The 67,104-nt window shown below is 45.4% G+C and overlaps 3 protein-coding genes across 3 annotated transcripts; 2 read left to right on the top strand and 1 right to left on the bottom strand.

Moving 5' to 3' along the window:
• Nucleotides 1–12,373: 12,373 nt before the first annotated feature.
• LOC111942508 (uncharacterized) lies at nt 12,374–19,559 on the top strand. The gene is made up of 3 exons (XM_086867836.1): nt 12,374–13,130; nt 13,573–13,740; nt 14,063–19,559. The coding sequence occupies exons 1-3, from the start codon at nt 12,702–12,704 to the stop codon at nt 14,201–14,203; spliced, it is 738 nt and encodes a 245-aa protein (XP_086723962.1). The 5' UTR covers nt 12,374–12,701; the 3' UTR covers nt 14,204–19,559.
• Nucleotides 19,560–28,040: 8,481 nt separating this feature from the next.
• On the bottom strand, nt 28,041–41,913 carry LOC147648066 (RNA polymerase II elongation factor ELL2-like). The gene is made up of 11 exons (XM_086867809.1): nt 41,798–41,913; nt 40,949–41,133; nt 38,726–38,792; nt 37,224–37,465; nt 35,036–35,160; nt 34,530–34,620; nt 32,877–33,198; nt 30,794–30,860; nt 29,003–29,174; nt 28,526–28,570; nt 28,041–28,385 (listed from the first exon to the last, which is right to left on the bottom strand). Exons 2-11 carry the CDS (start codon nt 41,042–41,044, stop codon nt 28,287–28,289), a joined length of 1,326 nt encoding a protein of 441 aa, XP_086723935.1. The 5' UTR covers nt 41,045–41,133; nt 41,798–41,913; the 3' UTR covers nt 28,041–28,286.
• A 9,881-nt stretch (nt 41,914–51,794) lies between these two features.
• LOC147648065 (uncharacterized) lies at nt 51,795–53,325 on the top strand. The gene is made up of 2 exons (XM_086867831.1): nt 51,795–51,998; nt 52,199–53,325. The coding sequence occupies exon 2, from the start codon at nt 52,218–52,220 to the stop codon at nt 53,160–53,162; it is 945 nt and encodes a 314-aa protein (XP_086723957.1). The 5' UTR covers nt 51,795–51,998; nt 52,199–52,217; the 3' UTR covers nt 53,163–53,325.
• Nucleotides 53,326–67,104: the final 13,779 nt, after the last annotated feature.

Here is a 67,104-nt window from a genome sequence, read left to right as displayed (position 1 = left end):
ACAATGTGTACCTCAAAGAGATCTGATGGTTGGGTGAAGATTATAAATAAATGCCCTTGCCTGTATATAATGTATGTGTTGTAAGGTTAAAATATATATATATATATATTAATTTTGATAATAAGTTGATGATATGAGGATAAGGGGTGGAATGTCCTGGGGTGACTTTATGATACTGGTATCCCCAATCGTCTGGTTTATGTTATATATTAAGTTCTACACCTTTAAGACTGCCTTTGAGAGCAAGAGTGGGAGAAGAAGAAGTGCGCAGTGTGTTAGAGAAAACATCACTCCCACACACCCCGCTCCTGGACTGTGTTGTCTGCAGCACGGACAGACAGCGGAACAGAGTTTTCTCTGGCTTTTAGTTAGTTTTAGCTAGCTGAGGCAGAGGAGTTCCCTGGACCTTTGTTTTTTTTCCAGTTTTCTTGGATCTGTGCAAGCCTGCTCTGGACTGAACACCCAGCCAAACCCCGGGAACTCACGCCTGTGGCCCACCGGGGCCTGGGCCTCGGCACTTTCCAGCGCCAGAAGGACTGATAAGAACCTGAGTGAGCCGAGCTGCACCACATGAAAAAGACTTTTCTTCCTAGACTTACCATCCCATCGAACAACAAGAAGTTTTATTATTTAATATTATTCAATTTCTCTTAAATAAACAGCTTTCTCCACTTCTCTCCACAGAATTTTTTTTTCTCTTTTCCCAGACCCGTTAGTGAGGAGAGACATTTCCCTGTGGAGATCCCCATTTAGAGTTTTCCTTCCTGATTTGCCCTAAACTAGGGCACAAGGTTACAAACTGGCTGGTATGTGTTTGTGTGCACAGACCACAGATGCTACCCTGTGTCCGTGCCCCGGGTGTCTGTCAATGTCCATTGAAACAGATGGCTGGAAGGGGGGCTCTGACTGCCCTGCACTGTTCTGGGGCTGGGGCTGGGCTGGTAGAGGCTGCAGAACGCTCTGAGAGGCACGGTCTCATCTCTGGCCACCATCTTGTGCGTGGCACAGCCTCATCTCTGGCCACCATCTTGTGCATGGCATGGCCTCATCTCTGGCCACCATCTTGTGCATGGCACAGCCTCATCTCTGGCCGCCATCTTGTGCGTGGCACAGCCTCAGCTCTGGCCGCCATCTTGTGCGTGGCACAGCCTCAGCCCCAGCCGCCATCTTGTGCATTGTGGCAGCTCTGAGGGCTGTGCGAGGGACGCTCTTCCCCAGCTCTGTTTTGTGTCCTTTCCTTTCCAGGGATGGCATTTGGAAATTCTGCTTCTCTCCTGGGTTACCCTGTTTCAGCCTTCTCAATACACAACTCTCTCTTAATCTTATTATGATTAGAAGATCCTAAAAAGAAAATGAAAGTCATACCAGGATTATGATGCACGAAATGTAGTCAAGAAAACAGTACTCCATAGTGCAGGGCCTATAGAGCAAGGATTTGTTTATTCAACACCACAAGTGAGGTGAATAGCTCCACCACTTGTCCATTCAAAAAGCACAGTACAAACTTTTAAACATTTTTAACTTAATGGGCACATTCTACTTTCCTGACCTTCGTATTTTCTAATTCCTTGATTATGGAAGCCCTTGTAGCAGGGCTCTGTACAAGGTGGTCTTCAGCCTCCTGGTGGTCGTTACGGATGAAGGCCAGAAGTGTTCCTCAGGCTTGAACTTTTTAATCTCTGTTTCTGCACGTGTTCTTTAAGATTGTCTGCTCAGATAGCCAGGGGTTAGCTTAATGCTAAGTTGCCTTGTGCTAAATTTGCTGATTTCTGAGAAGTGCTTGATTCCCATACCCTGTTACAAAGTAACTACTTTCCTCAGAGCTACAGCTTTTTCCCCTAGCTCAAGCATTATCTCTTTGCCTCAGTATCCAAAAGAAGAAAGGGAGGAGGGGGAAAAGTGGGCAGGGTGATAGGGCAACATTATCTTGTTGCCCAGGGATCAATTCCTAGGTCAACTAAGCAGTATTCTCGTCCATCTAGTAAGTGTGGGGGTACCACAGGGACAAAGCCATTGCATGGATTTGGAGTGTTGGGGTGTTGGCACCAAAGTCCTGCTCTTGAGGGAAGTGCAGGGACACAGGGGCTGTCAGAGGACAAGGAGACACGGGGGACATGAGGCCATAATGTGCCGAGCAAGATCCTGCCCAGGATGGCAGCAAAGGCATTTCCTCCCCATGGCCTTGGCACTGCAGAAATCCCAAAAGGGGCTGAGGAGTCCCATGGGTAACGAGGAGGGATGACCGACATCACTGTGGCTGCCAGCATTCCCCAGTCACTGGCCATTCCATGGACACTGGGGACTCTGAGCATGTGTGGATATGCTGGTTTTGCATTAATTATTACTCAGTGAGGAGAGAAGAAGCCAGCCAAAAAAATTATTTTTCTGAGAGAAGCTGCTAAGAGCTAAGTGCTGCTAAGTGCTAAGGCACTCCTCTGTGCCTAGTAAAAAACCAATAGTTGTCTAGTTCTGAGAAGTGACAACCCATTAAACCATTCAGTAGCTGTCTCTGCCTCTGTGAATTCTACATTTTAAAAGACTGGCAAGCCATCTCTTGTTTCCAGCCTTGAAAGGTAACTGGGCTATGGCTGGGCCTGCCCCGCTCCACCACAGCCTGTGAGGCCTGGAGGGGCTGGTCCAGGCCCCAACAGGAGCCAGGCGGGGGACAGGTGGCTGCAGGGGCCCTGGCCAGAGCTAAGTCAATTCACAGCTACTAACATCTTACTAACACCAAGCCCTGGCCTCAGCCCTGGCCCTGTCTGCTCGTGCTGAGCCAGAGTCCACTGGGCCCTGGGAGTAGCTGCTGGCCAAGCCAGGCCCCCTCCAGCGTGACCCCCCACAAGCGGCTGCCATCAGTGGGAAGGGGAAGCCATCAGTCTGCAGCTGAAATGAAAAACAGCAGGAGACAAAGACCAGCCACACAGCAAGAACAGCCATGACCATTGTGGTCAGGTCCCTGAGATCTTAGCACAACCACAACACGGCCTCAAATCCATCACTGTAACTATTGCAACCACTACCCAGCAAAAATCATGGTAACCATCAGCAGGCCAGGGTGAGATATTAACTCTTTCACTGCAAAGAGAAGACCTAGAGACCTTAATCCTCTCTCAAGAGAGAGAAAAATATAAAAGGCACATAAAAGATAACATAAAACTCAATAAAAAAAGATCAAGTCCTAAATCAAAAGGAGCATGAGGAGATGCCCTAATATGCCATTGCCATCTGCTGCAAGTATTTCCACTGAGGCCCCCTTCTAGAAATGTCCCTGCAGCACATCAGCATCAGCTCTAGGTTTGGTTGCATCAGTGGGGCAATTCAAGCCTTACCCCACACAAACAATCTCCATTCTCAGGCAACATTTTGCTGTGGGTTATCGTTCCAGCTCTTTTGGCTGTGTAGATGGCCCTAATAACAGGAAACAATCATCTCAGAACTGGTGTTATTTTTTCCAGCAATGAAGGAAAGAAACTCAAACCAAACAAAGTTTCTGAAATAGTGGTTTTGAGAGAAGAAGTGCACCCCCATTCTTCTCTCAGAGAAACTTGCCTGCAACATGGAGAGAATGGTTTAAAGCCACAGAGTCCCTGCTGCTTCTTGTGCCGTGCTGCTGAAACACTTAGTGATCATACTTGTTCGTAAGCCAAGCCACTTCCTCCATATCAGCAAGCTGGAGCCTGGTGATGGGGAAAGCCTGCCAAAAACCTCCAGTTTGTTTCCTGCCACTTTCTGGGATGGGCCCAGCATTGACTTGAGTATCCAACGAGCAGAGGCTTAGTAAAGGGATGACACTTCTCTTTCTTCTGATTTCACCAGGAATATTTTCCTTTTACTGCATAAGGAAACCTGAAACTGTCAGACTGCAGAGAGACAAAGCTGCAGGTGGCTCCTGTGTGCCCAAAAAGGCATTTTTATCTCATACATTTGGGGAGGCATCTTAATGTATCTTTGTGGAATAGGGGATTCCAAATGTTTGTTTCCTTCCCTGAAGAGCACCTGGGGGATTTCCTTTCTTTTCTTCCAATTACCATTGTTTTCAACAACAGGACAAAAATTGATGAGTTTTGTTTTATGGCAGCTGTGCTTCTGGGACCAACAAGCACTTCAGAGATGCCTTTTATGTAATAATCCTTGGAAAGAGTAGAGTTAGTTAGAATAGCAAAATCCCTCTTCCAAGAAGCCTTTCAAGCTGGTGTGAATCCTCAGAGAAGAAAACATGTATTTGCATGTCTTTATTTTCCCACTAACTAGATCAGTCCATGAAATCAGCTTCCAAAGCAAGACCTGCTGGATGTTGGAAAAGCTGGGGCTGCTTTGGGGCTTGGTTTTTTTGATGATACAGGGAAGTCATCTCTGTCTCTCTGCCAGGGCAAAAACTACCACTGCAGAGTGGAGCTGAAACAATGGGCTCTGGGAGAGCAGTTGCAGATGGGAAAGAAGCAGGTGGAGCCTCTTGTTTCCTTTTTGCTCCAGGTTCAACTCCTGATAGCCAAAGGAGGGACCCCACAGCTGCGGCAGCCCAAACTCCTCTCAGCTTTGCTGCGTAACTTCCTGAGCTGCTGCCTGCAGACAGACGAGGCACAGTGCTGGTCTGCTGAGGAGCTCCTGCAGGTAAAATGCCAAGGGGCTGCAGGTGAAAATGTGTCTGAGGGATGGTGTCTCCTCCTCCACTGAATTCCAAGGCATCAGATGTGCCCCCCTCCTCCTCCTCACCTCCAATCTTGGTGCTGGTCAAGTGAGAATGGTGAGGAATCCTAGACTGGGCAGGGTTGGCAGGGACCTGTAAAGCTCATGTGGTCCGAGTGCCCTGCAGGGAGCAGGGACATCTTTAAAGGGAACAGAATACTCAGACCTGAGCTATTTCCAGGGGTGGGGCACCTACCAGCTCTTGGGCCAACCTATGCCACTGCTGCCCCATGCTCCTTAGACCTACTCAATGCCCTTTTCATTTAAAAAAATATCCCCCTGCCTTTGAAGCTCTTAGCTTGGAAAATCATGCTTTCTTCTTGTTTCCTTTTCCTTACTGCAGTATCAATTTGTAACATCGGACAATCCTGGATGTAGCCTGGTGCCAATCATCATATCAGTGAAGCGGTGAAAGGAGACAACAATAATGTTTTAATCAATATAGAACTGTTTTCTCCATGGCCAGCTTAGAGTAATATTGTAGAGTAGGAATGTAGAGTAAGATTAGAAAGTAGGACTTAGAGTAGGAATGTAGAGTTGGATTTTAGAGTAGGATTGTAAATCCATAAAGTTTCTGAAGCCTTATCTCTTTTGGATGATTCCCTTCCTCCTGACCCTGTGAGAAAGCTCAACATTTCCTTCTGAATTGCCAGTTATTTCTTAGAGGTGGAAAGTGACATTGATGTCTTCTTTGGTATGGTTTGTAAGTGGGGAAGGCTCTTCTTCAGTCATCCTCTCCAAAGGTCACACTATTCAAGAGGCATCCTGATCACATTCCGTCTTTCATCAATCTGCTGCTGCTCTCTGTAAACAATTTGGAATTTGAAAAACACTGGCTCGAGCGGTGCTTGCAGCATGTCCTGAGAGCACTATTCTGACACCACTGCAAGATGGAGGAGCTAATCCTCGGGGACTCCAGCCCCATGAGTTTGGCAAACTGATGTTACTGAATTTTCACCTTTTGGACCATTACATTATGTGCATATGTCAGTGGATACTTGCTCAGCATTTGTGTGGGCTTCTGCCCATTCATCTGCCTCAGCTACTGCGGCTCAACAACTTTGGAGAGGGACTCAAACTTTTGCTGTGATGGGATGCCCCAAGAGGATCAAAACTGATAATGGTCCCATATATTGAGCCACTTCTAGTGCTAATTTTTTACAACATTGGGGTATTCAACTTCTCCATGGAGTCCCATATAACTCGTCTGGCCAAGCAATTGTTGAATGCTTTCATCACATTCTTAAAAGTCACTTTACTGCTTTGGAAAAACAGGGGAAAATAGAGGGCTCCCCCCATGAAATATTGGCAAAAACATTATTTGTTATAAATTGGTTGAGTGTAGTTGGAAGACAAGACCATCCTCCTGCAATAGTACACGTGCAAACAAGCCAACCTGATTTTACTTTTAAAAATATTCAAGTTAAATATTTTCCTCCTCTGACTGGGTTATGGGAGGGCCCAATGCAGTTATTAACTTGGGGAAGGGCTTATGCTTGTGTTTCCACAGGGAAAGATTCAGCTACATGGATTCCTGCAAAATGGCTTAAACCATGCTTACAGAAGAATAGTGACATCAGCTCTTTGTCCTGAAGCATGGAAGAGACATCAGCATTAAATGAACTTGGCAGTGACACCATTGCTGAGTGCCCTGCACCCTGACAATAAGGATGCAGTTGGTTTTTTGCCAGATCTTACTGCATTTTATGCAGCTCTTTGCACACAATCAGTTGACAAGAGACAATTAGAGACTCTTGAAGGTGTTTGTGGAGAACAAGGGCTTGACTATTGACCCTGGCTATTGGTGTGTTGTTCTTGGTGTAAACAAGAGAGTTGGAGAGTTACTCGGGCACGTGAAAGAGAGGAGGTGTATAAGTGTCAGCCGTGTATCACACGGGTTATTACCTACTCTAGAGCACAATGGTTGCCTGACTTTGGTGGTCCATCATTAGATCAGTTGCCTGGAGGGAATGCTCCAAGGGGTGCAGTCAGAGTACTGCATGAACAACAACAGTTTCTAAACTCATTCAAACAGATTGAAGACTTTGGACAGAGAGTATTAGCAGACATTAGCTTTGAGCTTCTTAAACGCTTCGCATTATTATGTATTAGTCAACGCAATAAGGTAGTGAACACCAAGTGTGGTCTGGGTGTTGGAGTTGCCCAAAGTTGGCAAGTTTGTAGTCGTGAACGGGACATGGGAGAAAGACGATGGTGATGTGCACGCCCATAGCGATGTTAATGTTGATTTTTGGGGGTTTTTCATTGTATGGTGAGGGGTATTTCTGGACAAAGCACAAAGAAATGTTTGGGTAGCCTGGGCTAATGTGTCTGGTATGCAGGATTTTTGTCTCAATTTACAGAAGGCCAATAACCCTTTTTGAACTTGTTTAATTGGCATTCCCCTTCAGGAGAACAAAACAGATTTTTCTGGTTGGTGGGACCTGAAAATTGTAAATTTAAGAAGCAGCAAAAGTGATGACTGTCTCAGTCCAAAGGGACAGTATACTTGGCTGTCTGTGTGCAATGCAGCCTGGCAGAAAAGAGTAATTGCAAATTTGAACTGATCATATACTATCCCATTTCAAGAACTGGATTTGTTAGCCAGTGTTTTCCCAACCTTGGATGTCAATGTTACTGTTCTGCCTAGTTGCAACAGTATGGCCCCACCGTGGCAAGCAGTTAATGGTACAGGAGTAGTTTGGTTTAGAGATCCTTGGATTAGTTGGTCACAAGAGCAAGGAGGAAAAACGTTGTTTGAAGGTTATCCAAATGTTACAGGACAATCTCCATGGAACAGATTAAAAACAGGGGGTCTGACAGGAAACACTTCAGGAGAATGGGAACTCCCACCGGGATTCTTTTTGATTTGTGGGAATCGAGCATGGCCTGGAATTCCAAGATGGCCTGTTGGTGGACCATGCTCTCCTGGTCCACTAACATTATTTGCTCCCCACATGAGGAATTTATTGAATGTCAGTCAAAGTCATCATCAAAGATCACATCGATCCTTTTGGAATTTTGACTAGAAAAGTTATAGTGCCTTCACCATCATTGGCGACTGTCATTGCAACATCGTTCCTTTTACTAGAGGGAATGGCTGCCAAAAATGCAGTCTGCAAACTGGCACAGCAGTGCTCCAGTGATGGAGCCACTCGCTGCTGCAGTTTGCACTGTTTACGGATTTCTTTATTCCGGCTATTTCCTGACAAACATGGCATGTAAGTAGAGGTTTTCCCTGGGTGTAACCTAAGCTGGATTTTGTAGGTCTTCCTGCTTTTTCTTAGTCACTGGGTTGATTTTGAAACAGAAGGACCATTAGGATGCCACTGCTTTGCTAAAGCTCCTGTCAACAAGTTTAGCAAAAAACGGGATGCCTGTAGCCAGGGGTCTGCAGGCAGCATTTGCAAGGGTTCCATTCCCTGCACAGGAGAGTCTGTGGCAGCAGAGTCTGTCCTTTCCTCAGTTTGCTGGCTCAAGCAGGATAGCTTTGAAAATGCAGAGACCTTCTCAGAAGGCCTTCTTAAGACTTTGTGGTTCTCCCCACAAATGAGGGAAAGCTTCTTTTGTTCTCAGTTTTGTCATGAAAGGATTTGACTAAGTTCACCCTTTTCTGAGTGCTAGAATAGCAATAGCCTTTGCAATGAAGTGCAAACTCCAAAGCAGCGAGTGTGTGCTCCTGAACGCTGGAGCTGCTGTTGCTGTGCTGCACAATAGAACTGCCACAGCTCAGGGGGATTTGGGGGAATATTTTCTGGGCCAATGTTTTCAGCAAGTTAATGAGAATTACTGCATGCAACTTATCTTTTAAAAAAGTGCCTGAAAGGGAAAGGAGCAAAAGCTACTTTATCTGTCGGACAGGACATGAGCATTGAGTGTGAAAGAAAACTCTGCATTTCCTTGATCAACATTGTGTTCACTTACTGGCAAAAGAGACCAAAGTGTAGGCACAAGCAAGAATATTGCCCAGTTCCTTGTTGGATGTGTGAAAGAATTGTGTCCCCTGAGGGATGCTGTCAGAGGAAAATACCCTCTGTTTGGGTTCACTTATTCTATGGGATTCAGCAGCCCAGGCAGTTTTCTCACCCCATTGCGTTCATTTTCCCTTGCTCACTGCAGGTCACCTGAGGCGTGTGTTCAGAGGTGTCGATCCTGAGGTGAGTGAGAAAGGAACCTTTGATATTCCTGTTGTTGGAGAATTGTGGAGCAAGCTGGGAGCTTGGCCTGTGGCAGTAGAGTGTAGGTGGCCAGCTGAGTAGGCTGAAAGGAAATCCATTTCCATGTCTGCAGCAGTGATAGCAAAGGCATTGCTGCCTATTTCCTCATCTTCCACTGCAATGCTTTAAAAGAACCAGAAGACCAGTTTTGCAGAGAGAACACTGCTTCTTGACAGTAGCCAGGGTGGGAGATCTAATTCAGACAATTTGCAGTCCAGTTGAATTAAGCCATTTTCATTTAGTTGGAGTGACTTAGAATCCCATTGCTATCAAAGTGGATGATTTGTCTTTAGTCGAGCTGGTTGTAGAAATAGAGCTGAATAGAAGTAAGGTTATAAATGATAGGTAGCTGCCTGTCCCTAACACTACTATCTGTGCACAGAGCCCAGAACCAACAGCAGACTCTTCTCTGGCTCCCTCTGCTCCTGGAGAAGAGGCCAAAGAGGAGCAAAATGACCACAAGCCTCCAGCACTGGTCACACCCCAGTCTGAACATTCAGAGACTGTAAGTGCCACTTCTGGCTGGTGTTGTCTTTAGTGCAAGGCAGAGCTGCAAATTCCTGAGCAGCCAGCACTTGCTGTTGGTAGCTGAGGCAGCTGAGTGCTGGAGTCGTGCCAGCACCTAGCAAGTCACCCCAGCCAATGGCAGCTGAAAAATGACTTTTGATCTGTCATGTTTAGGCCCCCAATTGCTGGGATTCTGAGAGGGGCCAGCCTGAAGCATGAAGGCTCCCTGTGCCCAGAGGAGGGAGCATTTCAAAGACACTCTGCTCAGCCATGTCACATTCTGGAGGGGACACTGTGGTCTGGAGAGTCCTGTGCCCTACAGACTGGCCAAGAAGCTGCAGGCACAAAAGATGTGGATCTGACCACACAAGCGCTTTGGGCTGGTTTGTCCCCATGGCCTTCTTGGGTGTCCTTACCTGGGAGCATTTCAGAGACACACTGGGGATGTGGAATTTCTGACTGAAATCAGGGATTTTGGTGCCTTTGTTGCCAGGTTGTTGTTTTGCCTCTTCAGGCAGAGCAGTCAGTAGCAGAGCTGGCAGGTGCTCTGAGCCCACGTCTCTTCTGGCTTTTGATAAGCTGCAAAGAGATGATTTTGTGGTCCATGAATCCATGTGGGGCCACTCTTCTCTTGTGTGGCAAAAGACACAAACTGCACAGTTCTGAACCCTTCTTCTGAGTCAAAAACCAGAGACTCCATATATCTGTTGAGACTTTTCTTTCTGAAGTCTGCAGCTTTGAAAACTCCCCTGGAGCCTGGAGGCTGGGATAAAGCTGCAAGTCCTTGAGTGCTGTCTTGTGTTGCTAAGAACAGGAAAGACATCTCCAGATTCTGGATGGTGTCTTTAAGGTCAAATGTGTAACTTGGTGCCTGAGCAGCTGCCTGGGACAAAGCACCCAGGGGTGTCGCTCAACAGCAGCTGAACGTGAGCCAGCTTGGGCCCAGGTGGCCAAGAAGGCCTGGGGCATGCTGGCCATGTGTCAGCAAGAGTGGGGCAGCAGGAGCAGGGCACTGAGCGTCCCCCTGTGCTGGGCAGCGCCATGGTGCTTCAAGTCTGCTTCAAGCAGACTTCCATCAATCCCGACATGACAGTGCTCACCACTTGGGCCACTTTCCTGCCAAACATCCCCTCCCTGCAGCCAAGAAGATTAGACCCTGGAGTGGGTGACAATTTCATTCTTTGCTTTGTTTATTTGTCTATTGGTTTGATTGTAAAAAGGACTCTGTGTAATTTCTCCTTCTGCAGGCATTAAAGGTGCTTTGGCTCAACCCTTCCTGCCCACTTGCAGCACTGGAAGAGACTCTGTCAGAATTTGAATTTGGAAGATGGCAGTTCTGGAAAATGCAGTATTTTTGCAGGAGAACACATAGTTTGGAGTGGGGATGTTGGGGCAGAAGGAGCTGTTCTAGTGCCAGGCCAGACAGCAGGGCTCGCACATGACTTTCAGGTGAACAGTGCCCATGGTTGATCAATAGGTGTTGTGTTTGGGAATTGAGCAGGAAATCAATGGCCTTGCATTCCAGCTGGTGCTGAGAGATCAGAGAGGCTGGGAGGGGCTGGGATTCATTTCTGATTGCAGCCACTTCAGCACCATCAGTGTGCTTGAGTCCATGAGAAGAACTTGTCTGAGCACAGATGCACAAAGACTGCAGTTCCCAGAGCAGTGCTCTGCGTCTGACAGCAAAGCACCGACACAATCCAGATTCCCCAAGAGTGTGATTTATTGAAGCAACAGGAGAGCAAGTTCAGCACTGCTGCTGATGGGGGCATTGGCTACCAAGTGTTGATGTGTGTAGGGATAGAAAAATATAGTAAGAGAGTTTATAATAGTGAGATCGATCTATCTATCTATCTATCTATCTATCTATCTATCTATCTATCTATCTATCTATCTATCTATCTTTCTATCTATCTATCTATCTTTCTATCTATCTATCTATCCATCTATCCATCTATCCATCTATCTATCATCTATTTGACAGATATCAAATATTCCATTTGAATTTTCCCATCTCTGCTCCAAAGCAGTTGGTGGTATAAAGGTCACGTAAAGGCATCCCTTTGAGGAGAGGAGGAGAGACAGGTTCCATTGACTGTTCTGCAGTAGGCAGAGATGATTCCCCCTGCAGAGAGGGCTGGTTTTTTCCCTCACAGCTCTTTTCCTCCTCCACTCTCTTCTGCTGTGAAACCTTCTTTTTATGCAACAAATTGCTGCATGTCCTAAGGGAGTGGAACAATCTCAAGCTCAAGGTGGAGTTTGGAGACTTTGGTCATACATGGGTTACATGACACATGGTTTCCATCATTGGCATCCCTTGGGGTGTGTCAATTCATTTGTTGATGGGGCCTTTGGAGGATCTCTGTTAGTGCCGCTCAGAATTCTCAGCTGACAAAAGAGGGAGGATAAACACCTTGGTCCTCTTCCATATACTCAGGTGGCCATAGGGGCTCCCTGACCTCCATCAGAAGATCAAATTGCACACATCCTTATCTCCTGAACGAGCAGGATTTCTAACAAGAGTGTAGATGTCAGAAAGGCAGGAATGGTGGTGCAGACCTGAAGAGAACATGAACTCCACAAGTGTCTCTCACAAGGGATGAAATCACACAGGAAACCACCTGCAGAGCCAGGATGGAGCTGTGGGACAGGGCTGAGTGTGAGTGACTATGGAAAGACAAAGAGGACAGAGCAGAAGGGGAGAGAGGCCCTCAGCAGACCCTTGAGAAATGGCACACATTTCCTGTCAGCTGCCCAAGAGTCTGTTGGGGATTCAGACCCAGCTGGACCCTGATTGTACTGCCAGTGTCACTTTGGAATCTGGGTCTCCCCATGGGCAGAGAACAAGCCAGGAGAGCAGCAGCACAGTGCTTTGGGAACGTGTGAGCCCATCAGTGTTTGAGTCTTGGCCCACAAATGTTGTGTGGGGAGTTGAAGGCCATGTTCTCTTGCTTTCTGTGCAGGTTGTTCTGGAGAAAGAGCAGGAGCAGATTGATTTGTCAGAGATGCCATGCCAAACTGAGGAAGAGCTGTTGCTAGGCCGAGAGCAAAAAGAGCAGCTTGGGCAACAGGTGCAAGAGCCACTGGAAAATGGCCAGATAAGCCTGACTCAGCAGGTGACAGAGTGCAGGGCAGGAAGAGGGGCATAAATCACAGCTCTTGGGACTGAGGAGGCCAGGAGTCCTAGAAGCACTGAAAGCACAGAGCCTTGTAATCTGCAGAGATCAGCTCTGGTACAGGAGGTTTACAGTGGAAGCAGAGGTGGTTAAGTAGGCAGAAAGAAGCGACTGAATGAGTGTGATTTTGAGGCTGAAAGAGGGAAAAGCTGAGCCTGATGGCAGCTCCCAGTCACTTCTTCTTCCTTTGTGTGTACAGAACATCAAGGCAGAGCCACAAGCAGAGCTGCCTGAAGCTCAGAGTGCCATCGTGGCAGTGAAGAGGAGGCACCAGGAAGACATGAGGAACATTCAAGAGGAGATGACACTCTATCGGCAGAGAAGAGATCAACAAAACAAGGTGAGTGATAGAGTGGCAGCCACTCCACTCATCAAGCTGTCTCTCTCATGTGTTTTAGAGGACAGCAAGGAAAATCTCCAGGCAGAGATGCAGGAAACAGAGGCTAGGATCGACGCAAAGGAGAAGAGGCTGGAGGAAGAACTGAAAATTGTCATAGAGAAAATTAATCACCTGATTCAGAAGAAGGATTCTCTACTAAAACAAGTGAGTGAAACAGTGATAGGCACTGCAGTCACTGCAGCCTGGTGGTTTCAGCCCCTCTTGCCTTTCCTCTGCAGAGCAGCAGGGAGCTGGGGTGTTGCCTCTCAGTGCCATCCTGCTGTATTGTCTATCCCAGCTGCTTTGAAGGAAACTTGCTGGTGTGCTGAATCCCAACTACTGCTCTGGACAGTGGCACAAGTCGCTTTCCCCTTTTGCACTCATCTGAGTGCATTCCTGCTGGCCTCTTCCTGCTCTCCTTGTTTCTTCAGGTGTTTTTGCAAGTGAACACAGTCACCCAGATAGATGTTGAACACAAGCCACAAGCTGTCTGTATCCCTTGTTGAATCTGCTCCTCTCCTGCTTGTTCCCTTTCCTCACAGTCAATGAGCCTTGGCAGAAAGGGACAAGCTGTAGTCTCTGACTGCTTTGTTCTGTTTGACTTGAGGTGGAAATGTTGACATCTCACCTGGCAGCCTGCGAAGGCTTCCAGCGAATGACTGGTGATGAAGAGACCCAAGGTTGGCGTGAGGCACAGCAACTGTCCCAAGCAGAGATGCTGAAGGTTGAGCATGTCTCCAAGATGGTGGAGGAAAAGTGGACTCAGTGGGAGGAGGTACAACATTTGGACAAGGAGCTGCAAATGTGTCTGCAGCCCTTGGAGGGGGAAAGGGATCCTTGGGAGGGAGTGGAATGGTCATTGCTGCAGTCATCCTTCAGAAAATCCATGAAAATGGAATATGAAGGTGGCTATGAACTCAATTAAAACCAATTTCTGGTTTTGACCATTTGGTTTCAGAAGTGGGTATCCAAAATAATCCAGTTTATGAGCTTGGCATGTGGCTAAGAGCAACTTCTTATGGGTTTGAATTTGAAAAGTGTACTCGGGGTAATCTCTGCTAGTCACTTTTCTGACACCAACTCATTTCTACTCTCAGAGCTACCAAGAAGCCTTGGTTCCCCTCCCTGAGAAGTGGAGCCTGTGCAATTTCTTCATCTCCAGCACTGACACAGATGCTGCTCAGCCACAGGAGGATTTCCCGGAGCTACTGAGTACATCTAATTTATTTCTTGTCTGAGGGACAGTGAATTGTGTGCACGTGCCAGCATAGCTGTACCAAATGTACCTCCTCAGTTTGGTGTCACAGGGACATTTAGGTCTCTCCACAGGAAGTGCTCTGCTTCGAGGCAGGGAGAGAGCACTCTGCATGTTCCTGCTGTCCCTGAGGGCAGCCTGGACTGGTTAAAGTTTACCTGGCTTCCCTTTCTACTGAAGAAAGAAGCAGGAATTGTTGCTGGAGCAGTTGCTTGAGTTCTACCCATTGGCCCAACCCCTGCTCAGATCAGCCTCTAGGAAAACACATCAAGCCCTTTGTGATTCTGCAGCACAACCCATTTAATCTGCTTCTTGCCCATAAGAGCTGCCAGTGTTGTGCCCTCCCATAAAGACCTGGTGGGGCTGAGAAAAGATCCCATTTCATCTGTGTGTACCTTCCCCTGTTGAGACAAAAAAGGGCATTGATCCACACCTCGGTGTGTCTGATGCCAAAGCCAATCCCGTTGTGTCCTGAATGGGGGGCAGCAGCTTGTCAGGGGCTCAGGCTGGCTGTGGCTTGTGGCCATGGCTTGTCAGTGCTCATGCTTGGCCTTTGGCAGCCTTGCTGTGTGCCCTGGCCCTGAGGGCTGCTGTGACTGCAGGGGCTGGAGCCTTCCTTAGCTGGGAGAGTGGCGCTGCCGCCCAGCCGGCCGCTGCAGAGCCGAGCTGGCCCGAGGCAGCAGCCCCCGTCTGGGCCGGCTTCTGCACGGCACGGCCTGGACTCCCGAGAGGGACAGCATCTCCTCTGGGCAGCTGTGCGTGTCACAGCGGCGCCTGAGTAGCACTGCTCTCCTCGCTGCCCTTGCCCGCTGTGCCCACTTGGGAAGGTGGGGGGGACGTGTGCGGTGCTGAGAGGCCGAGTCCAATGGCAGCCACTGATCCGCGCTGTCAGGGTGAAGGGAAGCACTGGGGTTCTTCCCATGGGCCACGGGCAAGGGCATCTTGGAGCTCAGCCTGCTCATACAGGGTGAGGGTGCTGATGCTGAAAGCCCCTTTGGAATGGGTTACAGCATCAGCTGCTCTGTTTTACAGATGGAAAGCCATTCATTCTTTTGGCAAATCGCAGCATGGTGGAGACGATGGGAACATCTGGCAATGCTCTTCCTCTTACCAAATTGGCATCTCTTTGTAGGAATTGATTCTAGGTGTCAAGATGCATTTAATCTTAGGAAGTATGAAACCTTTTGTTGAGTGAAACACTGAAGTGTTTATTCCCAAGAAAAGAAAGGCTCTGTTAGGTCCAGCTCTCTTTAATGTTTATAGATGACAAACATACTTGCTGTGCTACCTGTTCTCTTCTGGTCTCTGTTTCCTCTGAATGTAGTCTCCCTGGGCTTAGTTTCCTGTCAAGAAGTCTTTTCAAAGGATTGTTCAAAATCAGTTTTTGTGCCAGGCACTTGTGCTGTGCAGCTGCCTCTCTTCTTCTTGTTGCTCCTGTTCTTCTTGTTGCTGCCCAGCTGACCACACTACTCTAAAATCCAACTCTACATTACTACTCTACAATCCTACTCTACAATCCTTCTCTAAATTCCTACTCTACAATTCTATTCTAAGATGGCCATGGAGAAAACTGTTCTAAATTGATTAGAACATTAATTATCCTTCTCTCCTTCCACTGTTTCACTGAAAGGATGAGTAGCACCAGGCTGGAGCCAGGCTTGACTGATGTTACAAATTGATGTAGCAGAAAGGAAAAGGAAACAAGAAGAAAGCATGATTTTCCAAGCTAAGAGCTTCAAAGGCAGGGGAATATTTTTTAAATGAAAAGGGCATTGAGTCAGAGGAGGTCTAAGGAGCATGGGGCAGCAGTGGCATAGGTTGGCCCAAGAGCTGGTAGGTGCCCCACCCCTGGAAATAGCTCAGGTCTGAGTATTCTGTTCCCTTTAAAGATGTCCCTGCTCCCTGCAGGGCACTCGGACCACATGAGCTTTACAGGTCCCTGCCAACCCTGCCCAGTCTAGGATTCCTCACCATTCTCAGTTGAACAGCACCAAGATTGGAAGGGAGGAGGAGGGGGGCACATCTGATGCCTTGGAATTCAGCGGAGAAGGAGCCACCATCCCTCAGCCACTGTTTCACCTGCAGCCCCTTGGCATTTTACCTGCAGGAGCTCCTCAGCAGACCAGCGCTGTGCCTCGTCTGTCTGCAGGCAGCAGCTCAGGAAGTCACGCAGCAAAGCTGAGAGGAGTTTGGGCTACGGCAGCTGTGGGGTCCCTCCTTTGGCTATCAGGAGTTGAACCTGGAGCAAACAGAAACACAAGGCTCCACCTGCTTCTTTCCCATCTGCAACAGCTCTCCCAGAGCCCATTGTTTCAGCTCCACTCTGCAGTGGCAGATTTTGCTCTGGCAGAGAGGCAGAGATGACTTCCCTGTATCATCAAAAAACACAAGCCCCAAAGCAGCCCCAGCTTTTCCAACATCCTGTAGGTCTGGCTTTGGCAGCTGATTTCATGGACTGATCTAGTTAGTGGGGAAATAAAGACATGCAAATCCATGTTTCCTTCTCTGAGGATTCACACCAGCTTGACAGGCTTCTTGGAAGAGGGATTTTGCTGTTCTAACTAACTCTATTCTTTCCAAGAATTATTACATAAAAAGCAGCTCAGCAGTGCTTGTCGGTCCCAGAAGCACAGCTGCCATAAAACAAAACTCATCAATTTTTGTCCTGTTGTTGAAAACAATGGTAATTGGAAGAAAAGAAAGGAAATCCCCCAGGTGCTCTTCAGGGAAGGAAACAAACATTTGGGATCCCCTATTCAACACAGATACATTAAGATGCCTCCACAAATGTATGAGATAAAAATGCCTTTTTGGGCACACAAGAACCACCTGCAGCTTTGTCTCTCTGCAGTCTGAAAATTTCAGGTTTCCTTATGCAGTAAAAGGAAAATATTCCTGGTGAAATCAGAAGAAAGAGAAGTGTCATCCCTTTGCTAAGCCTCTGCTCGTTGGATACTCAAGTCAATGCATAAACACTGGACCCATCCCAGAAAGTGGCAGGAAACAAACTGGAGGTTTTGGCAGGCTTTCCCCATCACCAGGCTCCAGCTTGCTGATATGGAGAAAGTGGCTTGGCTTATGAAAGAATATGATCATTAAGTGTTTCAGCAGCACGGCACAAGAAGCAGCAGGGACTCTGTGGCTTTAAACCATCCTCTCCAGGTTGCAGGCAAGTTTCCCCGTGAGAAGAATGGGGGTGCACGTCTTCTCTCAAAACCACTATTTTAGAAACTTTGTTTGGTTTGAGTTTCTTTCCTTCATTGCTGGAAAAAATAACACCAGTTCTGAGATGATTGTTTCCTGTTATTAGGGCCATCTACATAGCCAAAAGAGCTGGAACGATAACCCACAGCAAAATGTTGCCTGAGAATGGAGATTGTTTGTGTGGGGTAAGGCTTGAATTGCCCCACTGATGCAACCAAACCTAGAGCTGATGCTGATGTGCTGCAGGGACATTTCTAGAAGGGGGCCTCAGTGGAAATACTTGCAGCAGATGGCAATGGCATATTAGGGCATCTCCTCATGCTCCTTTTGATTTAGGACTTGATCTTTTTTTATTGAGTTTTATGTTATCTTTTATGTGCCTTTTATATTTTTCTCTCTCTTGAGAGAGGATTAAGGTCTCTAGGTCTTCTCTTTGCAGTGAAAGAGTTAATATCTCACCCTGGCCTGCAGATGGTTACCATGATTTATGCTGGCTAGTGGTTGCAATAGTTACGGTGATGGATTTGAGGCTGTGTTGTGGTTGTGCTAAGACCTCAGGGACCTGACCACAATGGTCATGGCTGTTCTTGCTGTGTGGCTGGTCTTTGTCTCCTGCTGTTTTTCATTTCAGCTGCAGACTGATAGCTTCCCCTTCCCACTGATGGCAGCCGCTTGTGGGGGGTCACGCTGGAGGGGGCCTGGCTTGGCCAGCAGCTACTCCCAGGGCCCAGTGGACTCTGGCTCAGCACGAGCAGACAGGGCCAGGGCTGAGGCCAGGGCTTGGTGTTAGTAAGATGTTAGTAGCTGTGAATTGGCTTAGCTCTGGCCAGGGCCCCACAGCCTCCTGTCCCCCACCTGGCTCCTGTTGGGGCCTGGACCAGCCCCTCCAGGCCTCACAGGCTGTGGTGGAGCGGGGCAGGCCCAGCCATAGCCCAGTTACCTTTCAAGGCTGGAAACAAGAGATGGCTTGCCAGTCTTTTAAAACGTAGAATTCACAGAGGCAGAGACAGCTACTGAATGGTTTAATGGGTTGTCACTTCTCAGAACTAGACAACTATTGGTTTTTTACTAGGCACAGAGGAGTGCCTTAGCACTTAGCAGCACTTAGCTCTTAGCAGCTTCTCTCAGAAAAATAATTTTTTTGGCTGGCTTCTTCTCTCCTCACTGAGTAATAATTAATGTAAAACCAGCATATGCACACATCCTCAGAGTCCCCAGTGTCCATGGAATGGCCAGTGACTGGGGAATGCTGGCAGCCACAGTGATGTCGGTCATCCCTCCTCGTTACCCATGGGACTCCTCAGCCCCTTTTGGGATTTCTGCAGTGCCAAGGCCATGGGGAGGAAATGCCTTTGCTGCCATCCTGGGCAGGATCTTGCTCGGCACATTATGGCCTCATGTCCCCCGTGTCTCATTGTCCTCTGATAGCCCCTGTGTCCCTGCACTTCCCTCAAGAGCAGGACTTTGGTGCCAACACCCCAACACTCCAAATCCATGCAATGGCATTGTCCCTATGGTACCCCCACACTTACTAGATGGACGAGAATACTGCTTAGTATTCTAATTCCTAGTAATTCCTATTCTAATTCCTTAGTAATCAATTCCTAGGAATTGATCCCTGGGCAACAAGATAATGTTGCCCTATCACCCTGCCCACTTTTCCCCCTCCTCCCTTTCTTCTTTTGGATACTGAGGCAAAGAGATAATGCTTGAGCTAGGCGAAAAAGCTGTAGCTCTGAGGAAAGTAGTTACTTTGTAACAGGGTATGGGAATCAAGCACTTCTTAGAAATCAGCAACTCTAGCACAACAAGCCAACTGCAAAAAGCTAACCACTGAGTATTTGAGCAGACAATCTCATAGAGCATGTGCGTAAACAGAAACAAAATGTTCAAGCCTGAGGAACACTTCTGGCCTTCATCTGCAACGACCACCAGGAGGCTGACGACCACCTCGTCCAGAGCCCTGCTACAAGGGCTTCCATAATCAAGGAATTAGAAAATACGAAGGTCAGGAAAGTAGAATGTGCCCATTAAGTTAAAAAAGCTCAAAAGCTTGTACTGTGCAAACAATGGACAAGTGGCGGAGCTATTCCCCTCACTTGTGGTGTTGAATAAACAAATCCTTGCTCTATAGGCCCTGCACTATGGAGTACTGTTTTCTTGACTACTTTTTATGCATCATAATCCCAGTATGATTTTCATTTTCTTCTTAGGATCTTCTAATCATAATAAGACTAAGAGAGCGAGTTGTGTATTGAGAAGGCCGAAACAGGGTAACCCAGGAGAGAAGCAGAATTTCCAAATGTCATCCACGGAAAGGAAGGGCACAAAACAGCGCTGGGGAAGAGTGTCCCTCGCACAGCCCTCAGAGCTGCCACAATGCACAAGTTAGGTGGCTGGGGCTGAGGCAGCCACACACAAGATGGTGGCCAGAGCTGAGGCTGTGCCACGCACAAGATGGTGGCCAGAGCTGAGGCTGTGCCACACACAAGATGGTGGCCAGAGATGAGGCCGTGCCATGCACAAGATGGTGGCCAGAGATGAGGCTGTGCCATGCACAAGATGGTGGCAGGGCTGAGGCCGTGCCTCCCAGAGCGTTCTGCAGCCTCTACCAGCCCAGCCCCAGAACAGCGCAGGGCAGTCAGAGCCCCCCTTCCAGCCATCTCTTTCAATGGACATTGACAGAAACCCGGGGCATGGACACAGGGTAGCATCTGTGGTCTGTGCACACAAACACATACCAGCCAGTTTGTGACCTTGGCTGGCAGTAGTCTCAGGTGAAAATAGAAAGAAACTCCAGGGTTTGAATGTTTTAAAATAGAATATCTCATTTGCTTAAAGAAAAAGTACCAAAAGCACAATGAGGCATCAGAGCCTGGGTCTTCCATGCAGGACTCATAGTGAGTGTGAGGTGATGAAAATGGAGATGGGATTTAACTGAAAGCAGACTTTGCAATGGGTGCTCACCTGTGATATCCATCCCTCAGGGTACCTATTTATTTAGAACACTATGAAGACTATGTAGGAATGAAAATAACCCATCAAACTACAGCAGGAAATCCATTGTGGCTTAGGTTCTTCTTTATGAGATTCTTTAGGCTGAGCAGAGATTTTGTGTTCAGCAGATGCACAGGCAGAGGCTTCTTGGGCTGCTGCTCTAGCACCCGACACTTTGAGTCGGGGATTGCAGGAAAAAAACAAGAGAAACCCATCAACTACTGAAGAGAAAGAGTCACTGACAGGAAGCAGTGGGTGAAGAAATGTGAGGGGAAAAAGGCAGAAAATAGGAAGTCAAAAGTGTGAGAAATGTGAGTGAGGAAAGGAGAGAAATGGGAAGGTGAAGTCAGCTGTGTGTGACGGTGGGGTGGTGAGAACTTCAGGGCTCGGGCACCTCAGCAGCTGCTTCTGGGCTTTCAGCTCTTTAGCCCTCAAAAGGGCTGCTGGAGTGAAAACAGCTCTTAAGGCAAATACAGAAGAAAAGAGACAGATCGTCGTAGCTCTGATCTCTCAGGAGGTTTTAATTCAGCTGTCTCCTCCGAGAAATCCCAGTTCAAAAGCTGCTAGGGTCAGAGAGAACTTGCGTTTTATCCGCTGTGGAAAAGGGTGGGTCAAAGGGAATAACCAGTGAGAAACACAGAATGTACATAAAACTGGAGGCATGCTGGGGGTGGCTTTTTGACCTCAGCACACCTGTAAATGTGGCCAGCCAGGCTCTCTCCCCCAACGAGAGGGCAACCATTTGCAGCCTAAGGGGTCTCCTCCCTCCAGGGAAGAACGGCCACACCGCTGGCCAGATCCCTGGCCACTACAGGAGGGAAGAAAAGGGTAGGAAAGCTGAGTGGCAAAGGGTGAGAAACATGAGGAGCAGCAGCTGCTCCAAGCTGGGAACATGAGTGGCAGTGCTGATTTCCAGAGGCTTCTGTCCCCCCAGGTGAAGCCAAGGCAGGAGCAGGTTGAAAACTGCTGGTGCTGCTGCTGCTGCTCAGTGCCAGAGAGCTCTGGCTGGGCAGGGCACGGTGCCCACTGTGCTGTGGGCTCTTTCTCCTGCCAGATCTGGACACACCTGGGAAGAAATGATGATGACCTGTGAGGAAACTGATGGATTTTGTGGAGGCTGAATTGCTCTGCACACACTTGGGCCACCTGCAGCACAGAGCTTTGGCCCCCCAAAAGGTAAACTAGAGGGAAAGAGCTGGAAAAGATTTTGTTTTGATCTTTCTTACCTGCTCAAGAGAAATGGCCAAAATGAAAGTGACCAAAGAGGGCCCATTCCCCACAGCCAGCTCAGGGTTTGAAAGGAGGCAGTACTCTATTTCAGTGCAGAGTGTGTGGAGAATCCCTTCCCTAAATTGTGCACATGTAGCAATCTCACCTACTAGCTTGTATCCATGGAACTAAGACATCTTCCGTACTTTGCTGAAACTCACAGGCTAAACATTTTCCCAGATTATTTGACATATTTAAATCCTGTCTCAGAATATATTGAAATGGAAATAGGCTTGTCCTGAAGCTCTCTGGTAGTCATTGTCATAGCTTCAGAAGGAGACCCATGTAGAAAAGAAGCCAAGACACAGTGGGGGTTGCAAAGAAAATTTATTCCATTAGTTGCAGTAGCAAATAATACATACCAACTCCTGGACTCCCAGAAACCTACTGAGCAGAAGAAGGAGGTGAAGCATGGTACTCGGTGGGAGGGGCAGGTAGTGTCATGGTTTTAAACCAGTAACTAAAAAAAAAAATACTTATTTTTTTACTGTGAGATATGGATTAGAACAAGAGCAAAACAGACATTAAACTTAAAAGGAATAAAGGAAGTTTATTAACAAACTCCAATAATAAGAACACCAGAATAAACTTCCAGAAACCTTTTTTTATCCCCTATCTACTATTCCCTTGTTCACATGACAACAGAGACAAAAACTTTGGAACTTTGGTGGTTAAAACAGTCTTAATTCCTGCTACAGTCTTTTCACCAGTCTTTGTAGAGAAACACAAGTTTCTTTCTGTTAATTTATGGAGTTTCTCACAAGAAAACTATTTTTTGTTATAGTTCTCCATTGCCCTGATGTCAGCTGCCCAAAGCTGCTAGTATCAGAGCTCACTTCTCCCATTTCACATCACTCTGAGGTGTGTATCCAGCATCACTCTCTGCTGGAGAGCAAGTAACACAGGATTTGCTGTCCTTGTAAGGCCATAGTGTCTCTTAGAAGTCACTGCAAAAAGTGGTGTCAGTATGAAGACACAGAGAGCAGCCAATCCAGGTCTGCTCCAGAAGCTTCAGGCTGAAGACAGAGAAGTCAAACACCTAAGGCAGCAGCACTTCACCCCTGAGTCTAGGGATGGCATTTTAAGGATGAGGTATTCAAAAGCAAAAGTCTTCTTCATCTGTTTCTGTGAGCTTCACCAGAAAACAGTTTTTCTCATTGTCCCCCAAGGCTTCAAATTTTCGCTTCACTGTTTCCAGCACTTCACTATATCACAATCACTCTACTTTTTACTCAAAATTTGCGCTTTGAACACTCTATTCCTCCCTACATACTGTCATGAATGAAAGGAGTTCTTTCAGGACCTTATTGTCCATCTCCATAGCTTTAACAGAAAAATATTTCATCTTAATTAAAGCATCTTCTTAATTCTCTACCTTTCCTCAAGCTTCTTTTCTTTCTTGTCACTGGTAGTTTATAAAGTCTCTTTTCATGTTGATCACTCTCTTTTTCCTTCTCTGGATAAAAAAAATTAATCTGCAAGTCTCATCTAGGTAATGAAAGGGTTAAAATCTTGCCCAAGCTTTGTAGATGGTTCTGTGACCTCTGCCAGTGCAGGAGCTGGAGCTGTCTGCGATGGAAGATTCTTCATGGCTGTTCTGGAAAGTGTAGTCGCCACTTTAGCCCGCTGCAGGTTCAGAGCCTCTTTCTTTCTTCACTCGGCAGTCTCTAGTAAATTTAGTCACAGTAAAACCTGCAGCCGAGCCAGAGATCGGCCCGGCCTGGCCAGAGACCGGGGAAAGCCTTCCACAGGCCCCATCTCCCGGCCGGGAGCCGCTGGGCCCAGCCCAGCCCCCGCCCGGCCACATGGCCTGGGCAGGGAACGGGAGGCCGGAGCTCTGTTACCTTTCACAGCCAGGAAAACAGAAAGTACCAAAGTGCCCTGACTTTACATCTTAAGGTAGGGTCCACAAGTTGATCTCCCTTTTCAATGGTTAAAATTGCTGTCAATTCCCAGTAATGACCAATAATTGGTCAGAAGACACTCCTTTCAGTCCCCAGCAACTTCAACTTCCTTAGCTCTCACAACCACCTTAAAGGTAAAGTCATCTCATGACAACATGATAGTCAGAAAACCATTGTTATTGTCCTGAAGCCATGGGGTGTTTCCTTTAAGAGGAAGAAAAAAACAAAAGACACAACCATAAAATAAAAAATGAAAAGTTAGAAAAAAGTTAGAAAAGTTAGAAAAGAAAATAGAAAGTTAGAAAAAAGAATAACTGTTTTACTAGGCATGTTCTGAAACAATTGTATGTTTTTCTTCTAGTGTACCTTGACTAAATGATGCATTTTTTTGATTGAATATGTAAAATTTTGATTAAAATTTAAAAAAAAAAATTCTCTAATCAGTCTCATGTGATGACTTATGGATATATAGCAGCACACTTGAGATTTACACTGGAGATACTTTTTGTAGCTTCTTAGAATCATAGAACCATACTGCCTTGGGTAGAGCCATGGCTTGGGTTGCAAGACACTTAAAGATCATCTTGTCCCAACACTCCTGCCATGGTCAGGAACAGCTTCCACTAGACCAGGTTGCTCAGAGCCCCAGCCTCACCTTGCACACTCAGCTCCTCAACTGAGCACCCACTGAGCCACAACAGCAGCACTGAGCAGTGCTGGAAGCTGCACTGTGTCCCAGAAGCCAGAGTGTGTTCAGGCAGTGCAGGGAGGATTTGGGAGGAAGGCTTTGCTTTATGAGGCATTGAAGAAAGAGGGAAGAAAGAGAAAAAGGAAGCAGAGATCCCATGGGAGAGGATCACCAGGGCTGGGACCAGCATTGATCCAGCCAAGGGTGTCCAGGGTATTGTGAGCTCTCCACCCAGGCTCTGTGGGGGTACCTTTTTATAGGTAAGGCCATGTAGCCTCCCTGCAGCCCTGTCAGACTTTGCCAGTGGTTCTGAAAACAAGAGGCACAAGGACACCATTAAGACTCTTCTCCCATCCTCCCTGACACCACTGTAAACCTGTGGGAGCCTGCTGATCTTTTTCCTAAAAGCTTGTCTGGTGAAGTTTTTGTCATCTTGTGGCAAGCATAGAACTGCAAGAAATTTCCTGTGGGAAGGGATGGATGGGTGAATCATATGATTTCATGCAGAGGATTGGCACTGACTTGGCTGGAGATGGTGTCTTGTTTCCAGGGTTGTGGCATGGTAGCCATCGAGGATTGCCAGGGATGGTTTGTGCCCATTTCACTGCAGTGGTATTAGGGGAAGCTCTGCTGCTGGAGAGCAAGTAACACAGGATTTGCTGTCCTTGTAAGGCCATAGTGTCTCTTTGAAGTCACTGCAAAAAGTGGTGTCAGCATGAAGACACAGAGAGCAGCCAATCCATGTATGCTCCAGAAGCCTCAGGCTGAAGACAGAAAAGTCAAACACCTAAGGCAGCAGTACTTCACCCAAGTATAGAGAGTGGTTTGAGGTGGAAGGCTGAATGCTGCTTAAAGTTATATTTTTAAAAGGTTTGAAGTTATTCTTCCTCTCCAGGTCTGACTTTCCAGCCATGTGATGTACTCACAGAATGTTTTTACTGCATGTGTTTTGCATTCAGTGTTATTAGGACAAAAATGGCTATTTTGAAAGCATGTATCTTATGAAATCTCGAAGCCATTCTAAGCCTGTATATGTGGCTGTCACATTTGGAAAGGAAGAGGAGGTTGAGGTCAAGTGGTGGGGAAAATCCCCCAAGCCTCCAGTACTGACATCCACCCCTTTTCTCACTTCTGCCCTGCTCCCAGCCTCTCCTTCAAGGACAGCTGAACACAATGGCTGAGCCCAACAAGAATATCACTCTATCAATCTTCATCTTGTGCAGGCAGCTGGCCAAGTCCTTTTTGTGTCAGGGAGGCAGACTTGGTCAGAGGAAAGCCAGCCCTGATTCTGACTTTTGTGGCTGTCAGGGTGAAGACTGTGTTTTAAGGTTTGTAACCTGAAAAATTTTCCACCTTACCTGGAGATTCCCCTGGGAACTCCCAGCTGAAGACATTCAATTCTCACTCTTCTTTCCTCAAAAGGATAAAGATCTGGGGGCTGGCTATAGACTCAAAATGCACAATCAACAACTACCTACATTCTTTTATATGTTCAGCCACATTCAGTTAAGATATTAGCTCGACAAGCCTGAGCCAGGACAGTCCCTTCTTTCTGAAGACCAAGGATACTTGTTCATATACAAAGACATTCTAAAGACTTTTTATTCATTAACCTGATGAGTTCTGCTCTTTCCAACAACAAAATCTTCTCACCTGCAGCAGGTGGGGACCACCCCATGCACAGGTGCAGCTTCACAAGCACTGCAAGCTGGGATGCTCAGATCTGGTTTGCACCAGGGCTTCTCCCCACTGTGAGCAGGCATGGGACAGAGGAGTAGTGACAGGCTTCTGGGAAAGCCAGCAGGGTGCCAACCATCCATCACATTCCTCTGCCAAGGACACTGTGCCCTGCCCCACTCCCAGCAGTTTCCAGCAGCCTTCTGCTCTTCAGGGATATTTCTGCTTTGTTCCCCAACTATGAACTTGCAGACTTAAATCCAAGCTACACCGAACCTCCCAAGCTCATACAATCATTTTTAACAGGTATATAAAGCAACTGTAATTTACTGAATTGGTGTCTTTCTAATTGTAATATTCAGAAGCTCTTTTTCCATATAAGGCTGTTGAGTTTTTATTTTATTCCTGTTTGGCATAGACTGTTTTTTTATTTCTCCTTTGGTTTTTAGGGATGTGGACAGAAATGACAGCCAGAAACACACAGGTCTAAGGAGTATGTGGACATTACACATCCTAAAGGCAGTTGACAGCAAGAGTGAAATGTGACCCAGAATAAGGATGTGCCTGTAAAACCTCTGTCTCAGCCCACACTCTTCACAGCAGCACTCTTGCATGCTCCGTCCACCAGCAGCAGTCCCCAAGTGCCCAAGGGAAGGCACCCCAGTAGAATTCACCCCGTGCTCCCCACATCACCGTTCCTTGTGCTGCTGCACTGACGAGCTGTAGGAGCAGCCCCTGGCTCAGACAAAGCAAGACCCAAGTCTCAGGCTGTGGATGCTAAATGCAAGCAGCAAGCAGGGAACCCAGTGTCTGTGGAAAAGCAAGTCACATAACTTTCTCAGGCTTGAATGAGAAAGTAGCCTGGGAAATCATAAGGTGGAATCAAAATAATCATTAGAAATAGAAGACAGCCTTGCAGGTGTTTTCAGTTTCTTGTTCTATTGCAAGAGAAGGTCAAGGGGTGGTGTAGACCACTGACCAATGATGGTAATGTCTTAGTTTACTGACCAATAAGAATTTTACTTTTCTGGACCTTTGCATACTTGTCTATAAAACAAGATCTGCAGTAATAAACCTTGCTCTACTGTTCAAATCACAAGAGACTCCATGTCGTTACTACCTCACTGTCCCCAATATAGTGAGACGTCAGGATTTATAGAGGTGACATGTTCTTGAATTTCACTTGAAAAAGAACAAAAGGGCAACAATGGATCAGGTGTTCAATCACAAAACACCCCAAGATGTCTCACATACAGGGGGCTAAACATTGTAGGCATGCAGACAATTGAGGAATTGGTGAAATAGTCTCCAAGAAAGAAAGGGGCATTCACAGCCCCTTTGAATGTTGCCAGATATTGTCCTTCCTCAGTCAATTTCATATCCTTCCCTAGAAGAAGGTTATGGCATTGCTGGACACACCTCTACCCTTTCAGCTGAAGAAATTAATGGCACGAGACTTAGGTAAAAGACTAGACTTCAAAATCCCTTTAGGTCTGTGCAGGAATCAACATCTGTGTCTCTCTAGAAAGACTGGTTGTGACAGATTATTTTGGAAAAAACTATAAAACAGACAGAGTCTCCATAAAGACATTTCAAGCCACTTTCTCTTTAAAATCTGTTGATGAGCCTTGCCTCCAACACTTCTCCATGTGTTTTATAGAACACTTGCAAAAGATCTGGATATTCCTTGGCTCACTGACAAGATGAGGCCATGATCTCCAGGCAGTCCTGGCAGCTGCTTCAGCTGACAGCTTAGAGCAGCCCATAACACATTCCTCTGTAACCCTCCCAAACAAGCTGACTGGGGGAGGGGGTTGTCCAAACTCCTACTCTTTGGACCACTTAAGGCAAAGAGTGTGCATTAAGGAGAACGGTTGGAAAACACCCCTATATGTATCATAAAGAATTGCCATTTCCTCTAATATTTTCTTAAAATGTGGGCAACTTCATAGTAGAGGTACTGGGCTTCAACCTTTTCCTGATAAATTTATTTCACTAGACAAACATACGTCTTGAAGAAAATAATTAACCAGAAGAAAAAAGCCACTTCAATATGATACAAGCAACAATGAGAGAAGGAGTTGTCACAAGGGAAATTTCTTTATTCTTAAAGTTCAATAATATCATCTTTGAAATCCATTAACTTACTCAACTTCTTTGAACTAATTCTACATTTTTAGAAAGTCATCTATTGCTCAATGCTAACATAACCTACTGTTCAATACTAATGAAAATAATCCTAAAAACCTAATCTTCTAGTTGTAATAAAAAATCCAGAGTTCATAGATATTTCTGGCTGAAGCAGTTGCCTGGTGCCAGGACTCCACTTAATGCTTGTCAAATTCAGATATGAGGCTCTGAATATGTGACAGCTTGTTGTGGAGGTACAGGCACCTGTTCTTCATTTCAAAGTAGCTGGGGCTACCCTATGAAGGAGAAATAAAAAAATAAAAAAATTAGGGCATGCAAAGACTTCTGCAGAGTTTACAAGATGTGCTTTGCTTTAAAAAGGCCTTGAGCCAGACTCAGCAGTAACCACGCTCTGCAGATCTGGTGTCAAACATACCTGTTGTATCTGCTGATAATCTGCTAGGATTCGATGAAGCAGCATCTTCAAGAAAAAACACACAAAGAATGTTTCACTACCACCATAAAATGCAAACTTTACTAAAGCACTACAAATGCACTCCATTTGACTCCCGAGATTTTCTTCTCTGTGAGCCACCACTCTTCTGGGAGGTTTGCAAAAACAAATCCCCAACTCCCAGTATCACCCAAGATCTGCAATTGAGCCTCTCAACAGGCACCAGAAGGAGCACATGCTCTAAGACTCTGCTTGGGACACCTCTCACCCTACGGATTGTTCTCAGACAGTTCAAACAGGGTTTTATGGGCAGGGTCTTGCCAAAATCTAACCAAGACCAAGCAGTGTCTGAGCATATATGCCAATTCCTCAGTTTCCCTGCATCTCACTGAGCAGCTCCAGGGAATCCAAAGGACTGCTCTGATGAAGCACAGTCTTCATGGCTTTATCCTTCTCTACCTGATGGGCTTCAGAGCCTGCGGTCACAGACTTCCATTGTTCCTGAAGCTGTGTGAAGTGCTCTCTGATCTTGTCAATCCGAGTATATAAATTTTGGTATTCCTCATACTCTGCATTGAAGTCATCCTTGTAGCGCTGGCATTGGTCCAAGGAGACTATGGTTATGTATTTTCTAATGGAAAAATTAGACCATTTTTCTAGGAGTGTACTGTAAGAGAACATTCTGATATGTTTCTATTCCAGAAAGCACACTTGTACTGTTACACCAAGCACGTGGTGAATGTCAAATACAGACCCCCAAACTCTCAGTCAGTCACTCTGGGACTCAATGATTCTACATACAAGCTGATGTACTTCAAGAGAATGAAGTCAGGTAGCTCTAAAAATCTGCCACATTTCTATGACACCTAGTAACTACTGTTTTATATTGTAGAGGTTTTCTTCATTAGCAAGTGGATCACATTTAGGAAATATCAGTACTGATTTCCAATGTCAAAGGACTAACAAACACAGCATCTTCAGGGAGAGGAGAAACATTGCCTAATTTTATCTTCTTTCTGGGTAGGAAAACTTTTTCATTTACATTTCTTTTTGAAAATTCATCTGTAATACTATTTTGGCAGGGACTGCATTTCTATTGAGTTGGGTGCAGAGTTGGACTTTTGAGCTTCACTTTTGTCTGTCTAACAGCAAAGCAGAGTTAAGGATAAAATTTCATTTTTCTAGTGAGCAGCAGTTACATCACTGACCATTGAAAAGAGGCACTTGTATTACAGGCACAAGAACAAACTGCAGACTGGTCTGAAACCACAGCTAAACCCCAGACCATATCACCTCTTAAGGAGGACAAAGCTCATTAATGCTTGAAGCCACTGATGGGAGTAAAGCCTTCTTCATTCCCTTCCCCCTCAAATCAACACAAGTGCAGTTCTATCAAACTCATGACACAAATCCAAGATGAAGTGGCAATGAGAATAATAGATATCACTTCAACACTGCCACACCAGTACTTCTGCTCCTCTGGCCCTGAAGACAGGCTTCTTTTTGGATGACAAGAACTCTTTCCTCATGGGAATGAATCCTTCAAAGCATCTGAGATTAATATTTACAAGCAGGAAATCTTTAATAACTTGAAATTCAGTACCAAGACAGACAACATATACGACTGATGCACCCCAGGCCAGCTGCACCTGACTGGTGTGCTGCATGGTTTTGAAAAGAGAACTGCAGAGGCCTTTCAACATTTTGGGAGGTAGCAGAGAAGCAATAGCCTGGATTACTGGCTTTTGCCCAGGGACATCCCCTAGCAAGAGCCCTACCACAGACCTCCCTCAGCTGCTCCTCTGCAGGGCCCACCTTGCCCTCAGCCTCCTCACGGAACATCCCTGGCTGTATCCAATATGAGCCAGGGCCCTGCCACGCCTGCTCCAAAGGCCGCAGCTGCCCCAGAGCCCAAGGGCTGCAGGAGGCCTGACTGCCCTTGCCAACATCACAGCTCTGACAGAAGCTGAGAGCAATTCCCACTGCTTTATACCACACACACACACTTCTCCCTCCCCTCCTGCACTGCAAATCCCATGATGGGATGCAGCACCACTGCTGCAGCTGGCCCTGGGCACCTGCACTGCAGCAACAAAGGGCCTTTCCAGGCCTAACCCACCTCGGTGCTCATCTCAGCTCAGAGCCTTGGAGGCCCAGCCAAACCTTCCCCAACTTATCCTTTCCACACAGGAAACAGCTTGACACTGCACCCCACTGAGAGTGGCAAGGGTTAATGGCAATTTTACTCACCTCAAGTCGTCTGGCTGGTTGGCTGTTGCAGAGCATGTAGAGGCAATGGAAGTATCTTTTGTTTCGCCTGCAGAAAAGTAGGATCTTAATTATAAGGTCTTTAGATATCCAAACACACCCACTGTATTGGCTTGAACAAGTCTTTTTAGAGCTTCCTTCTCACAGCAAATTACTCTGAAAAAGCTACAACAGTTTATCATAGGAGGGCACATGTGATTTTCTCCACAGTAGCCAGTCCCATGGTTTAGAAAGAGGATGGCCACTTTGTTCTACAGGTTCTGCATTGCTACATGGTGTAGCAGAAGTATTAACAGAAGTGTCAAAGGGGTAATAAAACTGGAGAGAAATAGCAATAATCACAGTATGTTCAATATAACTGGTAAGCTTTGGGGTGCTTTCCAAAAGTGCATTTGCTCTCATGGCTCAGTCCACACAAAAGCTTCAGCCTAAGCCCCAACTTGAAACACAGTACAGATTTTTCCAACAGCAGCCGGGCAGAATTTTCTAACAGGCTTCTGAAGAACAATGCTCACATCTTTAGAGACTCAAGCAGGAATCTTTCCAAAAGATATCCCAAGGTTTGCAGCTACCATGTGTATGTGCAGAAGAAATGTGCAAAGACCATCTCAAGGCACCTGTCTCTACAAGCACAGCACCACTTGTAAGAGTGCACACTCTACACATGCCTCCAGGCTAAAAAAACCTTGTCATTTGCAAGTTCAGCCTCCAAAAGGGACAAGACATAGATTTAACAAAGCAACTGAACTCTGCCCTAGTGGGTGTGTCCCTGTGATGACAAATCAAGTGCTCCTTTTGGATATTCTGGTTAGCTTTTCAATGCTGTTTTCAGTCTGTACCATTTCTAGGGCTTTTGAAGACAGAAATTCTGCTGCTAGAATGGAGAGGAGCTCCCAGGCCACTTCAAACTACAACTCCAGCAAACCACAAGACAGGTTTTGTAGCTTCCATGGAGTTTCCATGGAAAGGCTGAGTTCAACAAACAACAATGAAATCATGGAGATGTTTACATGTTTCAATAAACTAGTCTGCAGTTAATGGGTGACAGGTTTCTATCTCCAGCATGCAGACTTGAAAAGCTGCTGATGGAAAAAGTGGTGGCTCAATCAACTGTCTGAGTCAACTGTGTGTGTACTAGAAATCAAATGGAAAGAAAAAATCCATTCCCTGTGACTTTCTAGTGCCTGGCTCTTCCTTTTAACCAGGTTCTCCCAACAGCAATCTATTGGACATTTCTTACTTCTTGATTGGTTTTGCACTACAGAGGGAAAATTTCTAAAAAATAAGATAGTTTTAGATAAGGTTGCAGCAGCACAGATTCTGGCCTTTGCTGCTGCTGTCTTTTAAACCAAGAGTTACTATGGAATGCAATGGCAGAAAAAAGAGTCTTGGTTTTTCATGACCATCAAGCAAGGAACAATGGTAGAGCAGAAATGTAGAGCAGTGCCTTCATGTATGCAGCCTTCAAAGCTGCCTTTTCAGCAGGTGCAAGAACACAATTATCTACTTGAGAACACTGTCCAAGCAGGATGTTCCCATAAGAGATAAGGCAGCACAAGGGGAATTTAAGAGAAGCACAGATGGCATGAAGGAAAGCACCAAGCCTTGGCCTAACAGTGCTGAAGGTTTGCAATTAGGACACCAGACAAACATTCCACTGGAGAGACTGTGGGTAAGGGAATAAATGCTTCCATCACTTCTAGCCTAAGGTGTGGGAACATCTGTGAGCACCCTGTGGATCCAGTATAAAGGTGGTACTTCCAGAGCAACTTGGGAACCCCCACCACCAAGAAGACCAGAGGGAAGAATGACCAATTGGACAACAGAGAATCCAGGTGGTACTGATATCTTCCTACTTAATGTCTTACTCTTCTCCCACCCTGCCTCTCTTCCCTAATTTCTTTTTATCTCCCAAGTTTGCATTTCCTGTTAAATAACATTTTTCCTGTTGACACTGGAAAAGGGTTGCACTTGCACCTTAATTTGGGCAGAAGCTTCTCTTAATAACCAAATCTTTACACCACGGTTATTCCCCCAGCACTTAGGAAAGGCAGCACATTAATACCTTCATCGAATTCCCAGGGACACAACTGCTTCAGCCTCCCCAGTTGGTTTTTCTTTCCATTAGATCTGGGGATCTCTTCCTGCACCCCAGAAGGCTCTGGGATGCTAGAACTCTGAAATCTGTCTTGTTCTTGCACCTCACAGGTGCAGGGGGAAACGGAGCCAACACTTAGAGACATGTTCAAAGTGGAAGTGGGTGTGGAAGGCAGCAGCAAGGAAGAGAAGTGGCCATCAGCTGCTGGCTGGTTGTAACTGAGCTGGCGAGCAATTCTGCGCTTCTTGCTCATCACAGGACTGCTAAAGTCAGAAGCCAGAGGCCGTTTCTGCAACAATAACAAAAGAACTCATTCATCTATGTCCATACATCTATGGATCTAGTATCTAGATCAAGTTTCTCTCCCATTCTGGAAAAGTAGCATTTCTAAACTGTCAGTGCTAGAAAACATGTCTTAACTAAAAAAGCATTGAAACCAAGAAGTACTGCAGGTAAATACATTCCTTGTCTCATTTCTAGTTTCTCATCTTAAGACATAGCAAGTTCTTCTCCAAGTCATGGGAGAAAGATGCTCCCTTCACAGCTCTATCAAAGGTTTCCCCACAGAGGGAGAGGTCTGGTCTGTTTTGTCTAGGTCTCAATTTCCACTAGTACACACCAGGAAGAGACTCAGCTTTTGCTGTCACACACCCACATGATTTACTAAAGAGGCATCTGACTCACTTCAGGTTTTATGTGGTAAAGACGGGATTAATCTTCACTGCCACAATCTGTCAGTACAAGGTGGGATGGTTGTGAATTCTCATCAGGCTGAACAAAAACCTCAGTCACATGTAAGGAATTCCTGTGCTTTCAACAAGAGTGACCTTCACTCCAACAGCCACCCCACACTTTACACTCAAAATCTCATAGCTGGGAATCTTGAAATTTTTATAAGAGAGTTTCACAAGTGGTGACTAAGGAGCCCTCACTTTTCCTCAGTGCCCTTCAATCATCTCTCAGCACCTCCCAAGGACCTTCTCAAAGATGCTGGCTCCAAAGACAAAGTACACGGCCACAAGCTCCCCACTCCCACTGCAAACTTCAGGGCCGAGGATGGAGTAGAAGAGGACAGCCATGCTGTGCCCAGGCAGAGTAAGACAGGAGAAAAATAAAGGCAGAGAAAAGAGAGACACAGGAGAGAATATCAAGGGTCTGGAGATCCTGCATTGGTCCTGACATGTGCATAGTCTGGAGCTGGAGTCAACAATGAGAGTGAAAGAGAGAGAGAGAGAGGGGAAAGAGAGTGAGAAGGCCCCATCTGCTCCACCATGCTGCAGCTTCTCATATACAGTAGATTTTTCATGTGCTTCTGTCATGCAGGCACAGCTAACCCTTTGAGCCCTTCTGCAGGGAATGAGTTGAGGGTGGAGACTGAGCTCAAGGCTCCAGGCAGAGCAGCAAGTTGGCTCAGGACGCCGCTGCTCGAGCCCTGCAGGAGCCTCTCTTCTGATCACAACCTTCCTGTGCCAGCAGTCAGAATTACTGACTAACGTGCTTTGGCCAGGTCCTGCACATTCCCAGCACAGCTTTTACACCAGCAGCAAGTGTGTGAAAGCTATTTAGCAAGTGTGCTACAACTTCATACACATTCCAGAATGTTAAAAATGCACAAACTACCTGAGCAGGCCTTGCTGAAGCATCTCTCTTAGAAGCTTCCAGAGATGGCTCTTGGCTGGTGCTGCTTGTGTTGTGAGATGGAGCTGTTTTTCTGGAAGGATGGTGCAAGAGTTCAGGCTACAAGCTCTAAATGGTCAACAGCCATAAGTCTTTCCTTGCTGGTAAATCTGACCTTCAGTGTCATTACTCAAGAAAACAGCATGAAGATGAGTTGAGGCAGCTTTAGGCTGGATGTCAGCAAAACATTCTTGCCCCAAAGGGTGCTTGAGCCCTGGAATAGGCTCCCCAGGGCACTGGTCAGTGCAGCAAGGCTTCAAGAAGTGTTTCAACAACACTCCTGGGCATATGGTGTGATTCTTGCAGTGTCCTGTGCAGGGCCAGGAGTTGGCCATCAGTTGGATCCCAATGGGTCCCTGCTACCTCAGCGTACTCTAAGAATCTAGGCTTCATTTCCTAGGGCCTTCTTCTGAAAAGACTCTTATCCTTCCCCTAAAGACTGAACTTACCTGGAAAGTATCAACTTCAAATTCTCTCTGTCTACATCAGTATAGCCAGGCCAATTGTTCTGAATGCTTTCCAACAGATATTCCTTCAGACTGTAGGAATTATCCTTTAGATTCAGGTTGGCTACCTACAGGCAGACATTTAAGAGAACAACCATTCATGATGGGTGCTGTATGTAAACTAAAGCAATAGGATTGGTCCTCAACAATGATTTGTGAATACCCACTTTGAACTAAACAACATCTTTTGGTAGAGAGATGAATGATTCCCTTATTGCATGAGTTTTCAGCTATATTAAAGTTTCACCAAATAGAAACAACCACATAATTCTATTTCTATCTAGCAAGTGTTCCTTGGAAACCAACATGTAGTGCTACAAGATAGAACTGTGGTCAGGCCCAGAGTCCCTCTTCATGTGGCAGAGCCAGGGTTCATTCCAGCAAAGTGCTGCCATGAGAAGACCATGCACATGCCTTGCTGTATTCCTTTGAAAACCAATGAGCTTCATATCTTCCTCAAGACAACTACCAAGTCTACTCAAAAAGGTAAAATGCAGTAGTAAAACCTCAAGACCACTAATATCAAAAGGGCTGGTTTAGGCTTCACCACTTCACACCTGCTCAGAGTTCCATAGAAAAGCCCACAGGAAAGTTTGACCCCTACAGCACACTGAATACATGATCAACACATCACCACCATCTGTAAAAATTTACCCTTTTTTTCTCCTTGAAAACATGATAAATATTGTTGATTCGGGTCTGTGATGATGTCTGACTGTCATCAGCTTAAAAAAATGTAAAAGTAACAAAGCTACTTTGAATTAGGAATTCCTGTCTTAAAATCAGAACTAAGGTTGTGTTTGAAGGGAAGCAAGAGGGTGTGTACCACATCTCAGCCAGCTCAGGCTGCCCATTTTACATTTATACAAAAGAAACTCCCACTTGCTCTGCTATCTGGAAAAGCCTGAGCAAGGCATTTGAGTGTGCAGTGCTCACACAGCCCTTTCAGAATGCAAACCAGTACCTTGAGGCAGTTCACACCTCCTACAGGACATTACCTCCAAAGCAATCTTAAACATTGCAGTGGAACAGGAGAAAATGTTTTCACCCTCTACCTTCTAAGGAGCTGAGCTGTGAAATTTTTCTAATCTATTTGAAATCTAAATGGGCTTCCTCACTTGAGATGGTAGAATATGGCTCTCATGAAATTGTCAATTTGTGTCTTCAGCAGGCAAAAACCCTGCCACTGCCCTGAGCAACCACAGTAACAAACTTCAGAATGTCAAGGAATGAAATTCTTCAATCAAGTTCTTAAAAAGTCCCTGTGGGATCAACTGAAACTGTGTCCATACTGAATTTTCCTGCCTTGACTATATTCCAAACAATTTTTCCTACCTAAAAAAGAAATATTCCTACTTGACATTTAGCCTAAGGGAACAGGGAATATTTAAAACAGAAGGACAAAACCACTGCATCTTTCCATGGGTGTGCATCTTCTAACTGTTTATCCTAAAGAAATATCAGTAGAAGATAGAGCAGCACTGGAGAAGGCACTGAATAACATTGTTCCAAGCAAGATGAAGACTCAATCTACATGTCAGGAAAGAAACCCTGTGCTCAAATTTAGGCTACCACCTTTATCATGGAGATTTTGCCTGGAACACCTTTTCCTGGAAGGCAATCCTCACAGATCCCAGCAGAAGCCAAGTGCCATTGAGAGGTCACCAGCTCTGTTAAAAGGAAATGCTGCCCTGTGCATTTTCCAAACTTCTCTCCTCTCAAACTTATCCTAGGAAATTTTAGGTACCACTACAAACCATTTCACACAATCAAGGAACCCCTGTGAAGCTACTGCATGAAACAGTTCAACAGTGCTAGGAAAAGAGAGAGGATTAAAAGAGGCATGAGCAGCAACAACCCTACAAAGTGTTACTCATTGCCAGCTATTCTAGCAAAACACCAAGACCTCAAATATTTTGAAGTTTTCTTTCCTTTTCCTCACATGGGCTTGCAGCTTGAGGCATCTGGACTATGTTGATGGACAAACTGAACTTAGGTGTATGGAGCATTCTATAAGCCACTGCTTAGTTTCTAATTTCTAATTGAAAGAGGGGTGAAAGAAACAAGTGAAAATGAGGAAGAAGAGAGTAGTACTGTGGAAAAATTGCTGTCACAAACTTCACAATCTCACCTGATTGAGGATCTTTCCAAGGGTACCCTTGTCCTTTTGCTTGATTCCATCTCTCTGCAAGCGAGCGAGTAATTCTGGCCTCTTGTAGGCCCTCAAAGCAAGTAAGTGAATCACCCTGTCCTTGTAGGGTTGGTGATAAACAGCAGTGCAAGGATTTTGTTCACTGTCTGCAGGCTTCATGGGCTTTGCTTTTTTTCCCTCTGGTTCAGGACATGAAGTGCTTGGTTCAGCTCTTTTGACATCTGCTTGTTTTCCCAAAGGAAAGGAAAAGAGTAAAGGAAGTGTGAAATGGGAGGTTGGGAGAAGTCAAGAAACTTGATTTCAAAGGATGATGGAATTCTTGGGGACAGAGCTGGACTTAAATATCCACGTGGATACCTTTCAACACAGCGCATTCTCTGATTCTGTGACAAATCCCACTCCCTAACTGATACTGCATGGAGCATGCTGCAGAGGCACCCTGTAGCCTACCAGCAACCAGATCTGTCTCACCTGTGTTTCACATGCCAACCCAAAGCAAAAGTGGCCCCAAGTTCCATGATTGTCTCACCACTGCCAGTCCTCAGACCCCAGTCACTAAATGTTAAATACGCCCTTAGGATCTATGTAAAGCACCACCAAGAATCACACAAATCATCATTCACATGTGAAACGGAACATCCCCAATGAGAAATTGGCAAGGTGAATTTTGTCTCTCCAAAAAGCCAGGATGATGCTGCCATAAAATGCTCTAGACTGAGCTAAAGTAGGGCAAGAGCTGCCCTTCCAGTGGCAGGCATGTCCCTGCAGGCAGGGGACTGCAGCCACAGCCAGGTGAGAGCTCCTTTTTCTCAGGGCAGCTGGCTGTGCCTGGCTCAGCTCACTGCTGCAGGCAGCACCACTGAGTGCCTGCAATGGCAATGTCCACCTTGTGTGTGCCTGGAGCCAGGCTCCTTGGGGAAACGGCACTCACAACAGATAAAAAACAAACGACACCACCTAAGCACATTGGAGTGGTTTTTTTTGTGGGAAATGACAAAATCCATGGGGAAGATGACATCATGACTTTCCTTTCACTTGCCTTGAAAAGAACCCAAGAGGGTATTGTGGCAACAGTCACCTAATAATGACCAAGACAAAAAATGAAATCAAGCAAAGTTTTGCATATTGACCTGATGAAATTCTCTATGCAACTTCCTCAAAGTCATTTTCTTTCAATTTCCACTTAAGATGAATGGTTTAGCCCAGTGTGCTTGCAGTGGTGCAACCCTTGACTTCAATGCTCAAAATTCCAAGCCGTCAATCAGCATGGGAACAAGGAAGAATGAGCAGGCTTCCTCAGGGGAAAACAGGCCAATGGCTGAATGCCATTGTGACAAGAGATTGCAAAGCTGACCTAAGAGCAAAGCACCCGCAGTTGAGATTTCTGAACACACCCCCTTGTCTCAAGAATATGCTGCAAAAATGAGTTACCATGTTTAAAGTCTTACAGACATGGAGCAAAATATGAAAAGCAACCATACCTCCAAGTGGGTTAGACAATTTGACAACCTGCGCACTTCCAGTGTGTGACACCTCCCCAGTATTTGGCTAAAAGGAAAAAGAAATCTTCTGTAAAACGTTCAGCCCGCACTCCATTCCTGCTGACTAAGCAGGCCCTTAATTTTAAACAAGAGCTGAATTTGGAAAGGTTTACTCTCCCATCAACTACAAAGAGCTGCTTTGACACAATTCCCCCTCTGAAAGCAGCCGGCTACAAAACTATCCTGAGAGAGCGACCATCACTTAGCCTCTAATGCAGCCAAGCATTCAAGTACCAAGTCATCCTTTCCCAGTTGCTGGAATTTATGGGCACCAGCTTCCCTTGAAATCAAGTGCCTGAGTGCAATTGAACCGGCCAGCGCTCAGCTAACAAACCTGGCAAGAGTAGTTCACAGAAAGATCACAAAGTTGGGGCAGGACCCCACACTGGGATTTATTTGGAATTTAGGAAACCCATTCTGGAGTCAGCTCCAAGAACAACTTCAACTGCAAAATATCAACTTCATTTGTAAAAGGCATGGAAACCCTTGCTCATTTCCTCAGCTTAAGATGCAATTATTTGCATAGATGTTAAAATGGAAACAGTTTATCCTAAGTTAGTCAGATGTGACAAAATTTGGCTTGCTTGGCTTGAACTCATCACTTAGTCCTGAATGTGCTGCATTCCACTGGAGCTTAAAAATCACTAAAATGTCTTTTGGCATAATCATATTTTTTAACAAAAACACCTGACTGCCATGCAAGGGCTTCATTCTGAAGGCAAAACTGGCTGTCAGTGAAGCTGAAAAGCTGCTCATCTGAAATTGGCCTGAACTTTTCAAGAAATAGGAGGATCACTTGCAAACATCTGTGAAAGCAATATTCAGCAGTCTTTTAGAAATCCTTCTACATTTTGCTTGTGAGACTGTTCATCCTTCATCCATGTCACTTGCACAAAGTGCTGCCTCAACACAATTCCATTAATATTTCTGTTTCGTTCATCAGTACTGGCAGAGCTTGGGACAGGGAGAGGACATGAAGGGGAACAGGGAGACACCTGAACACCTGAACTTCACATCCTTTTACATCAGCTTAACAAAGGACTATGCTCTAAGAGCATCTGTGCATTTTATAGAAGAAGGGAAACCAATCATGTAAGCGACCAAAACATGAGCTTGAGTTACTTATGCAGTTGTTCATTGTTTGTTTAGCCTGCATTTTTTCCTACCTAATTATCTTAATTAACTTTGTAAGTAATTGTTTAATTAATCATAAGCAGTATATTAATCATAAGCACTGTATCAGTCTTAAGCACTGTCATTTCCCACTTTAGAGTGCAGGTAGCTAAGAACCTTTTGGCAGTCAACTGTCAGAACTGGATTGTTAGATCACCAAAAGTTGTCGTTTTCCAAAACTAACCCTGATAAGCTTCAATGAACAAAGCCTGAGGTGTAAGAGGCTGGACACCTGGAATCTACACTTCATTGCCCTCCAAGAACATGTTGGAGTAACCAGGAGACAAACACTAATAAAAACATTTCTGCCTCAGAGCTCAAAACAACTTGTCTGGGAAAAAGTTATTCAACAGTCTGAAAAATGTGGGCTAATTGAAATGAGAAAGGTGACACCAATATCCAAGCCAATACAATAGAAAAGTAGTTAATGAGAAGAATGATGTCATTTAGAAGCCATGAACAGTAATTTCTTGGTTTGATAAAAAGGTATGAATAAGTGGAAAAGCTTTGGAAGTGGCATGCATGTGGCAGAAGTTCTCCACTATGCACCAGAGCCAGGAATAAAGTAATGGCTACTCCTAATATCAAAAAAAATTCCTGTTCAAGGGCTTCATTTATCCTTACATTTTCAGTGACCCCATTAAAAACATGGGACAATGAGAAATCCATGCATTTGGACCAAAAGCCATGCCCAGAGCATGAGGTTACTGAATGTCACAGCATGGGGTACTTCCAGTTTCCACTGGTACCTCCTCCATGTCATCCTTGAGAGCCACTTCCATCAGGGAACCTGTGACTTCCACTGGCACCTCCTGGATGTCATCCCTGTGAATCGCCTCCAGCGGGGCGGCTGCCTCAAAGGGGCCCTTGGAGCACCAGTGGGGCCCCAGCCCTGCACAGCAGGACCCGCAGGGTCAGCAGCACGTGACACCAAAACCACGGCCAAGCCCCCATGGTGTCAACGCCCAGAGCCCGACAGCCACCCCTCACCTGTTGGTCCTGGGACCTCTGGGTTACCCTGACGGGCATGGCAGTGGTGCTGGGGGCCCTGCGGGGCGCAGTGTGGATTAGAGCCCTGTGGAACATGGTGGATCATGCCCAGGCTCTCTGCTCGGCCATCCGGCTCTGCCTTGGCTGCTCCCGCTCCCACACAGCCACTGCTTCTGTCACAAAATCTGGGAAATGTAAACTTGATGTTAGGAAAAGGTGTTCTTCGCTCTTTGGCCTTTATGGCTTCCAAGGCTCATCAACAAGAAGGGAGATTATTTCCATGAAACAAAAAGTAGCCAACAAGCTCTAAGTGATGGCCAGGTGTTGGAAAGGCAAATTACTTCTTGGCTGAATTGCCTTTTGAAGGTGTAGGGCTTGACAGGCAAGAGTTATCTCCGACCTAGGGGAGCTTAGCAAGGCTTGGGAAGAAGGATGTACCACTGATGGTTGAGACAAAGAATGCAGAACTTATGGGCACAAGGACATTTGACAGAACCCCCAAGACAAGGAGCCAACTACTAAAGCCAAAGCAGCAACTGTGCTGAATCAGCTCTGGTGGGGTAAAAGGGAATTGCAGCAGGGCAAACTATGGCCACTCACTCCAGAAAGCTCTCACTAAGAACAGAGAGACAGAACATGCAGACTAATTAGCATGAGAAGTGACAGGATCATAATCAAACAGTAGAGGAAATAGTGATTATGAGAAGAACTTGGTAACTTGGAGACAAAGAACACTAATTGCTTTAGTTGATAAATACTATAAATACTAAAACATTCTGATTCTTGTCACGGTGACTTTGTGGATTTATCACTGAGCCCCACTTTCTGCACAGAACTGTAAAGAATTACCTCCACTCAGTGCATGGATTGGCCTCTTGATCACCTTGTGCTAGAACCAAGCAATTTGGAGCAACACTCCCTAGCACTGTGACACCCCCACTCTTGCTGCAGCCACGGAAGGGTCTGAGCGGGCCTGCTGTGTGCCGGTGACAATGGCCACGTGTCCTTGGAAACGGGGAGTTCCATGTTCCAGGCTGGGTGGGATGTCACTGAGGAGTGGGATGTGACACGCTCGGGGCAGAGGGAATTCCAAATGGGCAAATATGGGGAATTCCCAGCCCTGTCCCATGAATGACTCAGCAGGTTTCCAAGTGCAGAAAGGGGTGCTCCAACCATCCCAGTTGCTGCAGCTGTGCAAACCAGGGCTAACAGAGTGTTTCTGCACAAAAGTGTTGTACTTGGCTGTCTCTGAGGTGAAGGAGCAGCTTAACACCTCTAAGCAGGGCAGCAAGGTGCAGCCCTCCCAGCACTGGTCAGTCCTGCCATGGGCTGGTCAGTCTGTGAGCCTTTGAGCATGTACACGGTCACTCAAATATCATCTCCTTGACAAAAACCCCCAGAGCCTTCCTCATCCCAGCCTCCTAAAAGAAAGCAAGCCAGCAGCACGCCCAGGCGCCCACGTGCCCTGCAGGAGGAACTGACATGGAAGATCCTGCACTGACCCTGAACACAATTACAGGCTGAAAGGTGTGCTGACTACTGGTGCCCATTGAAGTTACTGACACATCTGGAAAATATTTTATACTGGGTTTATACTTGTATTTTCCCCATACACGAGCTTATTCCTGATTTAAACCATGCACCAAAACCCTTGTCTTGTCATTACAGGGGGAGGGAACAAAAGCATGTAATTGAAAATGTGTCCTGTATTACTTTCCAAAGCTCATTTCCCAAGAAATCTTGTCTTTTTTTTTTTTTTTTTTTTTTTTTTTTTTTTTTTTTTTGTGTGTGTGTGTGTTTTTCTACAAGACCATGTTCATATCTGCCCATGTCAGGTCTCCTGGCTTCCACACACACAAGAACTGGGTAGTTTGAGGAACAGAAAGGAAGAAAGCAAATTGCCAAACACCAGATCTAGAAAAGAACTGTGTCCTTTTTTGTGATTGACTGCATGGTGTTGATTATGGATCTCCAATTACAGACTATTGGAAAAGCCTTTGTATGAAACATCAAAGGAAATCAAGGAGGTGTTACACTGGACTCCTGAATGTCCAACAGACTCTTCATATCTTAAATTTCATGACTTCTGCTCTGGTGTTGCAAGAATTGACTGAACCCTTTGCACTCTTCACACATGACTGCCTTCACCTTGCACAGTAGATCCATTTTTAGCTCAAAGACTAGAAATGCAGGAAAGAACCAGTGGAAAGGAGCATATTTCTCAAAAAAGAACTGAACAATGTACTTGAGGGATGGCCTGTGTGCATCAGAGTAGGAGGGCCCATGGTCCTGACTGATTGAATAGGTCTGAAAATTAGTGGGGAAATAAATGTCAGTTTCTGTCCTGCACCTGCTTGTGTCTGGTTTAGAGCAAAAAGGAGGTCACTGGTTATCCCTGAGCAGAATCTTAAAGTAACAGGCAGTACTCCTGGAACTAAAGACACCTTCTGCCGTGAACCCTACTACGTTCCTCAATCCTTCTACAAGGAATCAGGATCTCCAATCAAATACAGAAAGCTTTGGGAGTGTCCAGTTCCCTGCTAAAGTACCAATAATGCACTGCAAAGCTCACCAGTTCAGCCAAACACCAGCCAGCATCAGCAACTGCGCAGGAGACAAAACTGCTAGAGAGGTGGCAGAACAAAGCAATTTTCCCCTAAGTTGTGAACCTTTCCAAACCAGTCACAAAATACCATGATGCAGATAATCAATTGGCAAAAGCTTTTAATGCCTGATTGAATCCTGAAGGGTGGTGGGTAGCAAGAAACCAACAAGACAGAGTGCCACAAGCAATGAGATAAATTGTAGAAGATAAACATAAAGAAACTCATTGGGGTATTGAAAGCATGGTAGACAATTTGAAAAGGCAGCTACTTAGCACTAGGCTGACCGGGATTGTGACAAGTATAGAGAGAAAATGTAAAATCTGCTTACAGAGCAATGCACAGTTTTACAGAAGACTGCCAGTAACTATCACAAAAAAGGGAAGTAGTGCAGGAGCTTAATGCCAAAGAGATTTTCTTGAGTTACCTCAACAAGAGGCATATAGCTATTTATTAGGTTTAGTAGACACATATTCTGCATGGCCAGAGGATTTTCCTTGCCACACCAACAAAGCTAGAGAAGTACTTCAAATAATAATACAAGAAATAATGCTCATGTTAGGGATCACATTTGGAATGCCATGAGATAGATTCCCATTTCATGCCTTAAACTGTATGAAATCCATGCAAAACATTCCCAGTTCAATGGGACCTACTTAGCTCATGAAGGTCATACCCCAGTGGCAAGGTTGAGAGACCAAATCAGAGTCTAAAAAGACAAAGGAGTAAAATTGGTCAGGAAAACTCACTGAAGTGACCACAAACACTTCCCCTTGCCCTTCTGAGAATCACAATTCAAATGACTTCTAAAGAAAAAGTGAGCCTATATGAAGTGCTCTATGGAAGACCTCACCAAATTGCAATCCTTTTTGGAGAAAGTAACATGATAGGAAATGAAAATTTAAGACCATGTCTTAAATTAAATTTAAGACCATTATCTCTGGGAAAAGTGCTCTTATCTTTGCACAGGTTTCTGGTTTGACCATCCCTGATGACTTTGGATGCTCAGGTTCATCTCATCAACCTGGAAGCTGTATTTATGTCAGAATGCAGAGCAACAAGGCACTTAAATAAAAGTGGAAAGGAGCATTTCAAGTCCTCCTAAGCATTGCAGCAGCAATAAAAGGGGAGGCGATCAGTGCATTGATACACCTACCCCAAGGGAAGCCAGCCCAAACACACAAGGAACCAGAAGCAAAAATAAAGTCAGCAGGGGATTTGATGCTTAAACTTGTAAAACATGAAATATTACCTCTTTTATGCTGTGTAGAATTATTTAGATCAATTGCCATCAAATGAAAGATAAATCATGAAGCGTAAGCTGAAAAGTAAAAAAAAACAAAACTACTGTATTTGAAAATCAAGCTTGTGGAAACCGTGAAGGTTACAAATTGCTGGATTTGTTACAACAATGCTGATGGATTTGATATCCAGCAATCTGGAATACCATCAATCCAATAGAGCAATTTAAGAATAGGAAAAGACTAAAAGTCTGCACTCTTGGTGGGACTGGCTTTCTTCATGACTACCAGAACTTTAAAGACTTAAAGAATGATTTATAACCCGTGTTGGAATTGTTGCAGTTTGAATTTTTTATTATGTACCAGTTCAGTGTATTGCAGCTTTCATGAGATGTTTTGCAAATATTTCTAATAAACATAATCATAGATAAGAAAAAGAGTTTTAGAAGTGAGACTTCCAAGATGAATCTTGACAGTCTGTAAGTGGGGAATTGTTGCAAACAGCTCAGGAGGTGGTTAGTGGAACACTAACTCTGAACTGAGAACTCTGAAACCACCCATGTCCCAAATCAAGCCAGAGCAAAGCAGTTTGTTCAGGAATATATTGTGCAGCTCAGATAAGTGAGGTGAAAAGGATTATGTGGATTATATGGAAAACCACAATGAAAGGTCAATGTCCAAAAGCTCAGCAACCACTCAGACTCTCTAAAGATCCCCAACTAGACCCTCAGAGACTAACTGTGCAGACTCAAGCAATTTTTGCATATTTAATGACTTCTGAGAAATAGAATGCATACATACTGCATACTCCATTGTGACCTCACGGCCGCTGTTGACTCTGTCACAATGCGCTCTGTCCTGGCACATGTATAAAAGAGCAGGGCGGCCACGCACACAGCACTCGTCCAAAACCATCATGCCGTGTCACGGTCGGAGAGGCCGCTGGAGCCGGAGCCGGAGCCGGAGCAGGAGCCGCAGGCGCTCCCGGCGCCAGGCCGTGCGGAGGAGGCGCCGGGCCGTGTCCCGCCGCCGCGGGCACCGCCGGCACCGCCGGCACCGCCACCGCTGAGCAGAGCCTGGGGCCCGACCCAGTACAGCCAGGGCCCGGAGAGCGCCAGCACTGCCTGCCCCGGCTCTGCCAATAAAGCACAGCAAGCTCACAGCAGTGTGCATGACCCCGCGGTGCCTCTGTGCCAGCAGCCGGTGTCGCTTGGTGTCCGCCCCGTGTCTGCGTCTCCCTGCTCTCCTGGCAGAAAGCCAGGCTTTCCCTGGCTCGGGAGATCCCCCTGTTCTCCGCGCTGCTCCACTGTTGGTCGTGCCTCTCAGAAACACGGCCCGTAATGCATGACTGAGAACGCCTTGAGACCCAGGCCTCTCAAAACTTTCTCCTTGCTACAAATGTGCCGAGAGTGACATGCGGGTCACCTTCCTGCCGCCTCAGTATATGCAGAACGGTATCTATTGCTACTTCTGTTCAAAGTTTTCTGGAGGCAAAAAGGCAGCTGGGGCAGGGGCAGAGGGGGAATGTCAATAAGTGAGAGGTTGTCCTCAAGACCCTTTTACCGGGGCAGATGCTGTGGGGGCTCTCATCCAGAGCAGGAGCCAGGACCCGCAGGGCAGATCCTGTGTCCTGGATCCAGCCAGGACAGGGGTAACTTTTGCAGCAGCCAGGAGGAGCATGGCCAGGACCTTGGGGTAATTGCATGCCACCTCCCACATGGCAGGGGGAAATGGAAGGGATTTGTTCTTCCTTGGCCAGTGTGCTGTAAGTCATGGGGCATGTCAAGTCCTTTGTGGTCGTATGTGACTCATTCACCTCTTGTACACTCTGTTTTTAGTGTTGTTGTTACTGTTTGTGTTCTTGTTTCACTGTTGTTTCTAGTAATTTGTTCTTATCTCAACCCATGATCTGTAATTATTTGTTTTCTCCTCTCCATCCTGCCACAGGGAAAGTGGTGGGGAAGTCAGTGAGTGTCACATGGTCTGAGTTGGTTCAGTGTGAGCATTAAACTGGGGAATACCATTCCTACACTGCAACAATGTGGAAACTCAATTTCCTAAGTGTTATAAATGAAATTAGAATTTCAGACAGCTAGGTCCCTTGAGTTAACACCAGTTTAAATAAAAATTAATACCATTTAGTAAATTAAATAGTAATTTGATATAAAAGAATACAGTTTAATAAAAGAAAACAATTAAATAAAAAAATACAATTTATATATATAATTTGCCAGTAAGTATTAAGTATGATTAAAGCATAAGCAAAACCCACCGGGGTACCGGGAGGGCTTCTCACCCCACCTCACGTACAAAACTGACCGGGGTACGGAGGGGGTTTCTTACCCTGCCTCATGTACAAAACAAAGCACTTCAAGCTAAACTTACATACTGTATGCTCGTACATATTCATTAATGTTTCCCCTAAGTTTCCTCCTATTTCTCATTTTTCTGATTTCACATCATTTTTCTTCATGGCTCATGCCTCACTTGGTGTTAGGGGGTCTCCAGTGTTCTTTTGGGGTATTTTGGCGAAGGCTTCTCCTCTTCCTCGTTGTCCTTTGGATAACCTTACAGGTTTACATGTGTGTACCAAGCGTTATGTTATGTAAGTCTCGTAATTAGTCTTATATTTAATGATTTACAGGCCCAATGCCTAAAGCTGTTCTAATTTTGTCTATTTCAAGGTTATTTTCATCTTGGGACATCACTTATCTTCCAAACCACATCTTGTATCTCAATTTTAATCTGTAACATCTGTCAAGGGGTACATCTGCCTTGTAACACTGATTCTTTTGATTGCTTCTAATAGGAACTTTCCAAATAGTTACAAGTTAGTTAGCACAAATCAATTCCATTTATTATGCAAGTGATTACTTTCCTTGTCTAGTCCTACAGGAAAATTAGCCAGCTGAAAAGCAGCTGCTGTAATTGAACTGAAAGCCTGCTAGGTAGCGCTTGTTTTAAAGTGCAGACTTAATAAAGTTACAAAGAAAGCAAAAATTAAATATTGCCAAATAATCTTTATAATAAGATTTTAAAATATTTTAAAATATTTAAAAATCTATGGTGGGAGAAAAGTCCTGTGGTCTTTTTCCAGTCCCACACTGACAATTCTATAAAGCAAATTACAGTTGAATATTTTCAGCTCATAAAAAAAAAAAATTAAGCAAAAGAGCAGAAACAGTTACATTTGAGCTGCAGATGATTGACTTTAATGCTTAAGGCTAAAGAAGGAAAAATGAGAGGATCTGTGTTGAAAATAAAATTTAAAAATTGAATGGTCCAAATGCATTCTGTTCCTCCCCCAAATGGACTTTCTCATATTCAAAATATCATTGACAGTTGAGGCCAAAATTCCAAGTGATTTTATGTCAATCAGCTGTGTTAAATCATTGAAGAGAGCATTATTGGCCTGGCTTCACAGGTGTCTGAATGAATGATGAAAAGAATTATACTTTCTTGAATAAGTCAGATTTTCCAGGTTTGGTATTTTTCTTCCTCTAAATAAAGACAAAAAAGTTCATGCCTTTGCTTAGTCAGTTCAAGGTTCTGAAGGGTCACTCAGCTAGTATTGAGGACACAGACAGTGGGTTCTGAGCACTTCCAAAAAGATGTGCGTGTTTTGCAGACTTTTCATTAACAAAATGTCATTTTACAAAAAAAAAAAAAAAAAATTTAAATCAGTTGAATTCAGACACCACTTTGCTCTCCATTAAACCACAAACCTATACTCTTATCTTTCTGATTAATACAAACACAGAAACACTGACAGCCTTGGTTGGCAGAAAAAGGAAAACTCTCACTTCCAGACAACTCATTGAGAGCAGTTCATGTTAAACCCCCTGCCCTGGGTTTCACAGCCACTCCCCACCTGTGCCCATCCCTGCAGGGCAGGACCAGCATCAGGAGGACCTGTGGCAAGAGGGGCTGACAGTGGCAGGTCCTTCTGCCCAGGGCAGAAGGAACAGCACCTCTGCTCCTGGCTGGAACAGGGGCCACTTGCCCAGGTGGACCTGGTGCCCCAAAAGGACAAGGGACCTTAGCCCCAGGGCTCTCCCCAGCCCTGCAAGAGGCCAATCCACCAGCAGCTCTAGCAGGGCATTTGGAACTCTTCATTCAACCAAAAGGACATAAATTGTTATTTCCCTCACACAGTCCCTGGACACTGCTTTCTCTCCCTTCTAATGCCCTTCCCCTTCTGCCCCTCCGTGGCTCACCCCCTGTGCTGGGGGGCACAGCCATGGGCCCCTGGACTCTCAGGGCCGTGTCAGCAGCGCTACTACTTCCCCCAGGAAATCCTGCTGCACCTGCATACCTGCAGCATAGCAAATGCCAAAGCCAGAGTGGGCAGCAGGAGCAGCTGCTGACACAGGACCATGTCCTCAATCTTCCTTTCCAGCTACCTGGATATGCAGTGACTCCACAACACGAGGTTGGGAATCAAACTGGGGGCACTCCCCTCTGATGTTTCTGCCCAGAAAGTAGAACTAATTCCAATCTCTTGAGCTTTGCAATTGGGTAAAGGAAAATGAGTTAACAATTGAACCGACCCAAAATAAAGTTTTGGAGTGGTACATGCAAATGGGACTTCTGGAAAGAAAGGGACCTTTTGACATCTCAAGGCACATCCATCAAAAACAGAAAACAAATCTTGGCTCAACTTGAAAGTATCAAGAAACCAGTGGAAGGTGCCATCAGGCATTGCAGAGCACACCAAGTAGGTAAGACCAAACTGGAACTGGGGAAATATTTAGCTCAATGAGGCTGCAGAAGAAGACATGTTAGAAAACAAAGTTTTAACACTCTTGTCAGAGATACCTCTCCCAGTAGAAAAACCAGAGTATAGTGCTAGGGATTGTCAAAGAATTGAAAGTGTAGAAGCAAGGTTTGATCCATAAGATTGGCAGTCATCCTAACTGGGCAAAGAGTAGTCCTAGGATCACTCTTGTGTGAAATAGCAAATTGCAAACACAAAGCCATTCACTGGACTACTGAAAAACTTTTGAAAAATTTGCAAAAAATCTATAATTGGGTCTGAAATGGCTCAGATTGTACAATCAAGACTCAAAAAATGTATAGTTTGTAATAGAAACAAGCCTAATGTTCACAATGCAGTGCTAAGAGCCATAAAATCTGGAGGTGTTCCAAGTGAATAGTGGCAGATGGATTTTACTGAATTTCCCAGAACATGGAGGTATAAATCCATCCTAGTTCTGGTGGGTACCTTTTCTGGCTGGCCAGAAGACTTCCCTTGTCACACCAACCACTCTAGGGAAGTGGCTAAAATACTGTTGAACCAAGTAATACCTAAATTGGGGTTACTTTTGGGAACGTCATCAGAGAGAGGTTCCCACTATTGCAGAAGGGCTAAAAGAGGTTAGGAAAGCCTTGGGAATAGCTTGGGATCTTCATGCTCACTATAGGCCCTAAGCTAGTGCCAAAGTGGAGAGAATGAATCATACAATCAAACTGCAGACAGGCAAAATATGTTAGGAAACCTCCTCAGCACAGGTCCAAACTTTACCTGTTGCTCTACTTCAAATTAGAATTCAACCACGGGACACCAGCAAAATCAGCCCCTATGGGCTGCTGTATGATCAACCCTACCAAGTACCACACATTTCAGGAAACAAACATATATAAGAAGAGGTTGATCTGAATAATTACCTCATTTCTCTCAGTAAAACTTTACAGGATTTACAGTGAAGAGTGGTGATCTCCAGATCAACAGGACTGGACATTCCAGTGAACAAGTTCCAACCAGGAGCTTGGGTGTGCTTGAAAGACTGGGGAACTGCTCTGCTACAGCCAAAGTAGGACCCTTGCAACTTCTGTTGCCAACTCTTACTGCATTGAAATGGACAGGGCAAAGTCGTGGATACATTATTCCAGAATCAAAAGAGCCAAAACTCCTTAGCTCAAGATGACATCTCCTGGGGATTTGAAGAAATCTGGACCAAACTTTACACGCCTGGACTTTGTTAAAATAGCAGTCTATACCTGTTATAAGGCCTTATGCTGTAAAATGAAATAGAAGTATTAAGAAACTAGTTCCCACAAGGAACTTCATCTCAAGAAAAGGCAGGACTTGGTAAGGACCACAGAACAGAGCAGTACAGCCTTGAAGAAGTGGATGAAGGATGTAACTTAGGCAAACAGAAGTCATGCAAAACAAAAGCAGGATGCCAGCTCCACTCTGCAAGGCTGACAGAGCAGAAGTTATTGTGCAAAAAATGATATTGTGCTTACTCAAAAGTGAGGGCCAAGGGACAGCCACCTAAAAAGTACACTGGATATTGAAGACAGAACCCCAAGAACTATAAGGACTTCCAATAATGGGTGCAAATTTGTAAAATAAAGTAATAAATATACATCAAAGTAAGAAGGGATAGCGAATGAACATGTAATCAGTGTGTATGATAAAAACTCTGTTCACCTGACACTCGGGGCACTCAATTAGAGGAGGGATCCTCTGAGTGACCAGCACAGTGTGATAAAGAATGTCTGTTTTCCAATAATCAAAACTGTGTTAGAAAGTTTCTATTTGGCCAATTTCACTAATGCCTTCTGGCACAGCTTTGAATTATTTCCCTGTGCCCTGTCAGTGTATTCCAGGGAGAACTTTGTTGATGAGACAAAGCATGATGAGACACCTAGCCACAGACAAAGGTGCAGGTGACCAAGGGGGGAGCAATATGGGAAGGTAGAAGCTGGAAATAAGAAATTATATTCCTTTTTTTCTCTCTGATGCCATGTACCTACAGGGATGGAAGGTCTGCTGTGACAGCACCAGGTGGAGGAGACTGATGTGGCCAACCTGTGGACTGTGACATCCCTGAGCAACGGGTTGTGACCTTACTCCCCTCACTGCTTATCCTGGGGTGACCAGAAGGTGAAAGGTTTTGCTGTCACTGATGAGTGGGGACTGATGTCACCAAGCAGTGGACTGTGACATCACAGAAGGAATGGATGACGACCTTGTGTTCCTCACTGCTTCTACTCAGTTGGCAGAACTTGGGCCAATCTGACTGCAGCCTGAACTCCATCCAAGCAACATTGTGAGGACTGGAGGATCAAGCCAGGCTTCTCTAGTGCTGGGTGGTGCCTGTTACTGGCCCATCTTGGTGCCAGCCTCAGAGCCATCACTCCTGTTTTCCCTGCCCTGCCTGCTTCAGGCAGCCAAGCACTGCAGATGCAGCACTGAGGGTAAGCTGTGCAGGAAAATGTCCCACCAGGGCGGCTGTGGGGTGCATGACAGGACTCAGAGAGCTGGGAGGGTGGCCTTCCCCAGGAGCCTGGCCATTTCATCCTCCCCGCCCCAGAACAGCTGATGACCATGGCCTCTCCCTCCTGCAGGAGGTGGCAGCAGTGGGGGAAAACAGCCGCTGTTCCTTATCTCTCCACAGCGTGCTGCAGAGCACAAAAATGTCCACAGAGACCGACAGCAACTGCCCCATCTGCCAGGACACCTTTAAGGATGTGGCTTCTACTTTGCCCTGTCACCACCAGTTCTGTCTGGGCTGTATCCTGCGGTGGACACAGAGAAATCCAGTGTGCCCACTCTGCAGAGGAGCAATAGTGACTGTGCGATTTTCTGATCATGGAGAAGATGACTATCTGGAGATACCCATCACAGTCCCTGAGGAGCTGCCAGATGGCAGCAGCCAGGCAGAGAGAGCTCCTGGCTCTCTGGATGAGAACAGCTCCCATCCTCCTGTGGTGTCCCCTTCATCTTCTCCACAGGGGACAGTGTCTCCAGCAGAGCAGGAAGGTTCAGGGCTGGAGTTTGCGGGGAGTGTCCTGCCTGTGGTCTGGGCAGAAACTTTCCATCAACAACAGCATCTCCTGGACTCCGTGCGGCCCTGGCTGCATGAGAGGCTGGCAGGAATATACCAGGGCTGGTGGTGGGTGGTAGATGCCATAGAGAGCAGCATCTTGCATGGCCTTTGCATCCACGGGCCAAATGCTGGGGTTCTGGTTGAGGTGCTGCAGCCTCTCCTCGAGGAACACACAGCACCACTGGTCCATGATGTGATCAGCATCATTATGGGCCAGCACCGTGAGGAGGCCCAGAGGCTTCTGCACACAGAAGATGAGAACAATGGCCCTGAGGCCAGCTCCAGCTCCAGCTCCACCAGTTCCAGCTCCAGCTCCAGCTCCAGCAATTCCAGGATCTCCAGCTCCAGCAACTCTAGGAGTTCCAGCTTCAGCAGCAACAGCTGCAGCTCCAGCTCCAACAGCTGCAGCTCCAGCAGTTCCCAGCAAGGGACTCCCGACAGCAGCCCCACAGGCCCCGATGAGGAGGAGGAAGCTGGTGCATCAGAGGCTTCCCCCTGCCTAGGGCATCAATTGCATCTGCTCCCAGGGTAGGGACTGATTGTGCACTGGGCCCCCATGTGTCTGACAAAAGGAAGAGCCCAGGCCCTAGAACTCTCCCTAGGCCTGCCAGAGGCTGCTCCACCAGTAGCTCTAGCAGGGCTCTTGCAAACCTTTTTCAAGGAAAAGGAAATAAATTGTGATTTCCCTCAGAAAATCTCGGGGTACTGCTGTGGGCGGCACTCAGGCACTGGGGGGCACAGCCATGGGGTCCCAGAGCCATATGGCCATGGCAGCAGCACCTCTTCCCACAGCTTCCTGCTGCAGCTGCACACCCACAGAGCAGCAGAAGCCATAGGAACAGCAGGCATCAGGGGCAGCTGGTCCTGCCACAGGACCATGCCCTCAGCCTGCCTCTATATTTTCTCTTACCTGCCCACTTGGCAGAGGGGAGTGATAGAGTGGCTTTGCTGGGTGCCTGGACAGGGTCCATGCAGGGTCAGTCTCTTGCAGCACGGGTGGCTGCAACAAACCTTTTCAGGGCAGAGGGTGGAGAAAATAAATAGGGATGGGTATGATTGTGTGACCACAAAAAAAAAGATCTTTAATAAGCAAATAACAAACACATAATCCAAACACATATGGGGATGCACACAAGAGTCTAGGGACAGGGTAACACAGTAACTTATATAAACCAAGGTAGGGGCGGCATCTGAGGGAAAGGGACCAAAAAAAGCTGAGGATTAGGAATATGTAAAATAATGCACCAAATCTTAACCAGTGATAACAAAGAAACTATAGAACCCTCTGGCAACATTTACATAAAACTAAACAGGGGGCAATGTGGGTGATACTTTACTCTCCACAACTACATGGCCTTCAGGTAAGGTTTTTACCCACCCCAACATAAATCCAGCAGATTTTTCACATTTTGTCTTGTATTGACTACCCCAAGGGCTACTGCATAAACAGTTTAATTTGTTCAGGACCCCACTTAAAATTATTCCTCTATGTCACATCTGACTCTACTCTGCAATATGCATTCTCCAAAAACCCAGGGGGCCTAGGAAACTTCCCTCTTGCTCGGTCAGTGGGGACAGATCTGCTATTTTGTTGACTGAATTCATTGGAATTGCATGATATCCATCTTGATATTTTACTCCCAGAAGATGAATTTCCTGGGAAGCTCCCTTGACCTTACTTTGTTTTATGACAAAACCAGCTTTCAGGAGGATCTGGATTATCTTCTCTCCTTTCCAAAAACTTGCCCTGCTGTGCTGCCTCATACAATGATGTAATGGATGTACTGCAAATGTTCTAGAGCCTCACCCTTTTCCAGTGTCATGATAAATACTGGGGCTGTGTTTCCAGCCCTGGGGCTATACTGGATTCCTGTGCACCTGCAAACTGCACCTGCACTCTCCTGATGAAGTAATGGAGAAAAATGTGCCAGTTATGTCTATGGTGCTGTGGACTCCAGTTTACACTGAACTTTGTGCACGCCCAGCATGGCAGCACTTGGTGATGGTGTGTCGTGGTTTTAAAGCACAAGCTAAAAAAAAAAAACTAAAAAACTTACTTATTTCTTGCTGTGAGATATGGATTAGGGGAAGGACAAAACAGACTTAAAAGGAATAAAGAAAATTTATTAACAAAACTACAAGAATAAGAAACCAGAATGAAAAAAACTTCTTCCCCACTACTCAACTTTTTTTTGTCCAACTGACAACTTAGAGACAAAACTTGGTGGTTAAAGCAGTCACAACTACATAGTACATAGTATCCTTTTCATCAGTCTTCGTAGAGAAAAAGAAGTTCTCTTCTGTCATTCTATGGAGAGTTCTTGACAAGAAAACAGTTTTCTCATGACTTTCTATTCTTCTGATGCCAGCTGCCCGGAAAACTCTGCCATCAGGTTCTTCTCCCAATTGACACCACTCAGAGGTGTGTTCATGGGCCATGAATTCAAGGGATGTCATTTTAAGGATGAGTCATTCAAAGGCAAAGGCTCTCTTCATCTGTCTCTGTGAGCCTCTCTGGAAACAGAAGTTTTCTCTTTTTCCTCTTGGGGGCCACAAGTCTTTGGCAACTCTCACTTCTCTTTCTCTGTTCCAGCATTTCATGAGATCACAACTGCTTCACCATCTGTTCAGCTTCATCAATGGATTACTTTTGCTCAGATCTATGCTTTGAAATACTTCATACCCCCAAAATACTCTTTCATGAATTAAAGGAGTTTTTTTCACTACATTATTGTCCATCTCCATAACCTTAACAAAAGAATATTTCTGCTTATTAGTGCATCTCCTCATTCTCTTCCCATCTGAGGCTTGATCCTTTCTTTTACTGACTTGGATGGTTTATGTTGTCTCTTTACATGTGAATCACTCTCACTTTCCTCTCTCTGGAAAAGGATTAAATCTGCAGGTCCCATCTGGGTAATAAAAGGGTTAAAATCTGGCTCAAGCCTTGTGGGTGGCTACCTGATCTCTGTTGGGCAGAGGCTGCGGCTGTTTGTGATGGAGAATTTTCGGTGGCTGCTCTGGGGGAGTGTGGTCAGCATCTCAGCATGCTGCAGGCTGATGACTTTCCCTCCCCTTCCTCAGCAGTCTCTGGTGAAACTCAGCAGTGGCAGAAACTGCAGCTGAGCCAGGAACCGGCCTGGCCCGGCAGCCCCCCTGTACAAGGCTCAGCGAGCCCTGCAAGGGGTTCAGCCCCTCTGAGAAGGGGCTCCTGTCTTCACAGTCTCCATCCCCCCCTGGGAACCGCACAACTCCGGCCAGCCCCGCTCCCCCCGCGGCCTTGTCCGGCCTGGGGGGGAGGAGGCTGAACCAGAGCCCTGTTACCTTTCACAGCCGGAAACAAAGAGAACAGAAATTCTCAGGCTTAGGTTTTAAAGGGTGGTGTTCACAGGTTGATATCACTTTTCAATGGTCAAAACTACTGTCAATTCTCAAAAATGGCCAGCTATTGGCCAGGAGAAAAATACTCCCATCAGCCTCCAGCAGCCTTAACTTCTGTGGGTGTTTTCTACTTTTTTTCTTAAATGCCAATCCATCACATGGTGTGACTTCATTCAGGCCATGATACTCCACTGTCAGTCTCCACTCTCCCTTAGACTTATTCACAGGCCATATGGGACTGCAAAGGCTCGCAAGTCTTGCTGACCACTCCTGGGTTCTCCAGTTCACAAACCATCTCATGGATGGGGGTCCAGCTGAGGATACATGAGGATACATGGATACACAGTCCCAGCTGAGGTAGTATTTTTGACAATGCACTCTTGTGGTAGCGATCGGTACCTGTTGTTCTTTGACCCTCAGCAGCCCCACAGCAGAAGGGTCCCCTGAGGCACCAGGGACCAGCTCTCTAATTTCCTCTGTCTCCACAGCAGCTATCCCAAAAGCCCAACGATGCCCTTCTGGGTCCTTGAAACATCGTCTCCTGAAGTACTCTATGCCGAGGATACACAGGGCCTCTGCGCCAGTGGCGTTTTATCATTTGTGGCTGTTTGAGCTGAAGGCTCTCTTCAGCTTGCAGTGCAGGCATCTTTTGGGATTCCCTGTCACCCCAGGAACAGAGATGGATTCTGCCCCTAGACAGCTCTGTGGCATCAGGGTACATTTTGCACTGCTGTTGATCAAAGCCACCTGCTCTTGTGGGTCCAAAGTGCCAGACCATCAATCCACACAGTCCAAGAGAGCTGAATGTCCCTTTCCTCCACTCAGGTGGGCACAGAACCCCTCTAGTCCTGGTCATAGTACTCACTGCTCACTTCTAATGAATACGAACTGGAAGTGCCTACAAGAAGATCTTCTATTCGGAGAACTTGCCCACTGGAAACTAGAGCAGATTTATCCCTGCAGAATTTCCTGTGCTGGTGTCAGAGACTGGAAAGATCGATGTCTTGAGAGCTTCTGGGACACGCGTGTGGAGGAGAAAAGGTCAGGCCTTCCCCAGGCAAGGCAGTGAACTACCTCACATCTGCCAAAGGGCCTGTATCCCAGCCTGGCTGAGCTGCCAGGCACTGGCACACTAGAGGAAATGCTCCGCTCTCCACCCCTGGAGCCCCTGACCCAGCTTCTGTGTGGCCAAATGACAAGAAGTCCCACCTGGGGGGTGGGCCCATGGAGGCTGAAGGATGTTTAAGGCTCAGCATGAGGCCACATGTCCTGGTACTACTTTCATCTTGAAGTGTCTATCTGAACACCACTGGAACTCAGGAGTTTGTATCTTTATGCATGCTTTTATGTATCTTTTCTCTCTTTTTCTTCTTCTAATTCCCTCTTCTTGGAGTAACATCATTTTGAGTAATTTAACATCAAACAAATTTGAAGTTTGCGAAGTGGAATGAGTCAAGTTAATGCTCTGAGAAGTGTTTTATGTTGATTGGGTGCTGTACCAAACCTTTTGCCAAAGCTCACTGTCATGGAGTTACTTTACCTTTAAGGGAGTTGGAGTTGCTGGGAAGTGCTTGGAGTCTTTTCTCCTGACCAATTATTGGTCATTGCTGGGAATTGACAGCAGTTTAGGCCATTGAAAAGTGGGATCAACTTGTGAACCCTACCTTAAAATGTAAAAGCAGAGCTCTCTGGGTTCTCTTTGTTTCCTGGCTGTGACGGTGGTGGAGCTCCAGGCCTCCCGTCCCTGCCCAGGCCATGCGGCCGGGCGGGGATGGGGCCAGGCCTGCCCCGTCTCCCGGCCGGGACATGGGGGGGCCTGGGGAAGGTTTTCCCCGGGCCGGGCCGAGCCGATCTCTGGCTCGGCTGCAGGTTTTGCTGTAACTAATTCACTAGAAACTGCCCAGTGAAGAAAGAGAGAGGCCCTGGACTTGCAGCGGGTTGGAGCAGCGACTACACACTCCAGAGCAGCCATGAGGAACTTTCCATCGCAGACGGCTCCAGCTCCTGTTCGGCAGAGATCTCCGAACCATCTACAAAAGCCTGGGCAAGATGTTAACTCTTTCATTACCCAGATAAGACTTGCGGATTAATCTTTTTATCCAGAGAGAGAGAGAGAGAGAGATCAACATGAAAAGAGACTTTATAAACTACCAGTGACAAGAAAGAAAAGAAGCTTCAAGAAAGGTAGAGAATTAAGAAGATGCTTTAATTAAGCTGAAATATCTTTCTGTTAAAACTATGGAGATGGACAATGAAGTCCTGAAAAGAACTCCTTTAATTCATAATATAGGATCTAGAGAGGAATAGTGTTCAAAGTGTAAATTTGAGTAAAGAGTAATTATAGTATAGTGAAGTGCTGGGAGATTAAAAGCCTTGAGAGGCAATGAGAAAACTGTTGGGAGATTTGAAGCCCTGAGAGGCAATGAGAAAACTGTTGGGAGATTTGAAGCCCTGAGAGGCAATGAGAAAACTATTTTCTGGTGAAGCTCACAGAAACAGATGAAGAAGACTTTTTTTGCCTTTGAATAACTTATCCTTAAAAATGCTATCTCTAGACTCATGGCCCATACATACTTCAGAGTGATGTGAAAATGGGAGGAGTGAACTCTAATAATAGCAGCTCTGAGCAGCTAACATTAGGGCAATAGAAAACTATAACAAAAATAGTTTTCTTGTGAGAAACTTCATAAATTAACAGGAAGAAACTTCTGTTTCTCTATAAAGACTGGTGAACAGACTAGCAAGAACTGGGACTGTTTTAACCATCAGAGTTCCAGAGTTTTTGTCTCTGTTGTCATGTGAACAAGGGAATAGTGGGTAGATAGGGGATGGAAAGGTTTTTCTGGAAGTTTATTCTGGTGTTCTTATTATTGTGGTTTGTCAATAAACTTTCTTTATTTTTTCCCTTTTAAGTTGTATGCCTGTTTTGCTCTTGTTCTAATCCATATCTCACAGCAAGAAGTAAGTAATTTTCTTAGTTATTGGTTTAAAACCACGACACTCACTGATTTTCTAAAGTTTTCCAGTAAAGTTGTTTGGACCCCTCAAGAATCTATTTTTGTTTTTTCTCCCATGCATTTAACCCAGAGTACAAGAACCATTTTAACATAATCCCTTTCAAAATGCCCTTTTAACAAGTTGCTTGGGACTTTACAGATGGTTGTTCTTCCTCTCAACCCTCTCAAAATACCTTTCTTTGCTTTTTCTGTGGAATTCCAGCCTTCAGCCCTCGTTTGGTTACCCTTTTGCTAAGGACAGATTCAGCATTAAAGTCCAGCCCTGCTGGGAAGATGAATATATACCTTTGAATCAGCTCCAGCCAAGCTCCACAAGTCAAACAGGCAGATGTATTTCACCAAAAAAGAACATCTCAAAAAGCAAAGGACAGTTCTCTTTTCTTCATCTAGATTAGGATATACATCAGACATGAATGTTAGTTTCTTAAGATGAACTCAGTTACAAGACCTGAACTTGAAATCAACACTGCCACCATCAACAAAATAAAACTGCATTCGGGAAGGAAAATGTAATTGGTTTAGAAGCACATACTGTAAAGGCAGAACAACATCACACATTAACATTTCTATGTATTTCACACTCAGTATTAAGGTGTTGGCTTGTTGGGTTTAACCTGTAGTCCCATGAATGACTATGTCCCTTAGAAGGGCCAGAAACAGGATGCTCAGGTATATAAGCACTGAGAATTGTAGTGGTTTTCTTCTTGTTGCTGACTTTACTGACATTAAGGCAGAATATTCAGCGTTTACAGTGACAGTGCAGATCCTACTGCATAAGGGGCAGTGACACGGAAAAAGAATTGTTTACAGCAAGACTGGTTAGAGGGTGTTCCTTAAAAAGTTTGTTTCAAGTGCCACAGAAAGAAATTCTGACTTAGTACAGAAAGTGAAACAATTAAAAATTTTGGGCAAAAACTCCCATCTCCTATGCCTCAGCCTCAATGTAGAACATTGTCCATGGGGATATTTTAATGTGACACAGGGAAAACTGCTACAAAATGCTGATAACTGAATGACCATTGCATCTGAAGCATATGTTGATCCAGCAAGCTCACACCACACTGATGGTCTGTAAAGGATGCCTGCGATTTACGAGCAGAACACCATTTACCCACTTCCCAAAAAAGTCTACAGATTTGTCAAAATACAGACTACAAATCTCTTGTTTATAAGCGTCTCTTGAAAGACATCTGGCATTTGCTTTTCACAGGATTCATCTGTAAACCAGCACTATATTATACTAGAATTGTTATGAGATTACACTTGCACAGACCCACATCAACTATTTAAGTATGGGACTTAGAGCAGCAAACAGTGCAGCTCTTTGTGTCAGAGACTGCCCTTAAGCATTTTCACACCACCATTCACAGCAATTCAATCCTGATAGCAGTGGCTCAGCTTTACTACAGCCTACAACATAAAGACAAGATCACTGAAACATTGAGACTCAAATAAAACAGTAATAAAAGCAACCCCAAATTGAAAACAGTAAAAATTAGAAGCAAGAAATAAATAGAGATCCTTGATGCACCAACTTCAGGACACAGAAAATCTTTTTAGTAATGGATTGCCTACAATACGTCTTTCTTAATGCTATATTAACAGGATATTTATACACAAAAGTGACTGACTACGTCACTAAATCCATTTTTATACTACTACAAGAAAAACTCCAGCTTCCATTATTTCATGGAATCTTTTCTATTTTAAAGCAGCATGTTATAAATGCAACGGCAGATTAAGGATGAAAAAGAGAAATTTATTATAAATTTCTGAACAGCAAAACAGCGAGGAAAAAAACCACAATAAAATAAGCAGCGCAGCGCTGGGTGGACAGGGTCTATACGCAAGGTATAGGTGCTCCCAAATCCACGTCTGAGGGTTTTTCGGCCTGGGGTTTTATAGAGATTTTGTGTCCCCAGGCTAGAATTCCAATCAGTTTCCATTCACCAAGTGTCTCTGATTGTCAGGTGAATGGATTTCCTGGCTTGGAAAATAGAGTTAGTAAGTGTCCGGGCAGAATCTCCTCAAATGCAAAGTGATTCTGTATGTATTTTAACATATTTCATCAGGGCAGAATTGAGGGATCCGGGCTGGTGCCGATGGATATCTCGGCGGGGTTTTTCCCCCTTTGTCTTTCTTGATTGCTTTTCTTCAGCATAGGTTTGGCGGGTGGGGTGTTCAGTTCTGGCGACGACTATCTTCCTGGGACTTGTCTCCTTTGTTTAACTTGATTGTCTCCGGTAGAAGTCGGCCGGGCGTTGCCCAGGTCCGGAGGTAGGCTTTCAGGCTAGCTCTTTGTCCTTATGATGGCCTTTGTCCTGTCTTTTCCTCCAAGTTGATGTGTCTGCCGGGGTTCGTTATCTGGGTGGATTTTGCAATCTGTAGCTTTTGGAGAGAAATCCTGCCTCGACCCGAAGGAGGATTTCTCATTTCATATTTTTCATCATTTACAATTACATATACTTTATTTAAACCTTTTTTTCGAATTTTTATTCATTCAATTCTTTATTACAGTCCCCCACCTAATAATTTCATCACATTAAAAATTCGTGTTTGTGTAAATTTTCAGAGGAATACGGACTTATTGTTAGATAATTTAGTTTTCCTCTCTGTCTGACTCTTCTCTATTTTCTTGTGACAACATATGTTTGTTCTCAAATTCCCTCAATGCTTTGATTGCATTTCTATTCTCTTTCTCTTCTTCTAACTTCATGATTTTAGAAAGAAGGGCAGTTTTTCCTTGTGCCTTTTCTGGGTCTATTGGGAGAGAGGCAATCTGAATTCCTTGAACGACAGAATGTATTAGTCTGATCAGACAAGGAATTAGGCAGAGTAGGAAGATGACTCTGGCAATTGAACATCCTGTAAAGAACACTAGCTTTTTCCACCATGCTCCTTGTCTAAAAATTTGATCCCACCAGGAAGCTTGCAAAATTGAATTCCATTTTTGGACCGGTACATGTGCTACTTTCTTTATTTCAGCAGCTAGTCCCTTTATAGTTTCTCCGAAGTCATCTATTTCCATGCAACACTCTGATTCATTATATCTACCACACACTCCTCCCTCCTCAGCTAGCAAATAGTCGAGAGCTAATCTATTTTGGTATACAAAAGCTCTCATCTGGGAATGCTGCTTTGCTAGGAGTTCTAGGGCTTCTGAAGTGTGATTTGAAACGACTTCTACCACAGCCTGTAACCTAATAAGCCGATTGAGGAGGTAGATTGGGGTCCTATAACCCCAGCTGCCATCATTTGCCCATGTTGCCGGTCCATAATATTGTATGATTCTTTTGGCGGGCCATTCCTCCCCTTTCCACTTGTGGTTACCTCCAGCTATTGGTAGTTCTCGTTTCAATTCCCTCTTTTGTTGGGCTAGAGTTTCAAAGAGGGGAGCGCCTAAAGACCTACTTTCGTCTTTAGGTAATGTAAAGAAGAAAGGCCGAATTATCCCGAGTGTGCATGATCCTTTCCAATTTTTGGGTAATTCACTGTATGCTTTCTTTCCGCATATCCAGTAAATCCCATCCGGTGCTCTCCAATCTTTGTTTGATTTTGCCGGGTCCTCCCAATATTCCCTCAGGCCAAAAAAGGCATGGAAGGGATTTGCCCCGTCATGTTTGTTCCAGCAAAGACCAATTAAGTCTACCCACTCACAATTATTTTCCCGAGATTGGCTCCAATAGCCCTCGGGTGGTTCTGGTTGCCAGATTTTTGTCTTTTTATCTGAATTTACCGTGAGAGTATTTACACACGGGGTGTAGCCAACTAGCTCGGTAAATTCTCTTCCTTCCCGACTAATGCAAAATGTTCCAATGATTCTTTTGTCAATCACCCACCCCTCAGGTCTCCGGGTTGTTTTAGATAATTTCAATCCTGTCCATTTAAGCAATTGTTCCGGGGTTAATCCTTCTCCCTTCCATGGCCATCTCTTGGCTGATTTCAAGCCACCACATATCCAACAATTGGATAATCCTAATTCGGTGGCTATTTCTTGCATCAAATCTATAAATAGATTTTGGTTGGGGCTAGGTAACTTCCAGTTATTGTATTGTTTTTCTAATTGTTCATATTGTTCACTGAGAGAGTTTAACCTCTCTTGCTCTAGCCTTTTTCTTTTATTTTCCATTTCCTGTCTTTTTAGTTCTAGAGTCAACTGTTTTATTTTATTTTCAGGATCTGAACCATCCTCATCCTTTGCAAAACAGATCACCTGGTCGAACTGCAAACACACTCTGTCATCGTCATTTTTCAGTAAATCTAAAACTATAGGTTCATTACTGAATGACACTTTCGTTTCGTGTCTCAGGTTCCTCCCTTCCCAGTACAATTTCCCTCCCATTGTACAATATTTTAAGTTTGCTTTATTGTAACACAAAGGGTTGACTCTGTGATACGCAATGAACGTTGATTGTTTCTTTCCCCCAATCCAGACAGTTTTATTACACTGCCCGCAGACCGAGATTGAGGAAACCCCTCCTACTTCTCTTTTATTTCGTAAGTGGGTCGCTTGGACCTTTCTTCCCTCTGAGATATGAAATTGCCTTTCTCTAGTACTTATCCCCGGGGTGGAGCACCAAATTTTCTCTTTTAATTTACACAGATCCATTTGGGTATCGTTTGACCAGCATACCCCTGCGTGCAATTCTGGAGGGCAATCGATCAATCGCTCAGTTCCTGTGGCAGTTTGGCACTGCTCACACTTCCCCAGGGAGGTCATCCCCGGAGGCGCCTCGGGGTCCATCCCCTCGGTCCAGCACATGGCTAGGTTCAGGATCGTCAGGATTCCCCACAATCGCATCCCTCTGCCATTCCCTCCGCCCGTATAAGAACATACGGCGGGGATAGCCATCTTCTCGGCAGCAAGGACTGTCTTCAGGGGCCCTTGACGTCCTGATGGCAAACCTCCTTTTAAAGGTTGCCCACCGAGATGCCTTGATCGTGCCGCTCGTGCACGGTACCTTTATGTTTCGGCGGCACTCAATTATTAGAGGTTCCGCCTTACAGTCCAATTGACCTCGCAATCCCTTCTGGAAAAATCGGAACCACTCCGGAGAGTCGAGTTCCAAGAGGCCCACCCGGGTAGCAAGTACTAGAAAAAGGTTGGTCTGTTCTAACTCTTTTTTTGTAGCACGCGGTACACAAACCCCTTGGTTTTCGTCCCCCTAAACAATGAGTCACCCAAGTCTGTTTACAATATGCGCACTTAAAATGTACAAAAGGAAAACAATAACATTCAAAATTTGTACAACTTATCCTTTCTTCGCTGTTCATTTGCTGTTCCGTTGAAGCCTGATTTTCAATTCTCCCGGAGGGGTAGTGATTTTCCACTCGGGAGGGTCGCAAACCGAAACTTTCTTCACTCGGGAAGAGTGTGTCCAGCCCTTTTCAGCCGTTCGAACCGCGGTGTCTGCGGTCAGGAGGACGAGGAATGGTCCTTCCCAGTGAGGACTGAGGGGTTGCTCTTTCCACACTTTGATCAATACTTTGTCCCCTGGTTGAATTTGGTGGATCGGAAATCCCAACGTGCTGCTCTGAGGAATCAATCCTCTTCTCCTTAACTCCTGTAAGTTTTTATTTATAGAAATGAGATATGGTTGAAGTTGCACATCCTCTATTTGAGGATGTTCCACCGGCATTCCATGCTTGTATGGCATTCCATACAGCATTTCAAACGGGGACAGTCCTGTTTCCGAGTTTGGCATGGTTCTGATATTCAGCAATGCCAAGGGAAGTACATTTGATCCAGGACATTTTTGTTTCGATTATCAGTTTGGATATTTGCGACTTTAATGTCTGATTCATCCTCTCTACTTGCCCCGAGCTCTGAGGGTGACAGGGAGTGTGATATTGCCACCTGATTCCTAATGCTTCTTATAATTGTTTGATGATTTTTGAGGTAAAATGTGTGCCCTGATCCGAGTCAATATGGTCTACAATACCATATCTAGGAATTATTTCTTCCAGTAGAATTTTAGACACCGTTTGGGCTGTAGCCTTAGCTCTGGGAAAGGCCTCTACCCAATGTGTCAATTTATCTACTATGACTAACAAATATTTGTTTCTACCAATTTTTGGTAATTCTGTGAAATCCACTTGAATTCTTTCAAATGGTCGGTATGAGAATGGCCGACCTCCCCAATTCGTTTGCCTCAAATTTGATCTATTTACCTTTTGGCATATCACACACCCTTGTACCTCTTGCTTTGCGAGCTCGAAGATTCCTTTACACCCGAAAAACTTTAGAAATTGTTCAGCCAATGCCCTGGTTCCCCAATGTGTTTGTGCATGTAGTCTTTTGAGTAGTCCCTTTGCTATTCCTTTTGGGACCAGCTCCCTCCCGTCAGGTAACCACCATTTACCCTCTTTGAAGTGACCACCTACCTTTTTGAAGTCTTCCTGCTCCTTTTCCGAAGGAAGCACCGAAACCTCTGGAGGTTCCCTTGGGGCTAGCTCAGAAATACTCACGGTTAACAATGCCGCTCTTTTCGCCTCTTTATCTGCTAAATTGTTTCCCCTTGTATGGAATTGTCGTCCGGTCTGGTGTCCTTTTACATGAACCACAGATATCTCCTGTGGCTCTCTGACTGCTTCTAAAATTTGTCAAATTATTTCCTCATGTACCAATCCTTTTCCTTTGGTGTTGATCAGACCCCTTTCTTCCCAAATTTTCCCAAAAGTATGCACTATTCCAAATGCATACCTCAAATCTGTATAGATGGTTCCCCTTTTTCCTTTCAAGCCCTTGAGGGCTCTTAGGAGAGCAAAGAGTTCACACGCCTGTGCTGACCAATTTGCCTTTAGGGGACCCGATTCTATAGTCTGTCCTGTCATGCCATTTATGATGGCATATCCTGATTTATGTTTTCCTTCTACCATCCTTGAGGAGCCATCGATAAACCATTTTTCTCCTCCTTCCAATTCCTGATCCTCCAGGTCGGGTCTTACTTTAGTCTGTAACTCTACTGCTTCAATGCAATTATGAAGTAGCTTACCTGTTGGTTTCCCATACAAAAATTGTGCCGGGTTTTGTGCAGCAGTGGTTTTTAATTCCAGTCCTGGCGAACTGATTAACATGGCTTCATATTTCAGAAGCCTCGAATCAGTCAACCATTTCTCTGCTTTCTGTTGTAAGATATTTCTTACGTCATGTGGGGTGAAAACCATCAGGGGAGCTCCAAAAGTTACCTTTTTTGCTTCCCCAACCAACAGTGCTACTGCCACAATTGCTTGCAAGCAAGTAGGCCAGCCCCGACTGACTGGATCTAGGATTTTGGACAAAAACCCTATGGGTTTTTTCTTTTCTGCCCATTCCTGGGTCAGAACTCCCTGTGCTGTTTGTCCACTCACATCGACAAACAGCTGAAATTCTTTATTTGTGTCAGGTAATGTTAGAACTGGAGCAGTGATGAGGGCATTCTTTAGTTCCTGAAATTTAGTTTCATCTTGCCCTGTCCATTTCAATCGATCTGTATTTAGCCTTTCATACAGAAATTTCACCTTTTCGCTGTATCCTTCAATCCACTGTCTGCAATATCCCATGAGCCCTAAAAATTGCCTAATTTGTCTCTTGGTTTGCGGGGCAGGAAGTTCGAGAATTCCCGCTACCCTTTCGGGATCTAATTTCTTTTTCCCTTGCGATATCCAATGTCCAAGATATTTTACTTCGGGCTCTGTGAATTGCAGCTTGGATTTAGATACTTTCAACCCTTTTTGTCCCAGAAAATTCAACAGGGAAATGGTACACTTTTTCACCTGTTCTTCCGTGGTTCCGGCGATTAGCAAATCGTCTACATATTGTAGTAGTTTTGTCTCTTCCTCTGGAGTGAATTGGGTGAGTAGCTGCTCTAAGGCTTGTCCGAACAAGTTCGGAGATTCGACAAATCCCTGTGGGAGGACGGTCCACCGTAATTGCTGATTTCGATTGGTATCTGGGTCCTCCCACTGGAAAGCAAAAAAGTTCCTACTCCCTTCATCCAAAGGACATGTCCAGAAGGCGTCTTTTAAATCAATTACACTATACCATACATCCTCTGGTGAGAGTCTGTTTAATAGAGTGTAAGGATTTGCTACCAC

This window comes from Cyanistes caeruleus, chromosome Z (genome assembly GCF_971803275.1).
Source record: "Cyanistes caeruleus chromosome Z, bCyaCae1.hap1.1, whole genome shotgun sequence".
NCBI lineage: Eukaryota > Metazoa > Chordata > Aves > Passeriformes > Paridae > Cyanistes > Cyanistes caeruleus.
Note: the sequence above shows the minus strand (reverse complement) of the source record. Positions and strands in the feature narration are given on the sequence as shown.

Coding starts and splice junctions, on each gene's coding strand:
- LOC147648066 (XM_086867809.1), bottom strand. CDS start 41,044: ATGTTCCACAGGGCTCTAATCCACACTGCGCCCCGCAGGGCCCCCAGC. Junction 37,466..38,725: donor ATTGTCTAACCCACTTGGAG/GTATGGTTGCTT, acceptor GAAAACAAGCAG/ATGTCAAAAGAGCTGAACCA. Junction 34,621..35,035: donor TTGAAGTTGATACTTTCCAG/GTAAGTTCAGTC, acceptor CCATCCTTCCAG/AAAAACAGCTCCATCTCACA.
- LOC111942508 (XM_086867836.1), top strand. CDS start 12,702: ATGAGTGTGATTTTGAGGCTGAAAGAGGGAAAAGCTGAGCCTGATGGC. Junction 13,131..13,572: donor AGGATTCTCTACTAAAACAA/GTGAGTGAAACA, acceptor GTTTGACTTGAG/GTGGAAATGTTGACATCTCA. Junction 13,741..14,062: donor AGTGGACTCAGTGGGAGGAG/GTACAACATTTG, acceptor TTCTACTCTCAG/AGCTACCAAGAAGCCTTGGT.
- LOC147648065 (XM_086867831.1), top strand. CDS start 52,218: ATGTCCACAGAGACCGACAGCAACTGCCCCATCTGCCAGGACACCTTT.